A 72,089-nucleotide genomic window follows, 5' to 3' on the forward strand; every position below is an offset into this window, starting at 1 on the left:
GCAGTTCAAAAACAATAACTTCCATTCTGCATCATTTATTGTTGCACATTTCTATGATTATTGTCTACTTTACAGATTTTGATTTTGATAGAAATTTGTATTTCTTCATTTATTCATTTGTTTGTCCAACCCACTTATTCCAATTCAGGGTGGTGAGTGAATGGAGTCTATATGGGCAGCTCAGGACACAAAGCAAGAACCCATCCTGGACAGGATGCCGTTCCCTTGCAAGGCACACACACACGCACACACACACGCACACAGACAGATTGGGACCATTTAGACACTCAAATTAATCAAGCATGCCCAGCTTTGGAATGTTGGAGGGAACTGGAGTGCCCAGAGAAAACCAACACAGACACGAGGAGACCTTGCAAACTCCACACAAACAGTGGCCCAGTCAGGAATCAGTGTTTGTTTTCTCAACATTAAAACAAAACAATATTATCTGAAGATGCGCTGTACTTCCTAACAACCATACCAGCACCATTGACTACAAATTTTCTCCTATAGGGTTTTCTCCTATAGGGTTTTGAGCATGGATGAAGTTAGAAGAGATATTTTGGGATCTCTGCAGCATGAGGGAAACCCATGAAGTCTATGGGGCATATTTATTATGTACGGTGTATCTTAGAGGCAGTTTCTAGGCCTTATACAATTTTGTTTGGAAATCAATGTCATCAGATAGACTTGGATAAGTAGGTCATTCTTGAATTGCAGTTGCTTCTTAATATTCTTTAAGATTCCTAAGGACAAGGATTATATCTGTTTTGTTCATAACTGTATACTTAGCTCCAAGCACCAGGATGTGGCACATAGTAAACACCTAACATATATAATATGAATAACTACTGCTGCAAGAAAATAAAGTCATACAGGTTTATACAAATTAAAGAGATACCAGAAAGTAAAATAAAATACCTACAAAGATTTTTTTTTGTCTATATATTGATAGATGATACATCTAAAAGAAAAAAAATAGCTACAGCATTCATTCATCCAACAAATTCCTTTCTGGGGCATCTATTATGTGGTAAGCACTGTGCTAGAAGCTGGAGATAAAAAGAAAAAAGAGTGACACAAGACCTTTCTGGGAAGCAGAGGCCTGCAGTGTAGAGTGGAGAAAGAAATCTCTCCACATTTTTGTGCATGTTCTGATGAAGTGAGCAGGGGATCAGGAGGCTCCGAGTTACTGGTGAGTATAAAGAAGGGGGAGAAAACCCAGGAATACTTCCTAGAACAGCTGAATCTAAACTGCTTTGTTTTGTTTTAGGAAAATCTTAACACCTTTAAGCAGAACATTTAGCGTTCTGCTCTAAGTTCAAATTCCACGCCTACCCTCCTTTAATATATCTAGACCAGTGGTTCTCAGCTAGGAATGATTTTGCCTCCCATCTCGCAGTAGCATACACAGTAGCATACAGACCATAATCTTTTTAATGGTCTGTATGCTACTGGAATCTATTAAGTAGAGACCAGGGATGTTGCTAACATCCTGCAATGCATGAGACAGCCTCCCACAACAAATAATTATCCAGTTTTGGCCACACTGTGACAAGACTGAGAATCCGTGATCGAGAATGAGAGAAAGATTAGGAAGAACCATGCAAATAAAAACAAATATATGATTTAGTCAAGGTTTCTCTAATGGGATTAATGTGACCACAGAAATCATTTAATTCGATGCCTCAACTGTAAGTCAATAAAGTACAAATAATAAAACAATTTTTTGTGATGACTATGAATAAAGTACTTAAATATCATGATATATACAATTCATGTATTTATAATAATCAGTTATATTCCTAGCATTATGTATGAAGCTCACGGTCTCAGGAAAACATTGCTTAATTAGAATTCCAAATTGAAAAATGTCATACTTAGACAGAATTTTTTATATATAGCTTTCAGTTTCCAGGATAGAAAAGGCTTAGCCCACTCCTTTTGAGTTTAAAATTACATTATACAGTCATATGTTCAGCATCTTTTGGCTGGATATGTTTGTTCCCTATAGGAAGTTTATAACTTGTAAAAGGAGTTTTATGCAGAATACAAATTGGAAGAATTACGTGACTACCCCTGAGGGTACTGAGTTGTGCAAACAACATCATTTTATCTGACGTAGCGGCTTTGGATTGGTTTATCTGCTCACCCTAGGGCTGTCTGGAATTATATATCAGGGACATCACTGTCATACCCCAGCTGCTGCAGAAAGCTACGGGAAGAAAAGGAGATTTATGAGTATTCTGGTTATACTGAACTAAGGACACAGGAGCTATACAACAAGGAGCCTGGTGGCTCTAAATTGTAGGCATTATGCAAAAAGAAAATGCAGAGTTGGGTGTCAAGGGAGCCCTCCAGGAGCAATAGGACATCTTTGTAAAGTCTCTAAAGAGTAAATTTAACAGTTATTAAAGAACACCACCCTGTTGTTGCAGACACTGAACTTTATATCACCAGAAAGATACAAGGGATTTTCAGGAAAACATCTGTCATTTAACAGTGATAGTGACCCTCAGCACTGACAAGCAATTCAAATCCCACTTGAGTAGAGTGATTTAACCCTTTCAGGGTGGTCAAGTTTGAAGCTCTATTAGCAGGTTATTAATGTCCTTGTCAGTTGAGAATCTTTGATCCCAAAGGGAAAAAAAAATCATTGAGAATAAGTATGATTAATTCTTTCACGAGACCTTCATAAATTATTTCCTTTAAATGATATCCAATTACCAGGTCATGATTTTGTTAATTTTGACCAAAGTTCTGTGCAAACCTTAAAGAGAAAGGAGTAGATATAATATAATCTTCAAAATACGAAAGATCAAAACAAGGTCAAAATTAATTTTAAAAACATTTTATTTTTTTGCTTTAACTTCACATAAGGATTTACCAGGCCAATACTTCTTTTTCTCTCTTATCTCTAATTAAAAATGAACAAACTAGCTCTGATCTCTTTTTTTAGATAACAACAGGAAACCTAAAATGTTAAGAGGCCAACCAGGCCTAGACAGTGTTAAGGGTTTATTTACATTCATTTAATCTTTGTAACAATCTAGCAAGGAAAGTAGCATTATCTTCATTTGATCGATGAAAAAATGGAGGCTTTTCTTAATTGTTTTTCCCAAGATGGACAGAACTAAAAGATGGCACAGCTGGGATAGGAGTGGGGAACAGCAGGTAAGGAAGGTGCATTAAATCCCAAGGCTAATAAGCTGTGTTACACTATGCTGCCCCAAGGAATTACATTTTTATTTGTGTCAGACACATGAATAGTAAAATTCTTCACTTGAAAGAGAAAGCATTAATACTCTAAGTTGATCATGAGCTCCCCTAAACACCATACACATATATCCAATTGCTTACCTGATAACACAATTTCAGTGCCCCACAGGAAATGCCAATTTAACGTGTACCAAAATTGATACATCATCTTCCTCCTGTAAACCTGCTCTTTCTCGTTCTCTTACCTCAAGAAACAGTATCAATATCTATCTCCTTGCAAAGGAAAATGGATTATAAGGAAATGTACAAAAACTGTTAATAGTGCTATTTATCTTGGTAGTTAAATTCTAGGTATTTTTTATTTTATTCTTTATGCTTCTCTATATTTTCCAGATTTTACATTTACATCATAATGTAACATATCATTATAATCTGTTTTAAAAATAAAAAAACAGAAACTGGTACAGTGCAAAAAACGGTCCACACTTTCCCAATTCAACTTCCTTCATGCGTAAACACTATTTATATATCCTTTCAGCCATTTTTTTCCTAGGCAAATGTATTTTTATTTCTATGCATCCTGTAGAAATTGTTTGAAATTTGTATACTTACATATATGCATATATTTCATTTTTCCTAAGTGAAATTCTAATATATACTATATATTATATTGTAACTTGCTTTTTCCTCTTAACAATATATCTTGGAGATTTTTCCAAGTCAAAACATACAGATCTCTCTCATTCTTCCTAATGGCTACAGAGTATTCAATTACAATGCCCATACCATAATTTAATTATTCCCTTTATTGCTAAATTTGTTTCCTATTTCTCATTATTACAAATAATGCTGCAAAGATTATTCTTATATCTATATCCTGTTTCTTAAACAAAAAGAATACTTTTTGCCTTCACATTTTATCATTTTGGGTGCTTGGGCATATCTTACAACTGATGGCACATTACTATCACTGTCATCCAGGTGGTATTTGTTTTGTTAACTCTTTGTTTTTGACATTTTCCTGTAGGAGTAAAAAAGCATTAGCTTTAATGCATTTTACATTTTATGAAATAGGTATCTTTTCACTAGTGTGTATTTTAGACATTTGTGATTTCCAGCAAATACATAATAACTATTTACAGGTGGGATTGCTAGATTAAGGAGTATGTACACTTTCAATTTTGCTAGATACTTCCAAATTGTCCTCCAATTTATACAGCCATAGATGGTCTTGGAAAGGAAGGGCTTGTTTTGTTTTCTTCACCAACAGTGACAATTATAAACCTTTTCATAATTACCAAGGTAATGATTGACAAATTGGAGCTGTTGACTTAATTTACTCTTGACTCTTATACATATTGCAAATAACCCCCCGCCCCGTTACTCTTTTTCCAACTTTGTTAATGATGTCTTTCACCTTTCAGCTTTTTCATGTACAAAAATTTGTCAAACTTTTTCCTTATGGCTTCTAAGGTTTATATATTGCTTAGAAAGACCTCCACTCCAAAATTAGAAATGATTTTTCCTATATTTTCTTTTCATACTTGGGTAGTTATGTTTGTTTGTTTACTTGTTTGTTTAAAATCATACATAGTCTCTTTATCTTTTACCCATTTTTTGGCTGGAGTGCTGTAGTGTGATCTCAGCTCACTGCAACCTCCGCCTCCTGGGTTCAAGCCATTCTCATGCCTCTGCTTCCCAAATAGCTGGGATTACAGACACACACCACCACACCCAGCTAATTTTTCTATTTTTAGTAAAGAGGTTGTTTCACCATGTTGGCCAGGCCGGTCTCAAAATCTTTACCTCAAGTGATCTTCCTGCCTTGGCCTCCCGAAGTGCTGGGATTACAGGCGTGAGCCACTGTGCCTGGACTTTTACCCATGATTTTAATACGTAAACTATCTATCTACATATTACTTGAGTTTCTTTAATGTTTCATTGCTGTATTTATTTTTTATATTCTTACTGTAGTTTTGTTGTTTGTAGTAAGAAATGTAAGTCAAATATTCCTCATTTAAAAACAATTTCTTGGTTATATACTCTGCATATGAGTTTCTGAATAAACTTAAGTGGTATATACTGCTAGTAATACACGAATATATGCTAACATCCATTATCCCTTTTTCTCTAATGGAAGCCCTGCTTTTTCACCTAGGAACACAACCATATAGAATAAACATAATTCCCATCCTGAAAGCTAGGTGTATTCATGTGGCTGCTTTAAGCAATGAGAGTCATGTAGAAAAAAAGGTAAAATTTCTGGGAACAGTTCTTACACTGGAGATGTAGGACTTCCTTTTCTCCTTCTCCACTGGTTGGAATATACACAGGACGATGGAAGATAAGGTTTTGAAGACAGCAAAGTAACAAGATAGAGGGAGCCTCAGTCTCTGACACCATGAAGGGTGACACCGGCCCTGCCTTGTCTACCTGAATTTATGTCTAGCAGAAAGACACTTCAATATTCCACAAGCTGGTATTTTTAACTTTCTCCACTGCCACTACTAACCCTAAGTAACAATTGGAATGGTAATTAATTTATGAATTATCTGAAGATAACTGACATATAGACAGTCTTTTTCAGACAGGAACACAGTGTTGCTCTATTCAGGCATTTTATTTCCTCCATTAAAATGTATCATTTTTCTCATATGGATTTTACATTTTTCCCATTGTTTATTCTTAGATAGTATACAGTTTCAAGGTTTGTTGCAAATGAGATTTTCAAATTACATTTCCAATTGGCCAAGGCTATATTCTATATACAGATTTTCTATTTAGTACAGATTTTCATGGTGAACTATTAAACAAAACCACCTTTCATCATTTCTAATCGTTTTTCAATTGATTTTCTTGGGATGTTTGTCTCCACAATCACACTGCCCAAAATAAGGACTATGCTACCTCTTCCTAATACTTCTGTTGTTTAGGGTTAAACGATTGTTATATAGGCAACAGTCATTACCATCTTAATCCTGACTTGAATACAAGTGTTCGATGAAGCTTTCTGGAAGACCTCCCTAATCCTCACCCAAGTTAGAAAGCTTTTATTGTATTCTTAGCCGGACAAATTTAAATCTGGAATGTGTTAAATCTTAGAAAATGTTTTCCCAACATCTATCAAGCTTATCAAGTGATTTTTAAATTAAAGTAATACATTTCCTAAAGGATTGAGTTACATAATACATTATGTTGCACTCTTCAGGTAAACCCTACTCTATCATGACAATTATTTTGGGGGATTTAATTGGTCATGTTTCTTCAATGATTGTATTTGTTCATAAGTGAGACTGGTCTATGGTTATCTTTGATGAACAATTTTCTGGAATAAGGGTTGTGCTATCCTAGACTAAACGGAGGTGTTTTAACATTTTTTTATAATCTAGAACTGCTTAAATAAAATAGGGATTTTCTTTCATAAATTTTTATTTCCTTTTAAATGCAAGCATTACAAGGGCACTGCTTTCTTTTATATCTGATTTTTAAAAATTGACTTATTGGTATTCACTTGCTGATTTCTAGTTTCATTTTGCATTGTGATGACAGGATGGACCCTGAATTTCTAACTATCAACAAACAAACAAAAAAAATTACGGCTTGCTTCATGGTCACCTTTTCACGGCATTTGAAAAGAAATATTCTATAGCTATTACAATTTGTGCACTATATAATCCAGTTTCCCCAATTCTGAACTCTTTATCTGACAATTTCTAAGAGCTGTGTTCAAACACTTAGCTATGATTACAAATTTGTCAATTTCTTGTTCATCCAAGTTTTTCTTTACATAATTTGATATCATGCTGTGCATAGTGCGTTTTATGACAGTTAATTTCTGAAATCTTTGCATGTTCTACAATTGCTAAAATGTACTTACTGTGCCCTTTCTCTTGATAGTTTGACTCAAGACAGTTTAAATTCAAAATAGTTCTCCCTCAGAACTTCAAAAATAGCAGTATCTTATTAGCACTCCAATGTACAGATGACAAATCTGAGACCAATGTGATTCTTTTCCCCTTATAGTGGAAAAGCAAGCAAAGAAAAATCTGTTTCTCTAGACATTTCAAGATTTTTCTCTTTTGCTTGGGATTACAGATATTTTTTCAGTATTCATCCTGTATGACTTTTTCACTGTTTTTGCTCAGCACTGGAGACTTCGAATATGAATCTTTCATCAGATTTTTTCCTATTCTTCTCTTCTTTTTTCACCTTCTGGAACTCCTACGTATATTTATACTTAAATACATATACATTCCAAAATATTTATTGGAGGCCGGGTGTGGTGGCTCACCCCTGTAATCCCTGCACTTTGGGAGGCCGAGGCAGGCAGATCATGAGGCCAGGAGTTTGAGACCAGCCTGACCAACATGGTGAAACCCCATCTCTACTAAAAGTACAAAAAATTAGCTGGGTGTGGTGGTGCATGCCTGTAATCCCAGCTACTCGGGAGGCTGAGGCAGGAGAATCACTTGATTCAGGGAGGCGGAGGTTACAATAAGCTGAGATTGCATCATTGCACTCCACCCTGGGCAACAAGAGCAAAACTCCATCTCAAAATATATATATATTGAATACATTTAGCTGGCACTGTGATATATGCAGGGTATTCAATGGTGAATTCTCTACATATGGCTCTTATCCTCATGAAGTTTAATTTTTAAATAAATGGTGTTCTGAGTTTTCTGTCTTTAAGAGATATGTCTCCTATGTCTTTTACTGTAACTTCCATCTTTTTTATCTTCTTTTCTTGTAAGACTTGGAAGTATCTTCAGTTCAAAATTCTAGCTCAGTAATTTGATTCTCAGCCATGTTTATTCAACTAATCAGCCTAACACGGTTTATTTTCACAACTTTTATTTCCAAGATACTTCTTTATATCAACTTGCATTTTAAAACTAGTACAACCTCTAAAAAATTTAAGATTATACTATTACATATATGATGAAAATTACAAATAAAACTATTATAATCAGTACTAATTATTATTCCATATAATAGTACTTATACTTACTCTAAAGTCATTTTTCTCCCTGAATTTTTTCCCCAGGAAATTCTTTCTGCTTGCTAAATTTGCTGTGTATTTTTTATGTTGCTCTTTTCCTTAAACATTTGCTGTTTCTTGTTTGTCTATTTGTAAATGAGAGCCTAGGAGTCAACAAACTTTTTATATAAAGGTTAGGGTTTGAGGCCCACACATAGTATCTTTCATTTGGTTTTCTACAACCCTTCACAAATGTAAAATCTACTAAGAAATAGGTAGTGGGAGGCCTGCAGATAGCAGTTTTCCAACCAATAAATTTCTCAGTATCATTGTCTGGAATTTATTTTCTGGGATTGAGGGAAAAATTCCCTAAGATTGTGATTACAGGAATTCTAGCATTTTAATTGTGTGAGGAAGGAGAGGAACAGTCAGAAGAAAAATTGGGAAATGGACAGCTGGCAGATTTTTGTTTGCTTGTTTTCTTAAGTATAAGGAATAAAGCTCCTTGTGGTAATCACAATATAGCTAGGGCATTGCCACACTTTAATGGCCTCTATTTATATGCTCTGTATATATACTCTGTGAGTCTCACCTTATTTGGCAAACATCAAGTTGTGTTATAGCTTTAGCTTAGAGGAATTCTGTGGACCAGCAGCTATAAGTCAGAGACTAGGATAACTATCTAGTCCTTTAAAAATCTGGCTTAGCACACTGCAGATAACCCATCTCAGAGCCATCTCTACAACTGGAGATAATTTCTTAATTATCCTCTGCATGTGGCTGTCAGTTCCTTGGCTCTCTGGGTTTCACCAAGATCTCATTCCTTGTTTCACATCTTCTAGAAATATTTCACAGCACCCTTCTTGTCTTTCTAGTGTGATTATAAACCTATTCTTATTACTGAGATTTGTATTATTGTATTTCCTAATTTTAATAGAATGTTAGAATACAACAACTTGAGTCAAGCATGCCATTTTAATCTGTAACTCTCTTTAAGTCCATACTTTATACTGATCTAATAAAGAAGCTGCTCATAGTTCCTTTCCATACTCCATGCTATATCATACCTCTCTATCACCAAGGGGGCCATTTATCACCATTAATACCATCTCACCCTGACCCCTAATATAATATTAAAAAAAAATTTTTCGGCCGGGCGCGGTGGCTCACGCCTATAATCCCAGTACTTTGGGAGGCCAAGGCGGGTGGATCACGAGGTCAAGTGATGGAGGCCATTCTGGTCAACATGGTGAAACCCCGTCTCCACTAAACATACAAAAAATTAGCCAAGCGTGGTGGCGCACACCTGTAATCCCAGCTACTCGGGAGGCTGAGGCAGGAGAATTGCTTGAACCCGGGAGATGGAGGTTGCAGTGAGCCGAGATCACGCCACTGCACTCCAGCCTGGGTACCAAGAGTGAAACTCCATCTCAAAAAAAAAAAAAAAAAAAAAATTTCAAACAAAAACTGGGAAAAATCATCATTGGGGGATTCTCTGCAATATTTTTGAAAGCATTAGAATTTATGACAGACCTCTGGGAATTAGAGGTCTGGGAAAGAAAGAGGGAAAGACAAGAAGATACTAGACTAGCATGGCTGTCTCCAAGGAGGCCTCAAAATTTACCATTGCCAAGAATCTGCCCTTCAACCTTGCAGACTCCCTGGATTTGTATGAATACCAAATAGAAATTTAGCTCTCAGGGTAGGAACCGTAACTACCAACTAAAGGCAAATTGATTATTTATAGAATGAACTGGAACTGTCACATGGACTGGAATATTTCTGCCTATATGGTTACTCCATTTTCCATCTATCAACAGGTGTCAAACTGTAATCAAAAGTTTGTGTGCCAGACGCAGTGGCTCTTGCCTGTAAACCCAGTAGTTTGGGAGGCCAAGGTGGGCAGATCACTTGAGGTCAGGAGTTCAAGACCAGCCTAGCAAATATGATGAAACCCCATCTTTATTAAAAATACAAAAAAATTAGCTGGACATGGTGGTGTATGCCTGTAATCCCAGCTACTCAGGAAGCTGAGGCACAAGAATCACTTGAGCCCAGCAAACAGAGGCTGCAGTGAGCCTAGATAGTGCCACTCCCTACAGCCCTGGTCGTGACAGAGACTATGCCTCAAAAACAAACAAAAAAAAGCTTGCTTGTAATTAATGCCACTGAATAGTACATTAAAAAATGATTAGAATGGTAAATCCTAGGCTATGTATACTTTACCACAATAAAAAAAAAGTTGGCTTATAATCAAAGTAAGGACAATTAGGTAAACCAATCAAATGTTAAATAACATCTAAAATAATGTGATAGTATCTACTTCTGCAATAAGAAAAATATTTTCAACAGAGTTCTTAAACACATTTCTACATGCATTAACATTTGCCTTTGTAGTTCTTTTCTGTGTCTTCAGGTACAAGAATGAGCTTATTATATGGGAAAACTGCTACTCCTACTAATTTCACAATATAGTTGTAAGTATTAAATGAGAAAGGAAAAGGCCCCATTTGCTGACTCCACAGGTCTGTTACAGATTCCAGTCCTTTTGGAAAATACTGTGAAGAAGTCCCCGAACCTACGCCTATGTTTAAAAGGGCAGAAACTCCTGATTTGATAGATTTACATGCACCAGAAATTTGTATGAGGGCCCTATGAATGTTCTCAAAATGCACGCACTGACCACTACCTTCAAATTCACGTGAGATATTTTTTAAAAATATATCACCTCCAGGCAAGGCTTGGTGGGCTCATGCCTGCAATCCTAGCATTTTGGGAGGCTCAGGTGGGAGGATTGCTTGTATCCAGGAGTTCAAGACCAGCCTGGGAAACAAAGACCCTATCTCTACAAAAAAAAAAAAAAAAAAAAAAAAACATTAGTTAAGTATGATGGTGCATACCTGTGGTCCCAGCTACTTGGGAGGCAATGAGGGAGGAGTGCTTGAGCCCAGGAGGTAAGGCTGCAGTGAGCCATGACTGTGCCACTGCATTCCAGCCAGCATGACAGAGACCCTGTCTCAAAAAAAAAAAAAAAGTGGAATAAAAAATCACTTCCAAAGAATGTGCTCTAGTAAATCTAGGGTGGCACCCCCAAATCCTCGCTTCTACAAACATTTTAGAACTATTCCCCTTTTCCTTTTCTTTTTTTCTTTTCTTTTTTTTTTTTTTTGAGACAGAGTCTCACTCTGTTACCAGGCACCAGGCTGGAGTGCAGTGGTGTGATCTTGGCTCACTGCAACCTCCACCTCCCCTGTTCAAGCAATTCTCCTGCCTCAGCCTCCCAAGTAGCTGGAACTACAGGCATGTGACACCAGGCCCGGCTCCTTTTTTTTTTTTTTTTTTTTTTTTTTTTTTTTTTGTATTTTTTAGTAAAGACGGGGTTTCACCATGTTGGCCTGAATGGTCTCGATCTCTTGACCTCGTAATCCATCCACCTCAGCTTCCCAACCTTTTCTAACATTTAAGTGACCTGAAGGATGAAGAATCAGCCAAGGAAAGCTGACAGGTACAGGCTACAGAAACAGAAAATACAAAGGTCTTTGTGGAAAGTAACTTCATTTAAAAAAAACAACGTAAAAGCAGGCCATTATGGCTGGTGAGAAGAATGGTATGATATAAAGTTGGAAAGCTAGGCCAGTCTGATCAACAAGATAAGGAGTTCTAACTGTATACATACCCCCTCCCCCCAAAAAAGCATGAGATTAACATCACCTGAATTACATTTTTAAAAGCTTATACTTATGTAGAAAACTGAATCTATCATGTGGAGTCAAGATTAGTTAATAAATGATTAAGAGGGGATCCAAGATGGTCATATAGGAGCAGCTCTGGATTGCAGCTCCCAGAGAGCGCATGGAGGGTAACAGGTTGCCGCATTTCCAGATGAATGTTTATTGCCCACAGACCAGGAGATTCCCAGGCGGAGGAGTGCCACAGGTCTCCAGCAAGGCTGTTTTGGTCGGTGCGGCGGATCTCTGCACACAGGTCTGGGTGCCGTTTCAGCTGGCAACTGGATCACCTGGGATTCAGAGTCACTCATTCAACTGATAAAAAGGGGACTGAAATAGGGAGCCAGGCCAGGAGATTTCCAGGCGAAAAAGCACGACGAAACTCCAGCGCGGCTGTTTCAGCCAGCCAAGTGGGTCGCCACACAAAATCTGACACAAATCCAGGTGCTTTTCAATGGCAACTGGAACACCTGGGAGACAGAGTCGCCTGGTAAACTGAGAAAAAGGGGACTGCAACAGGCAGCCAGACCAGGAGACTCCCGGGCAAAAAAGTGCCATAACACCCCAGCAAGGTTGTTTCAGCCGGTGCAACAGCTTCCCGCACAAGAACTCACACAAATCTGGGCACGATTTCAACTGGTGACTGGAATGCCTGGGACACGGAGTCGTGTGTTCACCTGAAAATAAAAGGGGTCTGAGGCTGGAAGCCAGGTGATCAGGCACGGCCAGTCCCACCCCCATAAAGGCCAGCAATCTGAAACGCTCTGGATTCAGAGTTTCACAGCAAACATAGCTGAACCCGGATGGTCCAGCTCTGTCGGGGAGGGGCATCTGCCATTACCGAAGCAGTCCACTATTACCGTGGTAGTCTGCCATTGCTGAGAGGGTCCGCCATTGCTGAGACAATCCTCCATTGCTGAGGCAGTCCCCCATTTCCAAGGCTGTCTGCCATTGCCAAGGCGGTCTGCCATTACTGAGGCAGTCCACCATTACAGAGAGAGTCCACCATTACAGAGGCAGGCCGCCATTGCCAAGGCAGTTCTAACTGTACCCCTATAAATAGGACTGCAGGGAAGTTCACATGGCAGTTGGGTGGAGCCCAGGGCAGATTAGCTATGCCTCTGCTGGCAGACTGTGACTAGGCTGCCTCCTAGCTGGGCAGGGCATCCATGAAAAAGGGCAGCAGCACAACAGAAACTTACAAAGCCCTACCTTCCTGGGACACAGCACCTGGGGAAAAAAAGGCTGTTATGAGTTCTGCTGCAGCAGACTTAAACGTACCTGCCCAGCAGCTCTGAATGGAACAACGGAGCCCATAGCTCAGCACTTGAACTCCTATAAAGGACAGACAATCTCCTCAAGCAGCTCCCCAAACCCCATATATCCAAAGAGACACATCATAAAGGACAGCTGAGGTGGACATCTGGCAGGCATCCTTCTGGGACAAAGATAGCAGAAGAAGAAACTGGAAGCAACCCTTACTGTTCTGCAGCCACTGCAGGCGAGCCCCAGGCAAGTAGGACCTGGAGTGGACCTCCAGCAGTCCTACAGCAGAGGGGCCTGACTGTTAGAAGGAAAACTAAGAAACAGAAAGAAATAACTTCATCATCAACAAACAGGACATCCACTCAGAGACCCCATGGGAAAGTCAACAACTACAAAGACCACAGTTAAATAAATCCACAAAGATGGGAAGAAACCAGTGCAAAAAGGATGAAAACACCCAAAATCAGAATGCCTCTCCTCCTTCAAGGGATCACAACTCCTCACCAGCAAGGGAACAAGGCTGGATGGAGAATGAGTCTGATGAATTGACAGAAACAGGCTTCAGAAGGTCGGTAATAAGAAATTTCTCTGAGCTAAAAGAACATGTTCTAACCCAATGCAAAGAAACTAAGAACCTTGGAAAATGTTTGACGAAATGCTAACAAGAATAAACAGCTTAGAGAAGAATATAAATGACTTGATGGAACTGAAAAACAACACAAGAACTTCGCGAAGCATACACAAGTTTCAATAGCCGAATTGACCAAGCAGAGGAAAGGATATCAGAGGTCGAAGATCAACTCAATGAAATAAAACGAGAAGGCAAGATTAGAGAAATAAGAGTAAAAAGAAATAAAGAAAGCCTCCAAGAAATATGGGATTATGTGAAAAGACCTACTCTGCATTTGGTAGGTGTACCTGAATGTGACAGAGAGAATGAATCCAAGCTGGAAAACACTCTTCAGGATATTATCCAGGAAAACTTCCCAACCTAGCAAGGCAAGCCAATATTCAAGTCCAGGAAATATAGAGAACACCACAAAGATATTCCTCAAGAAGAGCAACCCCAAGGCACATAATCGTCAGATTCACCAGTGTTGAAATGAAGGAGAAAATGCTAAGGGCAGCCAGAGAGAAAGATTACCCACAAAGGAAAGCCCATCAGAATCACAGCAGATCTCCCAGCAGAAACCCTACAAGCCAGAAGAGAGTGGGGGCCAATATTCAACATCATTAAAGAAAAGAACTTTCAACCCAGAATTTCATATCCAGCCAAACTAAGCTTCATAAGCGAAGGAGAAATAAAATCCTTTACAAACAAGCAATTACTCAGAGATTTCATCACCACCAGGCCTGCCTTACAAGAGCTCCTGAAAGAAGCACTAAACACAGAAAGGAACAACCAGTACAAGCCACTCCAAAAAAAAAAAAAAAAAAAAAAAAAACCCAAATGGTGGTACAGAGCATTGACACAACAAAGAAACTGCATTAACTAATGGGCAAAACAACCAGCTAGCATCAAAATGGCAGGATCAAATTCACATATAACAATATTAACCCTAAATGTAAATGAGCCAAATGCCCCCATCAAAAGATACAGACTGGCAAACTGGATAAAAAGCCAAAACCCATTGGTGTGCTGCATCTGGAAAACCCATGTCACATGCAATGATACACAAAAGCTCAAAATAAAGGGATGGAGGAAGATTTACCAAGCAAATGGAGAGGAAAAAAAAAAAGCAGGAGTTGCAATTCTCGTCTCTGATAAAACAGATTTTAAACCAACAAAGATCAAAAGAGACAAAGGACATTACATAATGGTAAAAGGATCAATGCAAGAAGACCTAACCATCCTAAATACATACGTACCCAATACAGGAGCACCCAGATACATAAAGCAGGTTCTTAATGACCTACAAAGAGACTTACACTCCCACACAATAATAGTGGGAGCCTTTAACACCCCACTGTCAATATTAGACAGATCAGCGAGACAGAAAATTAAGCATATCCAGGACTAGAACTCAGACCTGGACCAAGCAAACCTAATAGACATTTACAGAACTCTCCACCCCCAAATCCACAGAATATACATTCTTCTCAATACCACATCACACCTACTCTAAAGCTGACCACATAATTAGAAGTAAATCACTCCTCAGCAAATGCAAAAGAACGGAAATCATAACAAACAGTCTCTCAGACCACAGTGCAATCAAGTTAGAACTCAGAATTGAGAAACCAACTCAGAACAGCACAGCTTCACAGAAACTGAACCACTGGCTCTTGAATGTTGACTAGATAAACAATCAAATGAAGGCAGAAATAAAGATGTTCTTCAAAATCAATGAGAATGAAAACACAACATACCAGAATCCCTGGGACACATTTAAAGCAGTGTCTAGAGGAAAATATATAGCAATACATGCCCACATGAGAAGCAAGGAGAGATCTAAAATTGACACCCTATGATCAAAATACAAAGAGCTAGAGGAGCAAGATAAAAACTCAAAACCTAGCAGGACAAGAAATAATTAAGATCAGAGCAGAACTGAAGGACATAGAGACACAAAAAACCCTTCAAAAAAAAAAAAATCAATAAATCCAGGAGCTACTTTTTCGAAAAGATCAACAAAATAGACCACTAGCCAGATTAATAAAAAAGAGAGAATTAAATAGATGCAATAAAAATGATAAAGGGGATACCACCACAGAACCCACAGAATTATAAACCATCATCAGAGATTATTACAAACAACTCTATGCACATAAACTAGTAAACCTGGAAGAAATGAATAAATTCCTGGACACTTGCCTCCTCCCAAGCCTAAACCAGGAAGAACCTGAAACCCTGAATAGACCAATAACAAGGGCTGAAGTTGAGGCAGCAATTAAGAGCCTACCACCCAAAAAAACACTAGGTCCAGACGGGTTCACAGCCAAATTCTACCAGATATATAAAGAGGAACTGGTACCATTGCTTCTGAAACTATTCCAAATAATCCAAAAAGAGGGAATTCTTCCCAAATCATTTTATGAGACCAACATCATCCTGATAGAGACTGAACAAAAAAAGAAAAATTCAGGCCAATATCCAGGATGAACAGAGGTGCAAAAATCTTCAATAAAGTACTGGCAAACCGATTGCAACAGCACATCAAAAAGCTTATCCACCATGATCAAGTAGGCTTCATCCCAAGGATGCAAGGCTGGTTCAATATATGCAAGTCTATACATGTAATTCACCACATAAACAGAACCAAAGACAAAAACCACATGATTATCTCAATAGATGCAGAGAAGGCCTTTGACAAAATTCAACAGACCTTTATGCTAAAAACCCTCAATAAACTACGTATTGATGGAACGTATCTCAAAATAATAAAAGCTATTTACAACAAACTAACAGCCAATATCATACTGAATGGGCAAAAACTGGAAACATTGCCTTTGAAATTTGGCACTAGACAAGGATGTCCTCTCTCACCACTCCTATTCAATATAGTATTGGAAGTTCTAGCCAGAGCAATCAGGCAAGAAAAAGAAATAAAGGGTAATCAATTAGGAAAGGAGGAAGTCAAATTGTCTCTATTTGCAGATGACATGATTGTATATTTAGAAGATTCCATAGTCTTAGCCCCAAATCTCCTGAAACTAATAAGCAACTTCAGCAAAGTCTCAGGATACAAAAATCAACGTGCAAAAATCACAAGCATTCCTATACACCAATAACAGACTTAAAGAGAGCCAAATCAAGAACAAACTGCCATTTACAATTGCTGCAAAGAGAATAAAATATCTAGGAATACAACTAACAAAGAAGGTAAAGGACCTCTTCAAGGAGAACTACAAACCACTTCTCAATGAAATAAGAGAGGACACAAACAGATGGAGAAACATTCCATGCTCATGGTTAGGAAGAATCAATATCATGAAAACGGCCATACTGCCCCAAGTAGTTTACAGATTCAACACTATCCCCATGAAGCTACCAATGACCTTCACTGAACTGGAAAAAACCACCTTAAACTTCATATGGAACCAAAGCAGAGTCCACATAGCCAAGTTAATTCTAAGCAAAAAGAACAAAGCTGGAGGCATCACACTACCTGACTTCAAACTATACTACAAGGCTACAGTAATCAAAACAGCATGGTACTGGTACTAAAACAGAGACATAGACCAATGGAACAGAACAGAGGCCTCGGAGGCAACATCACACATCTACAACCATCTGATCTTTGACAAACCTGACAAAAACAAGCAATGGGGAAAGGGTTCCCTGTTTAATAAATGGTGTTGGGAAACTGGCTAGCCATGCACAGAAAGCAGAAACTGGACCCCTTTCTGACACCTTATACTAAAATTAACTCCAGATGGATTAAAGACTTAAACATAAGACCTAACACCATAAAAATTCTAGAAGAAAATATAGGCAAAACCATTCAGGACATAGGCATAGGCAAGGACTTCATGATCAAAACACCAAAAGCATTGGCAACAAAAGCCAAAATAGACAAATGGGACCTAATCAAACTCCACAGCTTTTGCACAGCAAAAGAAACAGTCATTAGAGTGAATCGGCAACCAACAGAATGGGAAAAAATTTTTGCAATCTACCCATCTGACAAAGGGCTAATATCCAGAATCTACAAATAACTAAAACAGATTTAAAAGAAAAAAAAAAAAAAAAGCCCATTCAAAAGTGGGCAAAGGATATGAACAGACACTTTACAAAAGACATAGATCAGGCCAACGAACATGAAAAAATGCTCATCATCGCTGGTCATTAGAGAAATGCAAATCAAAACCACTTTGAGATACCATCTCACGCCAGTTAGAATGGCGATCATTAAAAAATCTGGAGATGACAGATGCTGCAGAGGATGTGGAGAAATAGGAACACTTTTACACTGTTGGTGGGAGTGTAAATTAGTTCAACCATTGTTGAAGACAGTGTGGCAATTCAAGGACCTAGAAATAGAAATTCCACTTGACCCAGCAATCCCACTACTGGGTATATATCCAAAGAATTATAAATCGTTGGACTCTAAGGACACATGCACACCAATGTTTATTGCAGCACTGTTTACAATAGCGAAGATCTGGAACCAACCCAAATGCCCATTGATGATAGACTGGACAGGAAAAATGTGGCACATATACACCATGGAATACTATGCGGCCATAAAATATGATGAGTTTGTGTCCTTTGTAGGGACATGGGTGAACCTGGAAACCATCATTCTCAACAAACTAACACAAGAACACAAAATCAAACATCACATGTTCTTTTTTTTTTTTTTGGAGACAGAGTTTTGCTCTTGTTACCCAGGCTGGAGTGCAATGGCGCGATCTCGGCTCACTGCAACCTCCGCCTCCTGGGTTCAAGCAATTCTCCTGTCTCAGCCTCCTGAGTAGCTGGGATTACAGGCACACACCACCATGCCCAGCTAATTCTTTGTATTTTTAGTAGAGACGGGGTTTCACCTTGTTGACCAGGATGGTCTCGATCTCTCGACCTCGTGATCCACCCGCCTCGGCCTCCCAAAGTGCTGGGATTACAGGCTTGAGCCACCGCGCCCGGCCTATCACATGTTCTCACTCATGGGCGGGTGTTGAACAATGAGAACACATGGACGGAGGGAGGGGAGCATCACACACTGGGGTCTGCACAGGGGAACTAGGGGAGGGACAGTGGCGGGTGGGGAGTTGCGGAGGGATAAATGGGGAGAAATGCCAGATATAGGTGATGGGGAGGAAGGCAGCAAACCACATTGCCATGTATGTACCTATGCAACAATCTTGCATGTTTTTCACATGTACCCCAAAACCTAAAATGCAATAAAATATATATTACAAAAAAAAAAGAAAAAAAAAGAAATGATGATGACTTGAACTGGGTTGGCTGCAGTGGAGGTGAAAGAGTGGGCAGGTAAATTTTGGAAGTAGAACAGACAGACTTTTTGATACTGGAGGTAGGAAGTGGTAAAAAGGGAAGAATATAGGATAGTTCCTAGGTATGAGGCTTAAACAATTGTGTAGTTTATACAGAAATTTCTTTGGTTATTTAGAACTATGCATCTCACTTTATAATAAAGAAAACAATACCTGGAAAACAGAGGTTGAAAGGTGTTTAAGATCTTACATAAATCCTTATTACAAAAGCAATGAAAATATAAACACTAAGAATTACAAAAACTAACCTGCCTATAAACTGGCCAACTACAAATTATCCAATAGGAAATACATGAATTTGAATTTCTGAATTAAGCACAGTAACAAAATACACTTGTATTAATACCTTGCTAATCAGCTAGTCTGGATAAAGACTTATGCATCTAACAAAAAAAAAAAAAAAAAATACTACTTAGATGTTCTTTCCTATCTCTCATTCTAAAACATTTACCAAGAGGATTCTTGCTACATACTCTTCTTTCCAAAAGTTTCCAAAATCAGATTACCATTCTTTTTTTTAAAAAATCACTCAACTTAGTAACAAAAGAACCAAATACTAATAGCCTAGAGGAATTTATTATGCTTTTACCTTAGCCCTCCACAATGTTTTTTTTTTTTTTCTTTTGGAGACAGAGTTGCGATCTCAGCTCACTGCAACCTCTACACGCCAGATTCTAGCTATGCTCCTGCCTCAGCCTCCTAAGTGGCTGGGATTATAAGCACACACCACCATGCCCGGCTAATCTTTGTACTTTTAGTAAAAACAAGGTTTCACCATGTTGGTCGGGCTGGTCTTGAATTCCTGATCTTGTGATCCACCCACCTCAGCCTCCCAAAGTGCTGGGATTACAGCCGTGAGCCACCATGGCTGGTCCAAATATTTTTAAATAAAGGAGAAACAAGAAGATAACAAGTCCTATTATCTTTAAAATTTGAACTCCTAAACAAGGCTTTCTGAAGCCTGCTAAGTAAATACAGACTCCTAGATAGGATCCTAATTTCACTAGTCTTCAACTAACCTTCTCTTATTTGGCACCAAATCCCTAAAATTAGAGATAAGTATCTTTTGGATATTCCTAGCTTAAAGGTAGGCAAACCTAGTTCACCTAAAAAAAAAAAAAAAAACTTTATTGGTCCAGAAAGTCTAGTTTTAAAAGCCTTATTTTATGCAAAAAGATAAATTATCTGTGGGATTCTACAAATGTTCATACATTCACCCACTTACTTCTAATTTCATATATCCATACATTTATCCATTAGATGCCTCAAAACTTTGAGAAGGTAGTTTCACTGAAATATAGCCCCCTAGGCCAGTCATAGTGGCTCACACCTGTAAACCCAGCACTTTGGGAGGCCAAGACAGGCAGATAGATCACTTGAGCCCAGGAGTTCGAGACCAGCTGGACAAAATGATAAAACCCCATCTCTACAAAAACTACAAAAATTAGCTGGGCATGGTGGCTCACACTTAACAGTCCCAGCTACTTGGGAGGCTGAGGTTGGAGGATCACTTGAACCCAGGAGGTTGAGGTTACACTGCACTCCAGTCTGGGCAACACAGTGAGACCCAGTCTAAAAATAAATAAAATAAAATACAGCCTCTGCTCTCAAAAGAGGCCAAAGTAAAAATTAAAAAAAAATAAGAACACTACTTTTTAGTGACTTAGATAGATGGTTGTTTGAAAATAAATGACTTCAGAATAGATCCTCTATCAAGCTCATATTCCCTTTTTAAATGTGTAGGTGTGTAAGCCACAGAAAGTAATTTCTTAAAAAGGATAGAAATATCTGAAAGAGAAATAATTATTTAAAAAGTAAAGTTTGCTTCTTGGTTCTTCAGCCAAAAATAGACATGACAAAAGAACTAACACAACCACAGAAAACTTATTTGTATTCAAATGTATTTTCAGGAAGACTTCAAGATTTGACACAGGTACAGAGAAAAGGAACAAACTAAAACAAATATAAATAAGGTCAGCTACAGACTGACCTCTATTTGAAATGTGTTTTTAAAAAAATTTTGAGTCTTACTTTTTAAAAATATGATTGAGAAATTTTTTTTTCTTTAATTCAAGTCTTCTTAATTGATTTAAAATACTTGTGAACTGAACTCATACATTAAGGCAAATTTTGATGTTAAACACTCATTTAATCGATGAACTCTGTTTCATTTAAACTGCTAATCCAGGGAGAGTTTTCGTAAAAAAACATTTTATTGCTACAAAGAGAAACATGGTCACAAAAAGCCTTTAAGCGTATCTTAACGCAAATTACTATTCAATGTCAATGCAGTAAAAAAATACACAGAGCACAAAATACTTGCCCAGTTTATATCTTCTAGGGTAAGTATTCAAAAAATTAATGCACACTTGAATATTCACTCCCAAGAGCAGCATTTAAGATAAAATGATTAGAATAGATATACTAACAATACACATTTGTTATCCTTAACATCAATAAAGTAATAAAAATTAAGCTTAAAAATTATACAAACAATTTATCGGATCTAAGTTTGGTAGCTATAAAAACTAAACTAAAATAGTTTTACTTTCATTTTATTAAACAAATGTCAAACATTTAGAAATTATATAAAACAAATTTTAATTTGTGGAATGCATGCAACATGGGTGTTAATTCATTTTAAGCTATTAAATTTCTTACCCTTTTTTACATTAGAACAGAAATGTAAAGCTCCTTTTAAATCTAATACCTTGCATTTAATTTTCCTCAGGTTGCTCAGCAGGAAAGTCAGCAGGTTCTTCCTTTGTTGTCTCTTCCTCGATGTCTTCCCCCGCTCCCTCTACTTCTCCCGCTGCCCCTGCTTCCCCTCCTTCCCCCACTCCCTCTACATTTCCTTCACCCTCGAGTCCTCCTCCTCTCACTTCCTCTACTTCTTCCACTTCCTCTGCTTCCCCCACTTCCTCTGCTTCTTCTTCCTCCTCTTCGTCGTCCTCTTCTTCAATAGGCTCATCAATCTTCTCTTCATCCTCCTCATCTCCTTCTATTTGCTGATCCTGAGAATGGTCTTGAATTTCAAAAGGATTCTCACCCTAAAAACGTAAGAAATGAGTTTTAAAATCAGCGCATTCATTGTTACATGACATGGCAAGTGCAATTTTTACTTTCCATATCATGAGGAATAAATACCATTTTGAAACTTTTTATTGTAAATTATAACAAATTCATTAAGTATTTGTTGAGTGTCCATTTCATACCAATGTGCATATATAAATGAAGCCATTACTTTATACTCCATAAATTGGAATAAAGGTCATATTTTCCCCTCAACTATATTTCTAAAATCATATATATATGACAAAGGCAAGTGTGGCTTTTGGTAGAAACAAAAGAGACGATGCAAAGATGGATATTTTACTTACTTATATGAGTATTTAATGTTACAGAATCTCTGAAAAACTCAAATGAAATTCAGGTACCTTGTTTTATGTACTAGATAATATGACTCATTTCTAATTTTAAAAAGTAGACAAACCTCTCAGTAAACATTCACAGGTACAACTTTAATATTTTAATACTTGAATTATATATCTGGATCAATCTCATATAAATTTGACCATATCAGAAGTCCACATTAATGTAGTAAGAAATGAAGTAACAGTGGAGAGTATTAAACAGGAAAATATTAAGACTGGCACTATCCTTTAAGATGAATGGCACAGGAATGTGCAGGATGAAGCAGAGAACCAAAAGAAGAAATACTAGTGAGGAGGCTACTCTAATAGTCCAGACCAGGGAAATGTAAAAGACGTGGTGACATTATTAATGGAACAGGTAAATTACAATCACTATTCTAATGGAAAGGAAAAGGGGAAGAAGGGTGTATATGCTATTAATATATATAACTTCAGATATCTAGATGTCTAATAGGCAGCTATAAGTTTGCAACTCAAAAGAGAGGAGAGTTCAAAGTAAGATACTTACATTTGTGAATTGCCTGCTTGCACAGAGTGCGTGGTGAAGTGAGGATCTTAAATGGGAAAGCCCTGGGATGGGACTGGTGGATTAAGTAGAAAAAAGGACTGGAATAAAAACCCTAGGAAGATGCCTATACTGTACATGGAGGCAGAAGTTAGAAATGAAGGAACACTTGGTGCAGGAGGAAACCCAGGACAGTAAAAGACTATCTGGGAAAAGAGTTTCAAGAGTGATAGATCAACAGTGTCAAATGACATAAAAATAAATAAAAAGCAGAAAGCAATCGGCAAAGGTCACTAAAGTTGATCACCATTACAAAATGAGGGTTCTTGAAGATTATTGTACTATCCCCTTATTTTCATATGTTTAAAATGATCATATGTTAAAATTTATTAAAGGTCACTAGATTTGATAATGATATCATTAGTAATCTTAGGAAGAGCAGTTTCAAAAGTATGATGTGAGAGTTAGACAGTAGCAGTTGTCCAAGAATGTATCTTTAAATTTCCTACGAAGCTGCCAAAAACCACAGGCCCTGGTTCCAGCACCCTGAGATTTTCATTTAGTCTGCACTGGAGCCCTTGCTGAAAACACAAATTCCTAGATTAATCTCAGACCACTTGAATCAAACTTTCCAGGGGAAAAGTTAGGTAACTTGCACATTTGAGAAGCATTTCGGGGCAAAAATTAGCTGGGTGTGGTAATGCATGCCTGTAGACATAGCTACTCGGGAGGCTGAGGCAGGAGAATCTTTTGAACCTGGCAGGTGGAGGTTGCAGTGAGCCAAGACGACACCACTGCACTCCAGACTGGGCAAGAGTGAGACTGCATCTCCAAAAAAAAAAAAAAAAAGGCAGCATTTCAGGAGGTATTTATCAGCAAAATTTGGGAAACCCTAATTCAGAAGGCCTAAAAAAGGGCTTAGGCAGCTTTTTATTTATTTAGCCTCACAGGTAACTGAGCACATGCCTTTGGTTGAGAAGGAAAAAGTGAATAATAAGAGAGGAAGTGAAGAGCACGTGCAAAGTAAACTACCATTTCACGAACGCTGGGAAAAGATGAGATGATAAAACAGGGTGGGCCAAAATCTAGGAAAAGCTAAGTCATTTTTAGTTTAGGGAACTCATAAGCATGTCTATTTGTGGAAGACTAGGAAAAAAAAAAAAACAGGAAAAAAATCAGATGCGAGTAAGTGAAGAAATAATGATGAAATAAAGACACAGGTGAAGGGCAAAGAAGATTCTTCTTCACAGGTAATAAAGATGAAGGAAAGATATATCTAAGGCAGAAATGCGAACACTTACTGAATTCACATCTAAGTGTCTCAATCTCCCTAATGCAAGAGAAGAAATAAGAATATGGTTAGTAGCTGAGTGTGGTGGTGTGTGCCTATAATCCCAGCTACTAGAGAGGCTGAGGTAGAAGAATGGCCTAAACCCAGGATTTCAAGGCTGCAGTGAGCTATTATCGCACCACTGCACTCCGGCCTGGGCAACACAATGAGATTGTATCTTTAAATATATGTATGTGTGTGTGTGTGTGTGTGTGTGTGTGTGTGTGTGTGTGAAAATAATATGGGAAGCAAAGAGAGCATGGATGAAATCTGAGACGTGAAGTTATTAAACATTGGAAGAGTCACTATAGAAAATACATTACACTGGTAGTTATTAAGTAAAATTATTGTGAATTGAGTGAAAATCTGGGAAGCACAGGACTGGCATGATTCCATAGTTTTTAGCAAGACAAACAATAAAGCTAACCACAGAGCTAGAACAAATACGGAATTCTGGAACATTTCCTACCGAAAGGGGTGATTATGAATGCCTAGAACAGGGAGTTAAAGTTAAGGCAGAACAGGATGATACAGTTGGAGAATTAGGAGAAACTGATGAACTGATTATCTCGATGGGGACAAAGTATTTTTGGTTGTTGTTGTTTTTTTTCCTGTCTTCTCTGCTGTGTCTCTAAGGAACTAAGATTTAAAAGGGCATTTTGTCAGACTGAGAGCACTTGACAGTGGAGGAGTTTTAAGCCATGACCAGAGCTGACCATGAGCAGAGGATGTTCCAGGGAACGACAATAGGGAAGGGAGCAGAGAGGCACGCTAAACAAAAGGTCATTATTGAGTAACGTGCTCTGAGTGCTTCTTGATTTTTCACATGCATATAAATCAACAGAGATCTTATTAAAATGAAGACTCTTATGCACTAGGCCTGGGTATGACCCGAAATTCTGCATTTCTAATGAGCTCCCAGGTGATGCCAATACTGAACCACAGATCACATTCTGAGTAACAAAGTTCTAGAGGAGTTCTCAGTTCAGGCAAGTTCTCCACAATACGTGCATGAGCAGAATACTCCCACAAGTGACGTCTCCCATTCCATGAAGTGACTGGACTGTGTAACTTGAAACACTGTATGGAAATTATAATTTTGCATTCTTCCCTCATTAAATATTATCTTCATACATCAATAAAAACCACTGACTTCTCAAAGGTTTGTGACAAAGCAAGAAAAAAAATCTAATTTTTCCTTCTTTAGCTACAACGCTTCTTTTTGATGCCGTATCTCCCATAAAATTGGGATTTCAATTCAGGGCTGCATTCATTTTTTAAAAGTGGTGTCAAGAATATAGTAAACAGTGACAAATATTAACGACTATTAGGTTAACAAATTAGAAAATAGGCCCCTAAGGAACAAACCAAAAGAACTGGTATTATTTAGCTTAGAAAGCACTGGTAGAGGGACAATTTAATGGACATCAAACATATATCAGGTTTTCTTCATAGAGTAGCTGTTAATAGTCACAACAGCCAAAATAAACAAAACTTCTTTAATCTACACTTACTAATGTAAATAACACACTTGTAAATCTTCAACACAACAGCTCTCTTCAGTGGAGAATAATGATTTTAAGGTAGGTATTTTGTAAAGACTGAAAAACTAACTTTTGTCAGACCAGTGTGGGTATTATAAGAGAAGTAAAAACAGAACAAAACCAAAAGAATAACCTCTAAAATTTATTTCTATTAATTTCTCGAATCATAGTAAGTTCTTATTTGTATAGTAATTATAATAAATTTTATGTAAAGATGGATTCAAGCCATAACATATGGCAAAAACCCTGAGAAGTAAAAGGGGCCAGGTAGCTGGGCACGGTGGTTCACGCCTGTAATCCCAGCACTTTGTTACGCTGAGGTGGGCGGATCACGAGGTCAAGGGATCGAGACCATCCTGGCCAACATGGTGAAACCTCGTCTCTACTAAAAAATACAAAAATTAGCCGGGTGTGGTAGCGCACGCCTATAGTCCCAGCTACTCAGAAGGCTGAGGCAGGAGAATTGCTTGAACCCAGGAGGTGGAGATTGCAGTGAGCCAAGATTGTGCCACTGCACTCCTGCCTGGCACCTGGCGACAGAGCAAGACTGTCTCAAAAAAAAGGGGGGGGGGGGGAGGGGAAGGGCAGGTATATATCCAATTGTTCACATATGAGTTTCCTAACATTAAAAGTAAACCTCTCTTCTGCTGCCCTCCAAATTCCATGAGATTCCTTCTTCTGGAACAACATATCTGATCTTTCTGCTACCGTCCAACTTTTATCCAAGGAAAAGGAATGACTTATCAATGAGTATGCTTGGAAGAAAAAACTGAGTGTATACAACTCAATACCTTCTGGGTGCCCTCTTTGGGGTCTTCCTAGTGACAGAAAAGGTACATTCTAGTCTGTTCTATGCCATGTGGCAAACTAGGAGAAGCCTGCTGATTGTCCATCGTGGCCAGTAACAGAAGTTGGGGGCATCTAAGTCTACCTAATTTAGAAGTGAAATATTAAAGTCCAGAGCAACCACATATCTAAGGTATCTTCTCCAAGTCAATTTTTTCTTAAATCAAGAATAAAGCTGGTATTTTGATTTTCTATTGAATCCTTATGTATTTCTCAATTGATTCAGAGCTACAAAGGTGGTAAGAGAGGACTCACTGCTCCCATTTGGCCAATCTTAACAATTAGGAAAAAAGATGTTTTACCTATATGTAAGATATTGAGTAAAATTCTTCTTAATATGTTATACTATATTCAAGTGTCACAAAAGGTTACTATGTCACCAATTATTCATTGCAATACAATATTATTGAAAAGGCTTTTGCCCTAAAATCTTACCTTAACAAAACGTTCATATCGCGCCTTCACTATTGGATTATTTAAAATGCTTGTAGCAGTCAAGACACTCTCTCTTTTTATTTGTTCCTTATAAGCCTATAAAAAACAGGACACACTGAGAGTATTTGAAAATCATGCCATGAAAAATATTTCCATAATTAAAGCAGCATTTCATGCTCAAACCCTTAGATTTAAATGATTAATGTTCTTAAAAACTATAGAGCAATAGCAACTACAGTGACCACAATCTAAACCTATGAATTAAAACAATGAAGATTCAAGCCAATCAGTTGCAACAGAAAACACTCAGTCCCCCAAATCTGCAAGTCTAGATTCTACTAGGTAGCTGTCTTCTCTTCTTTCCACTGCACATCTGCCTCCCCAGACCCCAACTATTAATTTTCATGCTATCAAAAAATAAAGAATAATTTTTCATACTACAAGGGTATCTAGTCTTCCTCTAGACTGTATTTATTTAAGACTATTATACAGAGGAAGAAAGGTAACAATATAGAATGTCTAATTGCCAAAATGATGTCAAGGAAATATTAAGAGAAGAAAAAGACAAAGATTAAGGAAAGATTGCATGTTTTCAAAAATGCCTGAAGAAATCTGAGTTAAATGAGGTTCACTTCAATACAAAATACAAATTTAAGACTTAGGTATATTCTATTTAAAACTTAAGGCTTTAATAATTAAACCTTTAAATATGCTTTTCAAACCAATCAGTTTCCCACAATATATACATTTGTGTTGTCTGAAGTAAAATCTGACTAAATAAAACCAAGCAAGCCAATAGAGAAGCAGAAATATGCTAACCAAAAAGAAGTAAATTTTTCAGGGATATTCTATTAAAAAATGTAACAATAGATGCTAGTTGGTAATTCTGTTTTTAAATATATTTTTCCCAACCATCAGAAAATGTATCAGTAATAATCAAATCTTTACTTTCTTTCTTATTCTAAAACACACACACACACACACACACACACACACACACACACACACACACACAGACTCTCACAAAACTGTTTTGGACTTTTAAAAAAGTTAAAGCAACAGTTCAACAAAAGCTATGATTTCCTTCCTGAATGCTTACCATTACCAGGCACTATTTTAACTGCCTTAAATGTTTCAGTTGATCTAATTCTTTTAAAAAATCAGATAAGAATAGAATGATCATCTACCCTAATTTTACAGATAAGGAAACTTAGACAAAAAAGGAAAGGCTAACTTGCTTGCTTAACACATGTTACAGACTGAACAAATCAGAGAGTCTTACTCCAGGGCTCACAATCTTAACCAATATATACTACACTGCCTCTCTTAAGTATAATTAGTTATTTCCATATAAGACTGGTAAATTGATAAAACTGCAGACAGGTGGAAAACTATGGCCAAAGAACAATAAAAAATTGATGAATAATCCAGGAACTTTATTAAGACAGACCAAAATTTTACCTGCTTCCCTTTGATATGATCAGGAGATTTTAAGTGCTGCTGAACTGAACTATGTAAAGCAGGGATATACACACTGCAAGCACTGCAGTGAACTGTCTCTACTTTCATCATGTGATCATCTGCAGTAACACCTACAAAAGACATCCAATTATTAAAGAAATGATCCATATATTATTTCTGATCAATAAAGTTTTTACTACTTAGTTTCCATGATTATTTACGCCTCTTCCTCCAAAATAAATCAGGGTATATAGGTTTATGTTGAGTATTTCTATCATATCTCATAAATCTATATAAGTAGATTTAAAAATACATAGCTAACTAATTAAAATTATTAACATATGAATTACATTACAGTTCCTAATCATGTTAAACAATCATGCTCTGAGACCTGTACATTCATCCTCCCAAAACTATAATACAAAGGAAAACAAATGTTCATTTTGCAGTAAAAATAAGAATTTTCATGATTATGAATGTAGATGAGTAAGGAAAAGGAGAAAGGATGTCAAAACTAGATTCGTAAGGAACAAAGGTATTCTGCATCTTGCAAATGCTGACTGGGGTTTATTACAGATGAAGGTATAAATATATGCAAGGGAAGAGGGAGAGAAAATGGTACTTTCTGCAATTTAGTACAACTGGAACAGAGAATAAAAAAGAAAATAAGGATGAAAACAGAAAAAATGAAGGGCCTAAATAATAAAGAGCTTTATGTGCCAAGCCTAGGAATTTGAATTTTAACCTGGAGAGGATGAGGAGCCACTGAAAGTTCCTGAAGTAATGAGATCATGTAGTAAAATCATAAATAAGAAAAACTGGAAGTAAGGGAACTACTTCAAAAATACTACAATTGTTAAGACAACAGACAAGGATTTGAACAAATGCAGTATTTAAAGGAAAGGTAAAGGAACAGATTTGCTAAATATTTAAAAGATAGAATTGATGTTATCAATTGATCAGTGCTATAATACAGTAAGGAAAAAGTACCTAGAATAACTGTCTACTACTGGTTTTGGTAGGTGGTGCAGGCCCTTTTTTAAGATACAGGAAGGAGATAACTGTGAGGTTGTGTTTTGCTTTCTTTGTAAGGTAGGATATCCTCAAGGAGATAAATATTTTGGGTATGTTGACTTTGTGTAACTGCTGTAGAGAGATGTCAGTAAGCAGTTAGATGTGTGAGACGAGTTCAGAAGAAAGATCTGCGCTAGAAATATAGACGTGTAAGTAATCAACATCCAGATATTAACTTAAGCTCTTTAAGTGAGTGAATGCATTAGTAAACAATATAAAAGGAGATGGTAATGGGGCTAATGACAAGAGTACTGAGAAACATCAAATTCTAAAAGATTGGCAGAGAAAGCATAAAGACTAAAAAAATGACGAAAGGTTAAAGAGTGTGCCACAGACACAAAGGAAGAAAAATTATTAACAAATAATAGTAAAAAACATTACAGAAGATAATGATTCAAAAGAACTTAGAGAAGGCGGTGTTGGCAGCTTCTGCCAGAGCAGTTTCAGTAGACTAGGGGTAGTAGAAAGCTGTCTAATGTGCTTAATTTAATATATGGGAGATGAAGAAGCAGACTGGTGTGGGTCATGCTTAAAGAAGCATTGTTATTTCAAAAGAAAAAGAAAGGTTTTAGGAGAAGTAGTGTCTGTTTTCCTTTTATTCCTTTTGTTGGCTGTTTTTTTTTTTGTTTTTGTTTTAAATAAAAGCATATTTACAAACTCCAAAAATGGAATCAAAAGAGAAAACAAGACTAAAAAACAGAAGAGTTCACAACTTGGATTTAGGGAGAAGGAACAGGAGAAAAACAGGACAGAGGGAGAGAAGCGTCTGTCACCTGAGGGGACGTAAGGGAAGGAAGAAGCGTCTGTCACCTGAGGGGACGTAAGGGAAGGAAGAAGTGTCTGTCTGTCACCTGAGGGGACGTAAGGGAAGGAAGAAGCGTCTGTCTGTCATCTGAGGGGACGTAAGGGAAGGAAGAAGTGTCTGTCTGTCACCTGAGGGGACGTAAGGGAAGGAAGAAGTGTCTGTCTGTCATCTGAGGGGACGTAAGGGAAGGAAGAAGCGTCTGTCTGTCACCTGAGGGGACGTAAGGGAAGGAAGAAGCGTCTGTCTGTCACCTGAGGGGACGTAAGGGAAGGAAGAAGTGTCTGTCTGTCACCTGAGGGGACGTAAGGGAAGGAAGAAGCGTCTGTCTGTCACCTGAGGGGACGTAAGGGAAGGAAGAAGCGTCTGTCTGTCACCTGAGGGGACGTAAGGGAAGGAAGAAGCGTCTGTCTGTCATCTGAGGGGACGTAAGGGAAGGAAGAAGCGTCTGTCTGTCACCTGAGGGGACGTAAGGGAAGGAAGAAGTGTCTGTCTGTCACCTGAGGGGACGTAAGGGAAGGAAGAAGTGTCTGTCTGTCACCTGAGGGGACGTAAGGGAAGGAAGAAGCGTCTGTCTGTCACCTGAGGGGACGTAAGGGAAGGAAGAAGCGTCTGTCTGTCACCTGAGGGGACGTAAGGGAAGGAAGAAGCGTCTGTCTGTCATCTGAGGGGACGTAAGGGAAGGAAGAAGCGTCTGTCACCTGAGGGGACGTAAGGGAAGGAAGAAGTGTCTGTCTGTCACCTGAGGGGACGTAAGGGAAGGAAGAAGCGTCTGTCACCTGAGGGGACGTAAGGGAAGGAAGAAGCGTCTGTCTGTCATCTGAGGGGACGTAAGGGAAGGAAGAAGTGTCTGTCTGTCACCTGAGGGGACGTAAGGGAAGGAAGAAGCGTCTGTCACCTGAGGGGACGTAAGGGAAGGAAGAAGCGTCTGTCTGTCATCTGAGGGGACGTAAGGGAAGGAAGAAGCGTCTGTCTGTCATCTGAGGGGACGTAAGGGAAGGAAGAAGCGTCTGTCACCTGAGGGGACGTAAGGGAAGGAAGAAGCGTCTGTCACCTGAGGGGACGTAAGGGAAGGAAGAAGCGTCTGTCTGTCACCTGAGGGGACGTAAGGGAAGGAAGAAGCGTCTGTCTGTCATCTGAGGGGACGTAAGGGAAGGAAGAAGCGTCTGTCTGTCACCTGAGGGGACGTAAGGGAAGGAAGAAGCGTCTGTCTGTCACCTGAGGGGACGTAAGGGAAGGAAGAAGCGTCTGTCACCTGAGGGGACTTAAGGGAAGGAAGAAGCGTCTCTCATCTGTGGGGACTTAAGTGAAGGAAGTGATGATAGGTTCTGATAAATCTGTGAGCATGAAAACAGGAAGTCAGTGAAGTTCATTTCTGATAACCCACTCAGAGCAACTGCATATAAGACTGTGTACTGTATCATTCTGGTGGCTAGCATTTATATTTAAACAGGTTAAGATATATTAAAACGCATGTAAAATTTTAAAATAATTTGTTTTCTTTACCTTCCATAACATCTTTTTCAATTATTTTGACTACTTCTGTTTGATTATTTGTCTGCTGCTTACGAATAGATGTTTTCTTGAATTTATTTACCATACACTCCTAGAAAACAAAACAGAAAGAATCCAAATAGTTTTCAAAGAGCACTTAGTATAATGCTTAGCACTATGTTCATTCTATGAAAGATGCAGTATCTGCTATATAAGAATTAATATCTTTTCCCAAGGAGCTTACAATTTAGTTGAAAAGATAATCATAAAATACTGGGAACCTACAAAAATTATTCATTTTTCAAAGTATATTTTAAGCATATACAGAAAGAGATCAAAAGGAGTCAGAATATTTAAGTGGTCTTCTCAGAGTAGGTGGGTATTTAAGTTAGGACACACAGAAACCCATTCAGGAAATACATTACAGAAAAAATGTCAATTAAGGGTCACAGTTCTGTGAAGATTACAGTGGTCTGGATAATCCCTGTATTTCTTTCTAATAATTCTATCTCTTCTGTCCAAATTAATTGTATGTTCAATTAGCAGTCCAGCTTAAGCGCCTTCTTTAAGCATTCTTTAACATTCCCAAGTGTCTTTCCCTTTACCAAACCCCTACAGTACTTCTGAATTCCTGGCATTGCCACTTAACAGTCAGTTAGCTACTCTGAGCATAATCATTCATGATAAAAATGAGTTGTTTTAAGGCTCAACTGAAATAATGAATGAATGTATCTAGCATAACTCCAATTAATGGGTGATAGCTGACTCTACATCAATAAAGTTGTTAAAGAACACCTCCACCAGAAACAGCTGTGAAAAATATAATTCTGAAATAACAAATCCAAACTCTATTATAGAGGAATTCACAAGCAATTACGGGTTAATTTTAAAACAACTCTTTCTTTAAATAGTAAATTAAAATTTTAGAAATATAAAATGTGAGAGATGGGGAAAGTAAAAAATGAAATCATAAGAAATTCACATCAATAAAATGCTTTTCATTTCAAAAATAGCTACTTACATGCAAAAACTCCATAACTACTTTATCAAATTTAGTTTGTTTCTGTATATGATCTAATGTTTCCTGATGTGAAGAACTTTCCAGATGCAGTTCAATATCTTTCTCTTCAAATGTTCGAAATTTACAAAATGAACATGTAAATGCCATTCTATAAGACGAAAAGAAAAGGTCTTCCTTCAAATATTACTTTATTCACTTATAACAAGTTCACAAGAATATACCATTGAAACTACTTTTATCAACATAAATTATTTCCTTTCTTCCATTTTATGACTGAATTAAAATTAGCTTAAATCCAAAAAAAAAAAGAAAGAAAACAGTATTTCTTTAAGTACTTATTTAGACAGCACAGTCATTTTACCACTCTGCATTTCTGGCCCTCCTTGGAGCTTCCACGTAGGAAAAATGGAAGCAGTGGATATATAAATTAACTACTACTTCAAGCCTAGACGAGTAAAAAAGCCAAAGCAAACCTCAAGAAGTATCAAGTTCCAAAGTTCTGTAACATTTTACATGTTGTTCCATCCTCAAGCTTCTAAACCACTGGTAGTATCAACAAAATAAAGTGGCATACCATCAGACAATCATAATTCACTCCTATGGAATTCTTAGTTAATCGAAAGTCTTGCCTTCTAATGACCACTTCACTTCAGGATAACTAATAGGCCTGGACTGGAAAAATGCATACATCTGTAAGCTCAGGAGCCACTCCAGAATGAACTGTCCCACTTGTTTTTTGGTTTTTGTCTTTATTTATTTTTCTTTTTGAGATGGAGACTTGCTCTGTTGCCCAAGCTGTAGTGGAGTGGTGAGATCTCAGCTCACTGAAACCTCCACCTCTCGAGTTCAAGAGATTCTCCCATGTCAGCCTCCTAAGTACCTGCGACTACAGGCATGCACCACCACACCCACTAATTTTTGTACTTTTAGTAGAAGCAGGGTTTTTTCATATTGGCCAGGCTGGTCTCGAACTCCTGACTTCAGCCTCTCAAAGAGCTGGGATTACAGGTGTGAGCCACTGCACAGAGCATAATTGTTTCTATCTTATGTTATTTTCTTTTCCTTGAATTATGCTAGCAGTCACATAACTGGCTTCTGTTTCTAGTCCCCATTTTCTAATTAATTATTTGCAATGCTACTAGATTGACTTTCCTAGTTGAGAATATAAGCTCTGGAGCCAACTGCTGAGTTCATATCCTAATTCCATTTTGTGATCTTGGGCAAGTTACTTGACTTCTCTGGGCCTTGATTTTCTTACATTGAGAAGAGAACGTTCACAGATATGTTATGAGGATTTTTAAAAATACACATAAAGCCCTTAGAACAGTTCCTAACACACAATAATTATTCAATTAGTTATTGTTACTTCCTATAGGAGGTAAGAGCATTGATTCCAGGTGGCACATGAGGAGGCTCTAAACTGATTTTTGTTACTTCACTGTTCAACCAATTCCCCTCATTTCGAGTATTTTCTTTATTAAATATTACATTCTTCTTTACAGTCTCTTCACAGGCTAATAATTCCAGTATAATAATTACCTTTGCGTATTACCACATATTTTTAACTATTATAGCTTTTTAATTATTGCATATCCAGAAAAGTCAGTACCTACTCATTTACTCTTCGTCAGAATTTTCTTTGGAATCTGAATTGGAAAGATCTTACATATTTGTAATATTTAGTTCCTGCCCATGAAAATCACTATGATCACTATGTCTCCATAGAGTCAAATCTCAGTAACAAGTTGGTTTTTTTGGGTTTTTTTTTTGTGTGTGTGTGTGTGATAGAGTTTCACTCTTGTTACCCAGGCTGGAGTGCAATGGCACGATCTCAGCTCACCGCAACCTCCGCCTCCTGGGTTCAGGCAATTCTCCTGCCTCAGCCTCCCAAGTAGCTGGGACTACAGGCATGCGCCACCATGCCCAGCTAATTTTTGTATTTTTAGTAGAGACAGGGTTTCACCATGATGACCAGGATGGTCTCTATCTCTTGACCTCGTGATCCACCCGCCTCTGCCTCCCAAAGTGCTGGGATTATAGGCATGAACAAGTTGGTTTCTTTTTAAGAATACTGTTATTTCTGGATATTTTATATTTTTTGGATTGCCATTATGAATATAATGGCTTTTTTCTTATGTTTTCTAAGTAGTGATTACATACAAAATCAAAAATCAAAAGCATTCCTATATATCTGTATCTTTGAACAAGTCTTTTCATTTGAATCTTAAGAAATTTTTCACATTACAACTGATGTGTCTGCCTTTTCTAGGAAATCATTTTTTAATAAGCCTAATATTCTGACTCTAAACACAAACCTGTATCCATCTCCGTATTTCTCGCTGTTTTTTTCTCTTCTGCGCCTCTGTTTCTCTCGTCGAGCCTCAATTCGTCGCTTTTCTTCCTCTTCATTTTTAGGATCAGTTTTTGCTAGGATATCACACAAAAAAGTAAAAGCTAAAATTCATTTTCCATTCTCCCTTTCCAGTCATCAGTTCATAAAGTACATACTTATAATGTTTACTTAGTGATTGTAATCTAAAATTGAACTCACCAAAAAAATCGGAGTTTGAGACTGTCCAGTATTTCTGAAACTTCACTGAATGAACTTCATTCATTTGAATACCATCATCACAAAAGAAGTGTGTCATATTTGCTTGTTATCTATGTAATTATTTGCTACAGATTTTTCTCTAAATCTGTTCATTTGTCCTGTCTTTATTCTAAGCAATAATATCCTTATCACCTAAAATCATCTTGGACACCAGATACATACTCTGAGAAACACTGAGGTAACATGACCCAGCATGAAAATGAAAGTTCAGTAAACACTGGAGAGCCCTGGATGCAAGAATTCATGTTCATATTGTAGGAGCTCTCAGAAAATTTCTTAAAACATATAGTCTCCAAAATAAAACCACGTTTTGTTCTCTTTTTTAAAAAGTTTCTCTATTGTGATAAAATGCACAAAACATAAGATTTACTAGTTTAACCGTTTTAAAATGTGCAATTCAATGGCACTAAGTACATTCACAAAGTTATGCAACCATCTTTACTATCTAGTTACAGAACTTTTCATCATCCATAAAGCAGTCACTCCCCATTTCAACCCTACCCTAAGGCCCTGGGAACCACTAATCTGCTTTCTGATCTATGGATTTGACTATTCTGGGTATTTCATATAAATGGAATCATCCTGTCTGTTGCCTTTTTGGTCTGACTTTTATTTAGCATGTTTTCACAGTTCACTCGTATGGCATCATTTATTAGTACTTCCTTCTTTTCTATGGTTTAATAATATTCCATTGTATGAATACACCACATTTTTTTAAGCATTCATCTGCTGATGTGTATTTCAGTTGTTCTACCTTTTGGCTATTATAAATAATGCTGCCATAAACATTTATATGTAAATTTTTGTTTGGGCGGGGCACAGTGGCTCATGCCTACAATCTTAGCTTTTTCGGAGGCTGAGGCAAACAGCTCACTTGAGGCCAGGCGTTCAAGACCAGCCTGGCCAACGTGGCGAAACAGTCTGTACTCAAGATACAAAAATTAGCTGGGCATGGTAGTGTATGTCTGTAGTTTCAGCTACTCAGGAGGCTGAGGCACAAGAATCACTCAAACCCAGGGATGGAGGTCGCAGGGAGCCGGGACTGTGCCACTGCACTCCAGCCTGGGCAACACAGCATGATCCTCTCAAAAATAAAAATAAATAAACAAATTTTTGTTTGAACACTGCTTTAAATTCTTTGGGGGAAAATACCTAGAGGTGAATTGCTTGATCATATGTATAGTCTATGTTTAATTGCTTCAGGACCCACCAATCTGCCTCCCACCGTGGCTTCACCGCTTTACATTCCTATCAGTAATGTGTGAGGGTTCCAACTGCCCCATATCCTTGTCAACACTTGTTATTTTCCTTTTTTTTTCCCTAATTATGACCATCCTAGTACGTATGAAGTGGTATCTCATTGTGAGCAGGTCCTTTCTAATAATACGTTTCACTTTACACTTAAAAAAATTACCTATTTGTCCTTAAATTTTTCCTTTTATGCACTGCTTATCCTTTTAGATGGCCTTTGAAAAATCTACTCATATATTACCTCAAGTAAGAAGTAATTTAATCTTCCTTTCATATGCTAAAACTATGACATGTACTTCTAGCCAAGTGAAAGAATCAGGTTCCTTTCCTATCAATTTTCTATAAAGTCATATAGTCTATACTAGAGCATAGCAACACTTCATATTGAGGAAAATTCAGCAATCATCTTTTTAAATGCCCATTTTACACCTGACAGAAGACATAATTTAACTCAAGAATTTTAGTTCCATTCTTAGCTACAGCACACTATTCTCAAGTTTTGTTATATAAAAAAGCGGGAATCAGGGAGGGATACAGAGGATACATATATATCTGCTTTACTGGACAATCAGTTTATCAAACTTTTGCAATATTTAACCATAACTGCAAAGTGTATCTTTGAAATAGGTCCCAAAAGAATCAACTGAATTTTCTATTATAGTCATGTCTAATAAAATTTCAAATTTGATACATTAACAGTCTATCAATTGACAAACTGCAAAAAGTATCCCCATAACACATATTCTGCTTAGTTTCAGGTTTCCAGAATTCCAGAAATTCCAGAATATTGTTATTTCTTATTAAACAATAGGCATAATGAGAAAGCAATTTAAGTATAGTTTTTAAACCTTTCTTGAATTTTACATTATAGAAAACATTTTGAGGAAAGAATCTAACATTGCAATTTCAGTTCTTTCAAGTATTACATATTAAAATGTCTATAATGTTTTAATTAGGGAAAAAGTTATTTTAAAATAAAAGGGAAAAATTAATACAAAGAAAACTTCTGTTACAGTCATATGGAGGTTTAAGAACAGGATTTCTAGAGCATTACTTGCTCTGGAATAAATCTCGGCATTACCATTTACTGGTTGTTTGACCTAGACAGCAAATTATTTATCTATTCTGCCTGTTTTCTCAGCTGTAGAGGGTTTGATACACAACCACACAGGATTCAGGAAAAAATAAATGGACTAGGGTATGCACATTTTAAAAGTATCTTTGGGTATTCATGACCAATTATTAACTGCAATAGGGGATTCAAAGACCTAATTTCTACAGTCACATTGTTATGTAGTTTCCCTATATAAACATGAAAAAAATTACCTAAAAGTATGGAATTAAAAAAAATAAAAAGTATCCTGAACCATAGCAATTATGTTTTCTTACTTACTGGGTGATTTGCTGAGGCTTATCTTCTCCATAGGTTTTGCTAGTTTGGGTTTCTTGATAAAAGTTCCACTGGGCTTATTAAATGGCTGCATCATTTTTCTCTTTATTCCTCTTGCAGCAGCAACTGTCACATTGGTGGATTTGTTTTGATAGTCAACAACAATTCCGGGTCTATGAATGCTTCCAAAATCACCCATATGCTGTAAATTTGTGAAATCAATAAATATTAGCATATTATCCAAGATAAAATATGAATTCATATAAAATTTTCATGTTAACTATCTACTAATTTTCACCTGAAAATTCCCTGGAATGTAACTAAATTTTACATGTCCATTCTGAAAAAACACATTGAAAAACTCTGTAAATTATTACATAAGCTCGAATCCACTGAATTAGTACTTTTATTTCCAGTAGAACAAATAATGAATATTTGCTACCTGTTTTTACTTTTACATTTCAAAATTACTTGAGATTATAGACAACATATGTGCCTGTCCAAATGTTACCACTTGTACAACTCTCTGACAACTCCTCTTCAGAGTTCCTAATTGATGTTTTCTCAAGAAAAGACCCTAAAAGAAATCTTTATTTTACTAAAACCTGGCTTACAACTAAGATACACAAAGAAGACCATATTTGTAGTTTGAAGTAAAAAAGATCCAGAAATCATTTAGTATTTCTCCCTGTTGAAAAAGGGAATGAGAAGGCGAGATGGAACATTAGTATGAAATAGGAGAGTTAAAGCATAACCATGCATCAACTTCCAAGACACACTTCAGATAAAGAATTGCATCTGACGTTCCATTCACATTCTTACCTAGAGAAACATTTTCTGACCCAGAAACCCAAGAAACAAAAGTTTACAGATGAAGAGTCATGCAACCAAACGACTCTTTGTGTCCCTTCCTCTTCTCTGGTCATTATCCAAATCTACTAAACCAAGAGGCCACATGTCCAAAGAAATTTATTCTGCTAATCTTACTTTTAGAAGATAAAGACGGAGGAGTAATCTGAAGAGAAGGACCCAAGGGGAATTGTACAAGTGAAATTAAAAATGTAGGTCCTATTGGCTCATATACTTCACTACCCGGAGGAGAGGAAGAAAAGTCCATTCAGAATAGAATGGCAAATATAAAGTACAGGAATACTTGTTTTACTATTATGAAAACAAAACTGACTTTTGAAGCCTCGTTAAGAAAACACACTTTGCCTAAAATAATAAACAACACGGAAAATATTAAGTGTTTTCCAAATTTTCAAACTAGAATGGATTTTCAATTCAAAACCCAAGGCCTATCATCCCAGCTATTTTCAAGTAACCTATAATCATGAAGTACAGTGGAACTGTAATGTACCAGTTGCTTACATTTGTATACTATGCTTAGGAATACCTATCTAACCTAGTTGTGTTTCCAGGTAATTTAAAGTCACATCAGGAAAATCTTCCTTAATTATGCATTAAAGGTGCAATGCATTTTTGCATATGTAAAGAGTAACTGTTAAAAATGCAAAATTTCTACACAAGTATAACAAGCTACGCTGATACACCAAAGGTTAACAACCAGTCAAAAATGTGTACCCTACTACCTTTTTTGCTAGAAATACTTTCCTCTGCAAAGAAAATATTAAGAGAAGCTGACTTAACAAGATTCTTATTACATTACAACAAAAATACAATACCCTTTAAATGATCAAACTATATAGTAACACCACAATCTACAAACACTTACTAAGTAAAATTTCATGTCAATCAAGTAACCTAAGAACATAAAGCATAATGTTTACACTATGTATCCTAAAATTAAACAATTGCGGACTAGTATATTTACTCATTTAAGCAATAATTTACAAATTATTACTTCCTAAGAAGAAGCCATAAACATATCTATACAGGTGGAAATTATTTCTCAAGAGTAAAACTAGTAACACAAGGGAAAATAAAACAACCAGCAATTGAACATATTGTAAGAGTGACTTAGCAAAATTACACTGACCACAAATCATTGTACAATCTGTTATACACATCAACTTCTTCACCACATAAACATGGCTAAGCTATCCTAATCTATCATCAACTTTTTAGCCTCTTGTGCTTCATGTGAAACATGGAGCTTTGAAAAAATTCTACTTGCTAGAGTTTAGCAACAAAGTATAAATATTTTAACATACATTGCACCTTTAACCTACTCAAAAACTCAAAAAGGGTTCAGTGACCTTTCACAATAATCCACAAACTATTCCACCAGCAAAACTGCTAGTGTTGACAAGGAAAAATGCAACTCCTTTTAACCCCTTTTAGACCAAACCTAACAGCCTCACCTTTTTAATAAAGGGAGATTCGGCACAACTTCATGATCATCTCAAACTGTCACTTATTTTCTGAGGTGCTGGAAAAACTTTTACGTCAACCTAAAAATTATGTTTATGACTCAGCTTTTGCTTCAAAATACACTGGGATGAACAGTGTTTATTCTAGTTGAAAACGATGGTCTTGAAAGGGTTTAAAAGAGTGACTAGTGAAAAGAATCTGAAAAGATTCTGTTGTACTTACTCCTCGGCCTCGGCCTCTGCCTGTTGATGGTCCTCCAAAAGCATCATAGTTTCTGCTTCCAAACGTACTTTCGGGATAAGCAGGCGTTCCTCTCCCCCGAGAGCCTACAGGTGCAGGCTTCATATGGGGTGAAGAAAAACTGCTGTAGGAAGAGTAATTCTCTCTTCCTCTGTCCTCCATAAACCCAGGCCTCAATTTTGAACGGGAGTAAGGTGCTTCCCAGCTAGACCCGCCCTGGTTTCTACCTCCGAAAGAGTCAAGGCTATTCCGGTAGGAGCTCTCAAATCGACCACCATAACTACCTCCGAAGCGGCTTTGTTCGGGTTCATTAAAACCATAGCCAGATCTGTACAGATCTCGCCCACCCAGAGAAGACCTGGAGTCGTAAGACTCATAAGGTCCAAACCTGGAAAAGTTGCACAGTGAGGGAAAAAACAAAAGTAAGCTTACTAATGTTAGACAATTCAAAAGACAAATTATCAGATGACATTTATCAACTAAAATTCATTTATACCATACTGGTTTGCACAGTTCTACTTTTGTTCACACTTGATTAGGGCTGGGCAGTTCAACGTGAGACCAGATAGAAAGCTATCTGAGTCAGATTTTAAATGTGAATTGAATTTAGTAAAACTTAGCTTAAAATCTGCTTCTTAGCAGCTTTTCTATTTTATGAAGAAAAGATTTTTCTGTCATTATTTAAGCCCAGCCCTAGTCTTGGAAAAGGTCATTTACTAAAGTTCACAAACTATTCAAACTTTTTTGACTCTATCCCTAGTATTAAAAATTACAAAACATTTACAATATTTTGGCTTTCAATGGGGACACAAATTGAAGTCTACATAGATGTAGGTTATTTGTGACACAAGATCCTTTTGCACTCCCAATAATCTATATCACGAACTGCTTCATTGTGTCTGTAGTAATCCAAATTTGGGAATTATCTCTGGTTGTAAAAATTTGACAATCTGCCAAACTTCAGCCAAGGTCAATTAATAAATCCTCAATCACTTTTTACTTATAGACTAGAAAATCTAACAAATCTAGAAGGATAAACACATAAAATAAAACAAGATCACCAACATATACCCTCTACATATGAATTTTCAAGGCAGATGAGAAAGAATACATCTTATAATATCTTCAATTATCTGAAAAAATTATCACATAAAACTACCCTAAAAAGGGGAGCACACAGTCTCCTTGAAGTTTTAATAGAGTTAACAGAAGAAATAAATCATCTTCCTTCTCACAAACCCAAAGCATGGATTACAAAAGTTGCCTGATATCTTACAACACAGTTTTATAAAGGCCCACAATTACACATGAGATAAAACAATAACATCTACAGAAATAGCTTATGCACATTACATTCACATATTAAAACATTAAGTGTTACATTACTTCAATTATTTACAGATCACTAAATAGAAGGTACTATTTACTTCTGAATCCTAGTAACCATATAAAAATTATTCCTATTTCCGACTACATTTTTCAAAACATCTATCACATAAGCAAAATAGTTGCAACTGTTCACTTTCTTAATTTTTCTTTACTATAAACCATAGTGGCACACTGGAAGCAGAAAGAAGGAAAGTAAGCATCATTCGGTCCATCATTAAGAAATCCGGATCCTTCAATTTATGAAGAAGGATGATTGTTTCAAATGTCCACTAACTAGGTTTACTTATATTCAGCAGGAACCTTTGTGCCTCAAAAAGTAGACACCCCTTCTCCTGAAATATGGTAAACCTTAAAGCTTGTAGTTGTTTAAGCAGGTTTAAGCTTTATACAGTAGTAACAATAAAATATAAATACAATCTAGACTAGTCAAATGTATAGCATTCATGGCTTTAATACAATGCTCCTAGCCTAGAGCACAACTGTTTTGGTATAAATAGTATCTGCCAATAAATAACCTGGACATAATTTTTAAAATATTTTTATTATTGTAATATGATCTCCCTTTAAAATTAAAGGAATATCTGTCTTGAATGTTTCTGAGAAAGTAAATGTTAGACTGGTTCAGTAAAATCCATTCCAGTTAGACTGCTTTGCTAATTTACATAGCACCCCACGTTAGAAAATATTTCTTTAATTATTAAGAAAAACTTCACAAATAATATTTTCAATAACACTGTTATTATCATTTTTCAGGATATTTTGATTGATAAGTAGTTAAAAGAGGTAAAAAAAAGAAGTTCACTGCTAAAAACAGAATATCTTACTCTATTATGTTACTATGATATAGTTATCTGTGTTTTCCTAAAACAATGTCTGCCAGTAATCCTGATTTAAATTTTATACCCATTAATTAACACCTTTAAACATTTGAGGTGATGATTCAATAGCAAACAGTGAAGTTCAAGTATCATAACATGCCTAAAGAATACTTAATATATCCAGAATCTTATAGTTGTCTAATTATTTGGCCAAATGATTAAGCAATTTACCTGCTACCCCCACCACCACCACTGTGATTGTCCATGCCATATGACTGGTTTAGGTAGGAATCCATGGATCTTTGACCCCCATAGGATCCATGGCCATAGTCACGATCCATCCCTATAAGAGTTTAAAAAGAAAAAAGTTATATGATGCTCACCTTTACTGGCACTCAAAAGAAGAATTTTTAGATAAATATCCTTGAATGCCAGACCTCCATAAGATCCAGGACCATAATCACGATCCATTCCTAAAAGAGAGTCAATAAGAAATAGTCAATGAAATACACCATTCTCTTCAGGGATCTTTGCACAAAACACCGGATATTCTTATCAATCACCTGAGATAATAATCTACCATTAACATTTAAATTAAACGCATACTAAACACTGAAGGGAAATACACAAAGATGAGAACCTACTGGATCAGATTTGCTAAAAAAAAAAGCCTGATGTTTCAAAGAAAAACATACTTTCAACTAAAAAGTTCTATAATTGTTTTCTATTTTGATTTTCTTTTGAGACTGGGTTATGAGACTGGCTAATTTTTATATTTTTGGTAGAGATGTTCCCCAGGCTGGTCTCGAACTCCTGGGCTCAAGTAATCTGCTCACCTCGGCCTCCCAAAGTACTGGGATTACAGGCGTTGAGTCACTGCACCTGGCCACAGAATTATTTTACATTTATCCAATATTTACTTTAAGGCCTTGTACTAAGTATTATAGCATACATAAAGATAATTAATGATACATAATTCCTATTCTTAAGAGAAGTCAGCATTTACTAATGTCAAAGGGGAAATTTTTGTCGTCTATGACGGCAGTAGACTATATTTGTTTTCTGCATCTAACTGCTCTCTAAATGTCTGAAAACTCAGAAGAAGCCATATTTCCAATTAGCCTTGTTCACAGTAATTGAAATAGATATTTTTAAACAGTAAAATCACAGATTGAGCCGGGTGCGGTGGCTCAAGCCTGTAATCCCAGCACTTTGGGAGGCCGAGGCAGGTGGATCACGAGGTCGAGAGATCGAGACCATCCTGGTCAACATGGTGAAACCCCGTCTCTACTAAAAATACAAAAAATCAGCTGGGCATGGTGGCTCGTGCCTGTAATCCCAGCTACTCAGGAGGCTGAGGCAGGAGAATTGCCTGAACCCAGGAGGCGGAGGTTGCGGTGAGCCGAGATCGCGCCATTGCACTCCAGCCTGGGTAACAAGAGCGAAACTCTGTCTCAAAAAAAAAAAAAAAAAAAAATCACAGATTGAGACCAATCTATGGTACTGTGCCTATAAATTATGACTCAACAAATATTTAAACCTTCAAATTCCCCTATAGAATGAAAATGGGGGGGGAGGCAGGGTTTAAAAAAAAAGAAAATGAATGCAAATTCTCGCAATATGAACACTTAAAAAAGACTAATACTATAAGCATAGTAAGTCTATTTTATGACACTGCAATTCTACCTATGTGCCAACCTCTGATATGAAAAATCAATAAAAGAGGTAACAAAATCAATTTCGGATGACTATAAAAATCAGAAAGTAAAACATTTAGAATTTGTTTTCTATAAAGTCCTTTAAAAATCCCTCATTACTATCCTCCCCAAATATCATATACAAATAAATACAATAGTACACACAGAGTAAATACTTTAATTTTATATTTTTTAAAACATTAAATTTTATTTATAATCATTTAAATATCTCCAGTCCTAACAACAATAATAATGACAACAATAACAACTTTATAAAAATAGTATTCAAAGTGATCCAACTTAAAACCTGGTAGCAACCTAAATGTTCAAAATCAATCTTCTCATTTTATAGATCTGGGGAACTAAAGTCCAAAGAGATGAAAAGATTTCCCCAAAATTCTACACGTAGCCTCTTTTCTAGTCTCATGCTATTGCTTCTACATGAAACATTTTCCTCTACTACCCTAAATATTGGCTTACTGAAACTTTCTAATCTTTTAAAGTCAATTTCAAATACTAATGCACTCAAGAACACTTTTACTGATATTCTCTCAGCTGAGTGTCATCTTTCTTCTGAATATTTACAAAAGCCTGTAACTCTCACATAGTGCTTGTGATACTCTGCCTTACACTCTGCCATGTGTGGCCTCACCTTAAATTTACCAGTCCTGTGGGAAGGGTCCAATTTTTATCTTAGAAAAGCAGTTGTCAAGGCAGCTGCTGACCACTAGGAGTTGCTGAGATCCTTTCTGGGGAATCCACAAGGTCAAAATATTTTCATAAATAACACCTGAACATTATTTACCTTTTTCACAGTGCTGACAACTTGCACTGAAGGTGCAAAAGCACTGGTGGGTAAAACTGCTGGGGACTTAGCACAAATCAAGGCAGTGGCAACAGATTTCACTGGTAATCATTACATTCTTTTTTTTTTTTGAGACGGAGTTTCGCTCTTGTTACCCAGGCTGGAGTGCAGTGGCGCAATCTCGGCTCACCGCAACCTCCGCCTCCTGGGTTCAGGCTATTCTCCTGCCTCAGCCTTCTGAGTAGCTGGGATTACAGGCACACGCCACCATACCCAGCTAATTTTTTGTATTTTCAGTAGAGACGGAGTTTCACCATGTTGACCAGGTTGGTCTCGATCTCTTGAACTTGTGATCCACCCGCCTCGGCCTCCCAAAGTGCTGGGATTACAGGCTTGAGCCACCGCGCCCGGCCTTAATCATTACATTCTTTAACATTACATGCTCACAGTAAAAATAAAATATAAATGCCATTTTCACCTCGGAATGTCCTTGATGAAGCAGTAAAAATTATCAATTTTATTAAAACATGACCTTTAAGTATGTATCTTTTTTATATTCTCTGTAATGAAATGGAAGAATATATCATGCAATTTGGCTGCATACCAAAGTATCATAGTTTTCCCAGGAAAAGCCATTGTGCAAGTGTTTGGTTTGTGAATTAAATTAGCCACTTTTTACACGGAACACTCTTTCTACTATAAAGAAAGACTGAGAAATACGATGGTTTTCAGATTTGGGAATTTGGCAGACATTTTCTAATGAACTAAGTAAAACTACTGTTTTAACAAAAACAACTGACATTATTTGTTGCCGATGATAAAATTCATGCTCTCAAGTGAACATCAGAATTCTATAAAAGTTGTAACTACCACCTTGAACTTGACAGGTCCCCAACACTTAAAGACTTTCTGATAAGGTTGGTGGTGGGATTACTGAATATTTTTTAAATATTGTGCCATAAAATTTATCAATATTTGGAAAATCTGCATTTTATAGAAAAACCAGTATTTTCCAAATAATGCTGATATTATAAAATAACATATTGTTAAAAAGTATCCATTCAAAGTGAAAGATTTACTAATGGATTTCAATATGACAATACAAAAAGTGTATCAATATGTTAAAATACAAAACATATTGAGATATTTTACATGGTTTTTTCATTTGAAGACTTCAAATCTGGTATGTAATTTACACTTACAGAGCACCTCAATTCAGACTATCCATGTTTTAAGTGCTCAACGGTAACCTGCAGCTAGTTGCTATCATATTGGACAACACAGTGCCAGATTAATAAAATAGTTAATTATTCACGATAAGAGTTGGTAAGCATATAGTAAAATTTATACTCATATCTCTCAGAGGGTAATTTTGAGATTAAAACAAAGTTTTCAAAATGAAAAGTTCTCCTCTAAGGCCTGATATTTAAAAAACACTGTTTAGTCAGGTATGCAGAGAAAAAAATCTTATGTTTTATTTTTGCTAGTTTCTACTCTGAGTTACCACTGGCTGCCTTTGAATACTAAATCCTTTAGTTTTTTAATTGTATTTTTATTTCACTGTAGAATCATAAAATTATTAACTTTACTGAACACTAATCATGTATGTTAGGCACTGTGAAATGTACAAAAATTAATAAAGCTACCTTTATATAGCAATGATTCTGGTTGATTATAGCAGTGTTACTATTCATTTAAAGAGGAGGAAAAGCCTTTATATTGTATACAATCAGTGTGGTTATAGGGCTACAGATTTTGTTAATATGACTCCTTTTATATAAATTTTTCTTCCAGGTCACCAAAATGAATGTTAAAATCACTTTTAAAAATAAAACCGTGACAACATAATAGTATCTCTTTACTATTAATATTAAAAGAAATTAATTTACCCAGAAAAATAAAACTGACCTAATAATTTAAATCAAATATATTCTATCACTTGGATCACTCCTACAAATAACATGCTCAAAAATGCTAAAGCTTTTTTTTTTTTTTTTTTTTTGAGACAGAGTCTCATTCTGTCACCCAGGCTGGGATGCAGTAGCGTCATCTCAACTAACTGCAACCTCCACTTCCTGGTTTCAAGCGATTCTCCTGCCTCAGCTTCCCGAGTAGCTGGGACTACAGGCACACACCACCAGGCCAAGCTAATTTTTGTATTTTGAGTAGAGACGAGGTTTCACCATGTTGGCCAAGTTGGTCTCGAACTCTGGACCTCAAGTGATCCAACCCACCTCATCCTCCTAAAGTGCTGGGATTACAGGTGTGAGCCACAGCACCTGGCCTAAAGCTCATTTTTAATTAAAATACAAAGAAGCAGCTGTGGAATACTGGGAGAAAAAATCTGACCCATGACCAAAATAACTGTGTGACATTAAGTCTTGAATGGGACTACTTTTTACCACCTCTACACTACCAGCAGCCTACTGTAAGATACCAGCATCTACCACCTAGGTTATTGCAAAAGTCTCCTAACTGGTTTTCCTGCTCCACTTTTGTTCCATTGCTGTTTATTCTTAAGACAATAGCTGGAATAATTCTGACAAAATGTAAGTTAAATCATGTTCAATGCTGAGTAACCTCCAATGGATTCCTCTTACTCCAAGTAAAGCCAAAGCTTAAAATAACATTTAAGAATCTGTATCAGTGGTTCTTAACTAGGGGAGATTTTGCATCCCCTGGGGACACTGGCAATGTCTTTTTTTTTTTTTTTTGAGATGGAGTTTCACTCTTGTTACCCAGGCTGGAGTGCAATGGCGCGATCTCGGCTCACCGCAACCTCCACCTCCTGGGTTCAGGCAATTCTCCTGCCTCAGCCTCCTAAGTAGCTGGGATTACAGGCACATGCCACCACGCCCAGCTGATTTTTTATATTTTTAGTAGAGACAAGGTTTCACCATGTCGACCAGGATGGTCTCGAACTCTCGACCTCGTGATCCAAACATTTTTGGTTGTCACAACTAGAAGGCAGATGCTACTGACATACAGCATATAGAGGCCAGGAAGGCTCCTAATGTTCTATCATGCACAGGACATACCCACACAATAAAAAATTACCCAGTCCAAAATGTGAGAAAGTTGAGAAACCTTGCCCTACAGGATCTGCCCCATTACCTCTTCACTTCATTATTAACTATATACACCCTTGATCATTCCACTCCTGCTACACCAGGCTCCTTGATGTTTCTAGAACACAAGGTGTATACTCATATTGGCATCTGCTGTTCCCTCTGCCTGGAATGCTTGCTCCCCTGAATCTGTACTGTTTAATCCCTCAACTTGTTCAGGTCTTCGCCTGCTATTGCTTCTTATATATAAGCAAATTATCTTTGATTTTCTTTTTTTTTTTTTCTTTAGACGGAGTTTCGCTCGTTACCCAGGCTGGAGTGCAATGGCGCGATCTCGGCTCACCGCAACCTCTGCCTCCTGGGTTCAGGCAATTCTCCTGCCTCAGCCTCCTGAGTAGCTGGGATTACAGGCACGTGCCACCATGCCCAGCTAATTTTTTGTATTTTTTTTTAGTAGAGATGGGGTTTCACCATGTTGACCAGGATGGTCTCGATCTCTTGACCTCGTGATCCACCCGCCTCGGCCTCCCAAAGTGCTGGGATTACAGGCTTGAGCCACCACGCCCAGCCCCCATCTTTGATTTTCAACGTTTTCTGGCTACATGTCACCACTCTAACCTTGTCTTAAGATTACTCAGCAAAAAATCATCTGTTCTAGTCAAGCCAGCATTGAGGTCTTGCTCTGTCACCCAGGCTAGACTGCAGTGGCACAATCATAACTTACTGCAGCCTCTACCTCCTGGGCTCAATCAATCCTCCCATCTCAGACTCTGGAGTAACTGAACTACAGGCAGGCACCACGATGCCTCGCTATTTTTTTTTCTTTTTTTAATTTTTTTGTAGAGACAGGGTCTCGTTATGTTGCCCAGACTGGTTTCAATTACCTGGCCTCAAGCAATCTTCCTACCTTGGGGGTCCCAAAGCACTAGGATTACAGGCATGAGCTATCGCACCCTTTTCTCTCCTGTCTTCTATCTGCTATTTACATAAAAGGTATTATGAGGCAAGAAGGAAAACATGGAGACACTGGAAATACATTTTCCTTCCAATAAATAGTTTGGGGAAAATCTGTATCTTGAAATGTTTTCCAATGCCTTCTACTTCATTTCACTTGCCAGAAAGTACAGTGCTAACAATAAAATATATTTTTGACTTTTTGGTATCTACACGTTGCTTATTTCTTAAATCCTGTAAGTCTTCCTCTAAATAGCCTCATGGCTTGCATACTCACCTATCTTAAATCTATGCTCAAATGTTACCTTTTTGGTGAGTCCTTCCCCAAAGACTCTAAAATTGCAACACAAACAAGCACACACATGCAGGGATGCACGCGCACACACGCACGCGCGCACACACACACACACACACACACACGCAAACACATACATTTATTCTCCTTCTCTGTTATTTTCCCTAGCAATGATCATCATCTAACATAAAATATAGATTACTCCCTTTATTCCCCTGTGGACTAAATTATGACATATATATTACTTCTTTATCTTGTTTACCGTCTATTTCATCCCACTAGACTGAAATCTTCACAAAGACAAAAATATTTGTCTATTTTGTTCACTGCTATATTCCCACCTCCTAGAACGGTATCTGATGCCCAGCAAGCACTAAATATTCGCTGGATGAAGTCAAACTAAATCCCTGAAATTAAGCTCATTTGTAAAATATAAATAATCTAGATCTAAAAGTACTGTCAAACATTGGCCTTTACGCAGAGGTGCCTTCCAAAATCATTCAGAGTAGTTTTGCACAACATACACAGCCAAAGACCACTTGCCCTGAAATTAAGATTCAAGAGGTATAGGCTATGTCTGAACAGAAAGACCGAAAAAGCTCCCCAGAAGATTCCAACGATCACCCTCACATGAGAACCACTGTTATAACTAAAATTAGGAGAAAAAAATAAAAGTCATAATATTCAATCTTTTTGCAACACTGTACAATAATTAATAAACACCCGGGCCTGCATGAGTCTGCATTTCAAGTCCTATGTTTAGACACTAAATCCAACTATCCAGTAAATCCTAAGATGGACTTTTACCACTACAAATTCTCTCCCTCCCCTTCTCCCTCGTAAAAGCACTAGTCCTACATTCCAGTTTAAAATCCTGGATTCATTTTTATTCAACCCTCTCAATTTTCTGTCAATTACTAGTCAGCCCGCAAGTTGTGCTAATTTGCTCTTTAAGATTATTACTATCACCTCCCAAGTGCAAAGTCTTAAAATCTTTACATCAAAACTTATGAAATGGCTTTCTAGTTAATTTTCCAGTTGTCAATCTAACCTACATGTGGATGCAAATTAAACTTCCTTTGGTAATTCTGAATTTCCAGCTCACAAATATATTCTTTAGTACTAATTTCCTGTATGTGGGCCTTTTCTGCCCACATGAAATCCAAAGTTCATCTTAATCTTTAAAGATAGTAAATAAAAATTAACTATACAGTAATTATTCCCATAAATTACACAGTCTTCTTTAGTAGTACATTTGCTTCAGTTTTACTTTGTGAATATATTCTATTCTGTACAAAAGTTGAATTTTACATTTCTCTGGCAATCAGGATATTTAATGCCATTCCCTCAAGTCATTTACATGCTTTTTAACCTCTATTAATTGTTCTGTGTTCTTTTTTGTATTATTATCTTACATGGCAGGGCCCTAACTCTAATACCTATCAAAATGACATTCAGTTGTATTCTACATACCTCTCATAATTCTATATAGCTCTGTAGTCACAGGTCTAACGTCATGCTCAAGTCAACAAACAATCAAGCTTCTTCATGTGCTCCTCTAGACAGGTCTTTATATACCAACACATTTGGACACACTGAAGAAAATGACCTCAGCAACAAGGTCAAAATGTATTCCAATGCAAGCTACATAGAACCAAGCCAATAATCCACTCAGTGTACATTACTTATTACCAAAGCCTCAAATTCAACAAAAAGAACTCAGCCAGTGTCTTGTGATTCATCACTCAGAATGTAGTTAGGGCCTTTGGAGCAAATTAAAAGAATCACAATTCAAACAAAATGGACAAAAAATAAAAATAAAAATCAAACTAATGTGAATAACTCCTAACATTTTCTGATATCAAATTCCCAAATTCAAACACTATATATGGTAAGACAATATTAACACATAAGTGATATATCAAGAACCAAAAAAATAACTGAAATAGGTTGAACATGCTTTTTACATTGACATATATTTTTATGGGCATGAAGAGAAAAGCTGAAATGAAAGAGAATACTTACCGTTAAAGCCCTGATAAGTATTCCTGCAAGCGGAGTGTGTGTAATCTATGAAGACACATTTAACAAAAAGGAATTAGTTTGATATTAGCAATAATTCAAAATTATATAACCATCTAGTCAAAAATATGCAAGATTTTTTAAACGACAGTAATTATTCCCATAAATGGCATTATCTGCAAAACTGGGGTTCAAATAATTAACAATACTCCATTTGGGAAAACTGATCTCTTTTTTCTTCACCATCTCCCCAAATGGTAGATTTATGATTCAAATGATGGTAAACGTTAGTTTACAACACCTGATATACAATAACAGCCAAAAGAGAGGATCCAGCACTGATTTGTACCAAGTAACAAAAAAGGCAGATAGATTAAATTATGTATCAAATAATGCAAAAGAAAGACATCTGAGAATTGATTTTAAGTAACGTGAAATTTTTGTTAAGTTAATTTCTTTTACCATTTAATTTGCTCTTCAAAGATTTCAAGATTTTGGCTGGGCGCAGTGGCTCATGCCTGTACGCCTAGCACTTTGAAAGACCAAGGCAGGCAGATCACATGGTCAGGGGTTCGAGATCAGCCTGGCCAATATGGTGAAATCCCAAATCTCTACTAAAATTACAAAAATTGGCTGGGCATGGTGGTGCACGCCTATAGTCCCAGCTACTTGGGAAGCTGAGGCAGAATCGCTTGAACCCGGGACCCGGGAGGCAGAGGTTGCAGTGAGCCAAGATGACGCAACTGCACTCCAGCCTGGGCGACAGAGTGAGGCTATTTCCAAAAAGAAAAAAAAAAATCAAGATCTTATCTGAGACACGCATATGCATATACATATATGATTTTATTCTATATTAATCCAGAATGTGTCATCACTGAAAACCATATTGCCAATTACCTCGCCAAAACTAATTTAACAACTGTTAAATTCCTTAATTTTACAAATACATACTGAAAAAAGCAAAAGAATTTAATGTAGTGGTCATCTGGATACAACAGAATCCTGCTACACTACACAGGATTAGATTCGGCTATGGTGTTAGTCAAATTCCATCTTCCAAATACAGCAGTGGTGTATCTGGGCAGTGAGAGGCGGAGTATTTTATCACTAATATTGTTTCGTATTTTATCACTGACACTGTTTAGAGTTGTAAGCATTTGGCAGTAATAGAAAGCAGACATAGTACGTTTTATTTTTGTTTTCCATTTCTCTGCAGAAAATGGATTCCCTTATTGCTTTGGGTGGGGAGGAGAAAGAACTGCTTCCATTGGCCCACCTCCACCTTGTTAGCCTCTGCTATATGTTGGGTGTTGGCCTTACCATCAAACTTTAGCATGAAAATACAATAATTTTTTTTTTTAATTTTCACTCCCAACTCTGGAAATTTCAAATATTCGTATTTTAAAGATATCTACATCAAAATGAGTCAAAGTCCAACTAAAACAAACAAAACCACGAGAGGGTGCTAATCGGAAGAGCTGAACTTACTGTTTCAAAGTAACTGAAAAGTATCCGCAAGAGGGCTATTCCAGTCCTCTTTCACAAATCTGTACCTAGATTTGACAGCCTCAACTCTTTGTAGCATGAAATCTTACGAAAAATCAAAAGCTCACTGAGTAAGACATATACTGAGATCATATCTCATTTAAAGATCATTTTTTTGGCGGGGTTAAAGGTTTACAGCCTACTTAGCGAACTGGTTTTACTTCAGCATGCCTGGTTACTCAGGATTAAATCTCAGTTTAATCATACAAGTCCTTTCCCTTGTCTCCCTAATGTTGTCTCTACATACCACCGTATCTTGACAACAATTCCTAGCAAAATTTGAAGACAAAAGTGAAGACCAAATTCATTTTATTTTGTGACCCTGTAGAAGTGGTTTAAAGAACTGATATCTGAGACAACTGAAAGGCATTGCTAAAATACATAGTTTATTTAATCCGTAGGTCAAATACTTACAGGGATGTGTACAAGTGTTTTAAATGTGAAGGACATTTGATGCTTGCTGTGCCAAAATTCCGATTAACTTAAATCCTATCTACACACGATCCAAAGAAAAGCGGTTTGGTTCACATAAATATTTCAAACTAGAGATGAACAACGAGATAATTTTTGTCGATAAACACAACAGTTTGCTAACCAGGAAACACCCTGCTTTCCATTTCGCAGAGACACCTATCTATCTATCTATCATCTATCTATCGATCTATCTATCGATCTATCTATCACTCAAAGACACCGCTTCGCCTCCTCCTAAGCCAGGACAAGCAGACACATCGCCGTGAACACGCCTCCGAAAACTCCATCTGGCGAGAAGGAACCCGAGGCTGAGGATCCACCGCACGGACGGTCCGGGCCGCCGGCCCGCGGGGCGCAGGCGAGGCTCCCAGGCGGGTGAGGCCGCCCTCGCCCGGCGGCCCGGACCGGGAAGTCGGGGACGTCGGGGCAGTTCCCACCACCAGGAGCCAAGGCGGGTCTGGGGCTCGGCCCGGAGGCCCTCGCGCCCTGGGCGCGTCCGACCCGGCCCCGAGTCCTCGGGTCTCCGCCGGCAGCCGGCGCCCGGCGGGCCGACTCGGGGCGCGCGCGTCCCCCAAGAGGCCGACTCCGGGCGCCGGGCCCGCGGCGGGCCGGCGGCCTCGGGGCCCGCAGAACAAAGCCCACACGGCCATCTTGAGACGGTCAACAGACCCTCCGCGCAGGCCGCCGCGCCTCCCGCCGGCCGCGCCGACCAGCCGGAGGCAGCGCTTACCGTCCTCGAAGTCCATGGCGGAGGCTGGGGGCCGTCGGCCTCGGCGGCGCTGGGCTGAGCTATGGCCGGCGGCGAGCGCCCGCGACCGGCGACTCCACACGCTCACTCGACGCGACCGAGAGCCGGCGCCGCCCGCCCGGGAGCCGCAGGCCGCAGCGAGGCTGGGGGGCGGGGCCGACCGGCGCGGCCGGCCCCCTTGGCGCCGCCTGCTATTGGCTGGCGCTGGCCGGTGGGCGGGCCCTCGCGTGGGGGCGGGAAGCAGCTCTGCGGTCGGGCTCCGAGGTGCTGACCCGCTGGAGCCGCCGACGGGAAGGAAGGTAAAGAAGGAGCGCCGAGGATTGGCGGGGCTTGTGGGAAGGCGACCGGAGCGGACGGGAAGCGCCGGCTGCGGCCCGCCATGTTTGAACCTGGCAAGAGCGACAGAAGCCGGTGGGAAGGCCTCCCTCCTTCCCGAGCTAATGAAAGCCCGTGCCTGCATGTTGCTTTGCGTCGGCTGAGAACGACGGATCCGGACATTTGTAGGTGCTTAGGGAGTTTCCGCCGTGGAGACACACAAGTCTGGGACGTTTTTGGAAGCCTGTGGCAACTTTGAGAAGCAAGATACAAGATTGCCTATGGAATCTGATCGTCGCTATGTCAATAAATTCCCTTAAAAGACAAAGCATTGAAATAAAATGGAGATCATAATTCTTTTTAAGAATTTTTAATTATTTTTGTAGAGATGGGAGTTTTGCCCTGTTGCCCAAGCAGGTCATCAACTCCTGGACTCCAGTGATTTCCCCGCAGCCCCGTCTCAGCCTCCCAAGTGTTAGAATCACAGGCGTGAGTCACCACGACTCTCATGGAAAGAATTCTAAAACATGAACAATGAATCTTTTGGTGATGACTTTTTATATACACATGATTATGTATTATATATTCTCCAAATTATTGAGCACTTTGATAACGTAAAATATACGTTTGGCATAAAACAAGATTTAATACTTATTAATGATTAGTGTTTTAAACGTTCTCTTTAGTCAAATACTGTTTCGTTCTCTTTGAAGATATACTTAGTGATGCGGGGGCCGGGGGGTGCACTCTTGGCCATTTAAGTCAGTGGTTCTGGATTCCAGACTGGCACTCTGGAATCATCCAGGACACTTTCAGTAAGTGCCAATACTCAGGTTTCACTTCAGGGATTCTGATTAGATGATGAGCCTAAAACTGTAACAAATGTTTATTTTCAAGACATTTAGAGATGTTGTTGGACTAATTTCTCTTCTGATTCAGTAACCTGTACTCCTCTAGAAAATGTCAAGTCTAGAAAAATAACTTTAGAGACAGGCTATGATCCAGTTCTGAATTTTAAGGTGCAAATAAAAGAGCTATAACAGTTCACAGATGGGTAAGATTTGTAGCAGAAGAGTCATCCAGAGCTTGAAGGATGGTCTCCAAAAACACACATACTGGATGGTATTATTGCCATTTTGGAAATGGCGTTTGTGACATGGACAAAGTTATTCACACATTCAACAATCTGGAAAAAGACAAACTGACACTGGAGCAATTTGAACCATAGACTTTGTTTAAGGTTTTTTTTCATATTAGAGCAAATAGTGGCAACAATGAGTTGATCATCATATAGGAAACCGTGAATCGAATCCGACTATTTACATTTTTCAGGGTCCACCCAGTTGCTGAAACCAAGTTCCAAGGAGGCAATATCTGGAAATACAACTACAAGAAAAGCTCACCGATGCACTATGTGTATTACTGTTGCCCAAAAAATAGGCAGGGCGTTTTTCTTCCTCCATGCTGATTGATTCACTCTGTTCTCCACCCTTTTCTTGTTTCCTCCTTTTATCCCTTCTATGCAGATACTCCTCCACTTGCTTGGAGTCACATCCCAGTAAACCCTTCATCAATTGAAAATATCACAAGTCCCCAGCACTTTGGGAGGCCGAGGCGGGTGGATCACGAGGTCAAGAGATGGAGACCATCCTGGTAAACATGGTGAAACCCCGTCTCTACCAAAAATACAAAAAATTAGCTGGGCATGGTGGTGCGTGCCTGTAATCCCAGCTACTCAGGAGGCTGAGGCAGGAGAATTGCCTGAACCCGGGAGGCGGAGGTTGCGGTGAGCCGAGATCGCGCCATTGCACTCCAGCCTGGGTAACAAGGGCGAAACTCTGTCTCAAAAAAAAAAAAAAAAAAAAAAGAAAGAAAGAAAGAAAATATCACAAGTCAAAAATGCATTTAATGTGCCTAACCTATTAAATATCAAGCTTTGCCTAACCTACCTTATATGTGTTTAGAACATAGCCTACAGTTGGGCAAAGTCATCTGGCGGCACAGGAGATGGTAGACTATCAGTTGTTTATCCTTATGATTACGTTGCTGACTGGGAGATGCTGCTCAGCATTGCAAGAGAGTATCCTACTTCATATCACCAGCCTGGAAAAAGATCAAAATTCAAAACTGAACTATAGTTTCTACTAAATGCATGTCACCTTCTCACGGCTATAAAGTCAAACATAGTAAGTCAGAGACCATCTATTCTATTCACCTGAACTGAACATTTTAAAATTTAAACTCATAATTTCAAACCTGTTCGTCCTCCTGTATTCTTTCATCTCTATTAGTGGCATCATGAACAATCACACACTATGCCATTCTAAAAGTCATCTAGTCAAAACTCAGCCCTCCCTTATCCTCCCACCTCCAATCCATTCTGAAGTCTTTCATCTGTTTATTAGCTCCTAAAATGTCTTAAACCTGCCCCCTCCTCTTCATCCCGCTACCACAACCTAAGTTTAGACTCCCATTATCTCTCTACAAAACTATTGCCTCAGCTTCCTAATTAATCTTTCTGCCTTCCAGCCTCCTCAGGGTTGCAGTGATCTAAATGCAAATCTGAACATGTCATCATGCGACTCTCTCAAGGATTAGGTCTAGTCAAATCTCCTTACCCTAGAACACTTGCAGCAGGATCTGGCCACTGCCTGAACTGCCTCATCTCTGCATTTCCCTCGCTTCCTCTCTTCCACTCTTTTGATTAGCAATTTCAGGTGACAGTTCCCGAAACACCCCTATTCTTTTTCATGCCACCAAACTTTTGCTTTTGTTGTTTCCTCAACTTGGAACAGGTTAACAGGTTAACCCGGTTAACCTGGTTAATCGTACTCACTTTCAAAACACAGCTCAGGATTTATTTCCTTTAAGAAACAGCCCCAGATCCTATCCCCACCCGCTAGGTCAGTACTTCTCAAATATTAACATGCATATGATTCACCTAAGGACTTGTTAAGACAAAATCACTTTCAGTCAGTCTGGGGTGGAACTGGAGAGTCTGCATTTCTAACAAATTTCCAGGAGATGCTGCAGCTGGTGGAGCCACATTCGGAGGAGCAAGGCCTTGAGTTCTGTGACTGCAGTATCTCCCTGCATTAAATATTCTGGCTTTATGTCTTCCCACATTAAAAGCTCTTTGAGATTAGAATCAAGACTTCTTTGTATCTTAAGTGTGAAACATGTGTTTACCAAGAAAATTGAGTTCTCACTGAATGATTTTAGCTTTTTTTTCTTATTATTTTCCCCCAGGTTACCTTCTGGCAAAGAAATGATTTTATAGCTTGAGGTCTTTAGGTGTTGGCATGACTAGAAGGAAATAAATATTGGGTCACCATATTTGTATGTCACGTGTGTATGTGTGCGTGTACTCGCGTGCACACACACACACACACACACACACACACGCTCGCTTACACACACACATATACACACACTCTTCCTCCCTAAAAGAGAAGACTGCCAGACAAGGAATTCCTAACTCAAGAACAAACCTGACCTTGGCACAAATGCATGGAGAGCCAGAACACACATACCTTTTCTCCCCTTCCTTCCTCTTTTCCAAATAGGAGGTGCTCTTCCAGAGGCAGATGGCCATACACAGAGATACCTTGCAATACATGAGAGTCTATCAAGCTGTCTTCCAATTCATTTATTCAACAAATAATGACTGAACACCATCTATGTACCAAGCATCATTTTCTTACTTCATCGTTATCTCTCTTCCGCCCCCCACAGTCTCCCTAGGCTGCCTGTCCTGTTCTTATTTTGTTAGGCTCAGATTTTCATCTTAAAGGGCCAATGCTTCGACAAAGTCTTATGCCATTTCATCTTCCATATATTTTACAACAGACGGCAGGTAAATAATGCCAGACCAGCAAAGTCTGACGTAAAATAAAAAAGAATAGGGCCTTTCATGTGAAGAGGTAAAAGGATATAGGGGTTGAGGTCAAGACAAGACTGCCAGGAAAAGGAGGAAATGTGAGGTCACACCTAGGAGCTGATCCTGAGGGATTTGTCAGAGAAGCCACACCTTGGAACCTGAGAAGAGCCAGGTGAACCGACTCCCTGAGGAGACAGGGACCTTTGTTCCTCCTCTCCTAACCATCTGCCTACATTCCTTCTGCTCTAACCACATAAGCCCATCTGCTGTTCCCCAAATAAGCCGTGTATTTTCACATTCCCCGGCCACTGTTCATGTTGAACTCTCTGCCTCAATCATGGTTCCTCTCTTCCTTTGCCATACTTCAGGCTCAATGTAAGTGTTGCCTCTTTGTAAACCTCTCCCTAAGTTCTTACGCAGAATCCCCTTCACTCTGTAACCTTACAAGTGGTTATCACAGTTGGATTTTTCTGCAATTAGTGAGTTGGTTATATCTTTGCCTTGCTCCTCGTTCACACTCTTAGAGTATGGAGACCCTTTGCAACCCTTTGTATGGCCCGTACATAGCACATTGTCACCATGTGTGTTGAAGGGGAGGAACATCAACCAAATGATGAAAAAACTTAGACTGAAATGAGGTGCCAGAGCTGCTTCTGCAGAAAATTACTGTGTTGTACAATTATGTTGGAAAGAAAGTGACAATAGGGTTACAAAAGAGAGTCTTGATCCATACACTGCTTTTCTAATTTGCCACAAAATAATTCTTCCTCCATGTTCTTTAGGGAATCCATAGATCCTTAGAGGAGAAGTCAAAAACTAACAATGACTATTGTATAGTTAAGCAGCCAAACTCAAAGTAATTTCTACTGAGGATCTGAGGACATATCCAAGGAGAGCTAGTTACAGGGCCACAATAACGGAAAACTGCTGAAAACAGCTGGTGTGACAGCATTAAGTGAAATACATTTTATATATGGTAAGATATCTCTCCATGGTTTTAATATAGAACTACAAAAAGATGCAAGTGTCTCTAAAAGCTGAAAGGAATAGTAATATAAGTTATAATTAACCTTTATTAAGCCCTGTATGTTCATCAATGTTCCAAAGCACTTTACAGGTGTTAACTAATTTTATCTGCTCAACAATGCTATGATTGCAGGTATTATTATCCTCCTCAATTTATCAATGAGGAAACTGATCCAGAAAGGTAAAGATTTGTTCAAGGTCACAATGCTAGTGAAGCGTAGAGCCAAGATTCAAACCCAGTCAACCTGGCTGCAGAGCTTAAGCTGTGTATTTTCACATTCCCCGTTTCTTTACAATAAGGTAGGTTATACCCTTTCCCAAAAAAAGGAAAACTGATGAGCAATTAAGTAACTCGCTCAAGACCACACAACCAGCAATTGCTGGCTTCATATTTATGATAAATTGATAAATATTGTTTAGTCATGCTTAGGTCTATTAGTGTATAGAGCCAACCTTGTGGACCCAATACCATCATCAAGGACCTCAGTTTTAAAAAAAAAAAAAAAAAAAAAAAAAGACGTTGCTAATCTATAGAGGATTTTTACATGATTGTGCATAATGCAGTCAAAGAGAACTATTAATACACATAAGGTAACTATGTAAGTGATCATGAATGCTTTGTCCTGAGCTCTAGGCCTTCCTCAGATTGAGAAAAAAAACTGGTTTATTTTATATGAATTTATTTTTCAAGAAAGCAAGGTAAAGTTCCAAATACAAAGTGCTTTCAAAATGTAATTGATACCTGCATTTATTGGTTATATATTGTATAAAGTACACTTTTCTGGAAAATGAAGTATATTCCCTTACAGGAACTCACTTACAACTCTGAATAATTGTCATCCATTTTATCTTACTCTTGGGTTATATTCCATTGTAAATTTTCATTTACCAAGTAAATTGAGAGCCAGCTGGCTGTGACACCTGTCAACCCCACTGACCGCCAGAATTGATTTGCTAGATCTGTCCTTCTAAGATGGTGTCCTGTTTCTTTCTGGCACTGCCACATGTGTTGTTCCAAAAGCTGGACACTTCATTGGAGAGGATGATTTTTCTAGATGGAGAAAGACAACTGTCTACAGAGAATCAAGTTCTTCTGCTGGAATATTCAAGGCATGTTGAGTAGGTTCCCCTGCCTGACTGTGTCTCTACCAATAGTTAAGATAATGAGCCCCTTGAAGGCAGAGATTTCGTCTTTGTGTCTGCAGCCCCCTAGTGCCATGCCTGGCATGTAGTCGATTCTTTAAAATGTTTCTTGAATGAATAAAAAGAAAACAGACACACAGCCAGCTCCTGTGTTCATATAGCTTCAATTCTACATGAAGGCAACACCTGTAAATAAAAATACAGATATATAGCATTCAAACCTGCATGGACACGATCTAAACCCCCTTCTTCAGAGTTCTTAGTTTACAAACGGAAAAGGCATCATCCTAGAATAGCCAGTAGAGGGCATCACACACCAAATATAGTCAGAATGTGGCTACAGAAATTGAGTTCAAGTTCTAGTTCCTGATGATCTGAAGAATTCTAAATGAACACCAAAGCAGAGAATACTTTTGGCCTGTCCTCTGCAAGTACCTGTATCTCTATTTTGGTGTAATCGTGGATAGAAATTTTCCTGTTTGCCTCAGTTCATTTTCAGAGATGACTTTTAAAGCATGAAACAGTGAGAAATGCTCACTATAATGGCAAATTTGAAAAGCAAGATATAAAATTGCTTAGGTCTGTTGGTGTTTGGAGCCAGTATGAAATTCTGTAACTGCTATGTCATTAAATTTTCTTAAAAGACAAACCAAGCCTGGCATGACGGTGTGTGCCTGTAGTCCCAGCTATTCTACTTGGGAAGCTAAGGAGGGAGTATCGCTTGAGTCTGTGAGCTCCAGGTTGCAGTGAACTGTGAGCGTGCAACGTGGCTACACTCCAGCCTGGATGACAGAGACCCTGTCTCAAAAAGAAAAAAAGAATGAAAGAAGGAAGGAAGGAAGGAAGGAGGAAAGAAGAAAGAAATAGAAAGAAAAAAAGAAAGAAAGAAAGAAAGAAAAGACAAAGTATTAAAGTGGAACGAAGAATCCAAAACAAGAACAAGGATTCTTTTTGTGATGACTTTTTATATACACATGCATATTTATTTTTCTGTATCCTCCAAATTTCTCGAGCACTTTGCTAATGTAAAATATATATTTGGCATAAAACAAGATTTAATATTTATTAATGATTAGTGCTTATAAAAAGTTCTCTATAGTCAAATACTGTGTTTCATTCTTTTTGGAGACAAGAGTTATTGATGGTGGGTGTGAGGAACCTCTACTGGCCATTTAAGTCTGTGGTTCTTGATAGTGGCTCTTCTGTGGAATCACCCAGGGCACTTCTGGAGTACCAAGCTCAGGCCTCACTTCAGGGATTCTGATTTGATGATAAACCTAAAACTATCAATAATGTTTATTTATTTTCAAGACACTTAGGAGAGGTGTTATTAGAATAAGTGCTCTTCTGTTTCAGTAACTTGTACTTCTTGAGAAGAAAATGTCAAGCCTAGAAAAAGAAGTTCAGAGATTGAATAACCATACATTAGCTGATTGATCTCTGTGTGAGAAATAATGTAACAACTACACCCTGAATCAGGGTTGCTACAGTTGTATGTGTGTATACAACTTAGAGCTCTAAAAGCTGGATTGGTTCCAATATTTCCTCTAACTACCCTGCAGCCCTTGGGAGATAATTAGCTAATGACAGTAAAGGACTTTTAAACTTGAAACATGTTGTATAAATGCTAAACACAGGAAACACACAGAGGATTTCCACTGATTGCAGCTACTTTGCAACCAGAAACAATTGGATACATCTCTCAGCCAATTTCTTTTTTCCCTAACTGAAATCTTTCTAGTCTTTAATACCAGGGAAACAAAGGAAGTTCTTTTTTTAATGCCTTTCCTACAAATCAAAGACCTAAGACAGTTGCTCCTTTCACTGTCTCACAAGTGAGGTTCCTGCTTCAACAAAACACCACATTGTAATGTGGTTTGTGTGGATGAAGGTTAGGCAGTTCACTGGTTTGCTGTAACTGAAGCTGGGTGCTACCCAAAAAAAGGGGTCCTACCACCTTCTCTAGTAGGAGTCCTGGCACTACCCTATACATCATCTTTTGTTTTAAAGCAAATAATCTGTGCACATGGTAATAAATCACATCGTATAAAAGAACTTCCATTGAAAAGCAACAGCCTTTCCTCCCTCCCCTTGCTCAGCTCCAGATCTTCCAGAGAGAAAAACTTCCTTGTTTCATCTGGTATGAGATCACTTGGTGTTTACTTCCATTGCACCCTGTATTGCTCGTCTTGGCGTACCAACCTTTAGTCAATAGTATTTAATTCCACAGTTTTTAAATGAGCACGTCTCTCATATTGCCCTCTTCTTCCCAATGTTTAACAGCAGTAATAATATATTTTATTTCCCCTTTTGGAACTAAACCTTTATATTTCTAAATACTCACATTTCTATTTCTTTTTAACAGCATGTCTGTGGGCTTTCTCTTCTATGAAATGAAGCAGTGGTTCTGCTCCCATTCCTGCACTTTTCTCCTTACTTCTATTTTTGTCAGCTATACTTTACAACTAACAAAATTGTTAATATTTCTATTGTACTGCCATCATAAAAAATTATTTTCTACTTTTTCTACAGGTTGACTTTAGAAGTTTAAGAAACTATATAATTCCGCCGGGCACAGTGGCTCGCGCCTGTAATCCCAGCACTTTGGGAGGCCGAGTGGATCACAAGGTCAGGAGATCAAGACCATCCTGGTCAACATGGTGAAACCCCGTCTCTACTAAAAATACAAAAAATTAGCTGGGCATGGTGGCGCGTGCCTGTAATCCCAGCTACTCAGGAGGCTGAGGAAGGAGAATTGCCTGAACCCAGGAGGCGGAGGTTGCGGTGAGCCGAGATCGCACCATTGCACTCCAGCCTGGGTAACAAGGGCGAAACTCCATCTCAAAAAAAAAAAAAGAAAGAACAGAAAACTATATAATTATAGTAGGAGTAAGGAAAAAAAAGCATAGTAAGGAAAGGGAGAGGAGAACTAACTATACATTGGAAAAACCTGGTAAACACTAGCTCAGCCAGGTGATTGAGGTCATATTGATAGTATGTACTATCAATATAAGTATGAATGTGCTCTTGATTTGATGTGATAAAAATGGCACCTTACCTTTTCGGTCCTCCTCTGAAAACCAATCACGCAGTCTAATAAGAAGAAAACAATTTTTAAAATCCCAAGTGAGAGACAGTCTACAAAACCCTAATCAGTAGTCCTCAAAACTGTCAAAATCATCAAAAATAAGAAAAGCCTGAGAAACTGCTATGGCCTAGAGGAGCCTAAGAAGACAGGACTGCTAAATGCAATGTGATATCCTGGATGCGATGGGATTCTAGAATAGAAAAGAGACATTAGGAGAAACTAAAACAATCTGCATAGGGTATGAACTTTAGTTATTAATAACATATCAGTACTCACTCATTAATGTAACAAATGGGCTATACTAATGTAAGATGTTAATAACGGGAAACTGACTGTAGGGTATATGGGAACTCTCTACTGTCATGCAATTTTTCTGTAAGTCAAACAGTTCTAAAAAATAAAGTTATTTACAATATTTTTAAAAAAAAATAAAAACAGGCTGGGCACAGTGACTCACGCCTCTAATCCTAGCGGTTTTGGAGGCCAAGGCGGGCAATTGCCTGTGCTCAGGAGTTTAAGACCAGCCTGGGCAATATGGTGAAACCCTGCCTCTACTAAAAATACAAAAAATCAGCTGGGCGTGGTGGTAGGCACCTGTAATCCCAGCTACTGGGAAGGCTGAGACAGGAGAATTGCTTGAACCAGGGAAGTGGAGGTTGCCGTGAGCCAGGATTACGCCACTGCAATCCAACCTAGGTGACAGAGAGAGACGGTGTCTCCAAAAAAGAAAAGAAACAATCCAATATACTGCACATACTCAATTGTGATTAATATAAACATTGTTCAATGTTAATATGCTAGGATATTTTCTTTTCTATGGACTTAATGTTCTAACCCCTGGGTCTCTCCAACGAGGCTATTTCTAGCATCAAGGTCAAATGAATGGCCTTTTCGTAGACTCCATTAACTGCTTATATTCCTGCCCAGCTGTAGTTTGCTTCATGTGTGGTCTGTGACTTTATCGTTCAGACTTGTTTCTCTCAAGTTTCCAATTGTCATTTTATCATTATTTATTGGCTGTGGCATTTTCTGCCCAATGTAACCATTAACTCTCCCCTTCCACTTTCTTTTAGAAATTTGTTGAAATTTCCAGTTTATTGCTTTCTACCGCTCCCTGCTACATGCTTTTTTTCCCTTGTGCTTATTTACTTTTATTTCAGTAAGGTCATGGGGGAAGGTGAGTGCTTATAGGTTCACTTTCCTGTATCGAAAAAGAAACTGACTTCATCTTTCATACAATTTCATAGATACTAAAGTACACTGGTTGAGATCTGGCTCAAAGAAAGGAAAAGTATATGCAGTGTTACTGGGCTACTTCTACTGCTCAAGGAAAAAGAAAGAGTGCTTTCCATCAATCAGTGGCCTTCCTGCCCCAGATATTTCTAGAAATAGGTTATTCTGATTAATACAATTCTGTTTTTTATTCTTAAAGAATCACAGGGCCGGGCGCGGTGGCTCACGCCTATAATCCCAGCACTCTGGGAGGCCGAGGCGGGTGGATCACGAGGTCAAGAGATCGAGACCATCTGGCAAGGTGAAACCCCGCCTCTACTAAAAATACAAAAATTAGCCGGGCATGAGTGGTGCACGCCTGTAGTCCCAGCTACTCGGGAGGCTGAGGCAGGAGAATTGCTTGAACCCAGGAGGCAGAGATTGCGGTGAGCCGAGATTCTGCCATTGCACTCCAGCCTGGGTAACAACAGCGAAACACCGTCTCAAAAAAAAAAAAAAAAAGAATCACAAGATGGTAGGAGAATGAGTTGTTTTAATAGAAAGGTAGAAGGTACTTGTCCAAGGTCATTCAGCTAATGGAAGCGTTATGACTAGGAAACCAGCAAGGGTGACCTGAGGAGTCTTCTGACCCCATCCTGAGTCTGGAATCACTGTTTCCCTCTCGATTCTCTCCGATCTCCTTCTCTCTGACCACATCCTTTTCAGAAATTCTAAAAGGAGGCCTAGAGAAAGGACAGCATAGGGTGGAAGGCTAAGAGGACTAGCTGGAAAAGTATCTGCTCCTGCTTTTTTCAGGGATCTACTTGCTGTGGCTAAGAGAACTCTGGGGACTTACCTTCCCTCTTCACTCCCTCCCTTACCCCAAACCTGCCGGGGTGGAGCTGATATAGACAGCAGGCCTGGTTCTACTAGTTTTGGCAAAATATATGCCCTGGCTTTAGAATTAAATATCCCATGAGGGAGGTAGTAGATGTTCCTATTTACATAATAAATCTTTTCCCTCAAAGTTTTCTTATTCCTAAATATTCATGCTGTTATAAATTGCTAAAAGAAGAAAGGTCATAGGTGTATGATGTTTCATTCGGTAAATTAATATTAGGCAAAGGGGGCTGATCACGGCGGTCCTGTAATGCCGGCACTTTGGGGGGCCGAGGCAGGTGGATTGCCTGAGATCAGGAGTTCGAGACCAGCCTGGGCAACATAGTAAAACCCTGTCTAGGGTTTAGTAGACTAAGGATCTAGTCTACTAAAATACAAAAATAATTAACCAGGCATGGCAGTGTGCCCCTGTAGTCTCAGCTACTTGGGAGGCTGAAGCAGGAGAATTAATTGCTTGAACTTGGGAAGTGGAGGTTTCAGGGAGCTGAGACTGTGCCACTGCACCCCAGCCCACGTGACAGAGTGAGACTCCATCTCAAAAAAAAAAGTATATATATATATATATATATATATATATATATATATAGCAAAAGGAATTTTTCCCATTTTTTCCCATGCTCTTTAATTCTTTGTTTTTTGCTTCCGGAAACTGGAAAGAAAAATGTTAACCATAAACTTGACTGTTTATTTAATTTTTCAAGCACAAAGTAATGAGGGAGAGGGCCTTCCTCCTCTGTATCCTACAATTGCCTTCTGTAACTCTACTCAGATATTATCCCTCCAGGGCAACAGTTAGAGTATCCTCTAGAGGATGTAACTGGAGAGTCTAATAAGAAAGCCATATTCAACCTTCAAAAACCATGGCAATAGTCTGTCATAACCATTTCTTTGAATCATGTTGAAAATGCACCCCTTCCTAGGAGGCAGCCCTATGATGCACTAAGAGCTTCCATTGATTCTCATTAATTTATCTGAAAATGAAGGACAGCTGTGACTTACCAAAATTTCTTATTTATGAGGAACACAACTTGTGTCCCTTAGCCTCTTTCCATCCTTCCAGATTCTTTTCTAGGGAGCTATACATTGCCAGTGAATTAAAAGGTTCAATATTAGAATCTTCTAATTTTTTACTTGCGAATATTGGTAAATATAAATTTCAAACTCGAGTCCCCACATTGAGAAAATTCTTGATGCTAAAATGAAATATTTTAAAAATCTCAAAATCTTTTGCCTTCAAAACCAAGGAATACCTACATAAGGATGATAGGACATCCATATAAACACTATTTAAAAATTTAAAAAATGGTTGAGATGGAATATCTGGTTACTATACATCGATTAATAGCATGAAACATTGGCATTAAAAAAAAATATACTGGGGCCGGGAGCAGTAGCTCACACCTATAATTCCAGCACTTTGAGAGGCCGAGGCGGGTGGCTCACAAGGTCAGGAGATCGAGACTATCCTGGCCAACATGGTGAAACCCCGTGTCTACTAAAAATATAAAAACTAGCTTGGCATGATGGCACATGCCTGTAATCTCAGCTACTTGGGAGGCTGAAGCAGTAGAATCACTTGAACCAGGGAGTCGGAGATTACAGAGAGCCGAGATCGGGCCACTGCACTCTGACCTGGAGACAGAGGGAGATTCCATCTCAGGAAAAAAAAAAAAAAAAAAAAAAAAAAATTGGAGCCTGAGTGTAATTCTAGCATTTTGGGAGGCTAAGAGAGTGGTGACTCATGCCTGTGATCCCAGCATTTTGGGAAGCCAAGGTGAGAGAATCACTTGAGGTCAAGAGTTCAAGACCAGACTGGGCAACATAGTGAGAGCCTGTCTCTACAAAAACTAAATTAACCAGGCATGATGGCATGTACCTGTAATCCCAGCTACTCAGGAGGCTGAGGCAAGAGAATCACTTGAGCCCAGTGGGTTGAGGCTACAGTAAGCCATGATCACGCCACTGCACTCCAGCCTGGGTGACAGAGCGAAACCCTGTCTCAAAAAAAAAAAAAAAAAAAAAAAAAAGTGTAATCACTGAAAAGGTTGAGGTAGTTCTATATGTTTGATAGGTATGTTTATAACATATAAAGTGAAAAGGCAGGTTACTCACAGGTTGTATGTCATCTCATTTGCATATATATAGTCTATATTATACATACTTGTGTATATTTATGTGCATGAAAATTTCCAAGGGATCTAGTCTATAGAGTGGTTAACTGGAAGGTCAACTATGAGGTGAAACGTTTGTAAAGGGATTTTTCACTATCCCAGTTCTCAATGTTGAATTTTTATAATAAGGTAGTTTTACAGGCATCATCAGCAGAAACAACAGTGATAATTCCCTTTGGAGAAAATACAAGGAAATTGGAGATGGTCTGGCACATTCCAGGCATCATTATAAATACCAATCATTTTGTTTTCTCCTAGTTAATTGGATGCCAATAAGCAAGGATTGACTATGTGTTGGAAAGGAAAACATTCTGAGCTATACTTTCACTAACAAACTGGAAAAAGCATACAACTGAATTGCGGGAGGGGAAGTACGATGACCAAACGTGGCAAGGTGAGAGATTTTTCTGCCTAATCAGTTTTCCTACCTCTCCAATAGAATCAGCCAGTATCTTTTAGTGTGGGCAAGAAACTCTGAGAGCACCCACCCCTACCACCTTTTACAGTGACCGACTCTGAGAGTAAAGTGATAAAAATCAGAGCACTGCAGCCCTGCTTTTTCTGCAGATCCTTATTATCTTCTCAAGGAAATGGGAATTTCAAAAACACTAAATGCTCAGAGAAAACATCAAAGAGTTCCCTTACGCAACAGGCAATGTCAGAGCAACTCTGTGAAACACAGCTTCGTGTGGCATTGTTCTAAGGAGAGACTTTCACAATCCAGTCATCTTCATGTGTCTTCTCACTCTGCAATTAAATATTCCCTTACTGCCTCCCGTAGCTCCCCTAGTCTAGACATTATAATTATCATGACAATTCTTCCAATGTCCTAATTAACAGAGAATGAAACACCCCGGAAAAAGAAAGTCAGGACCCTGGGACTTAGAAGTCGTTTCTGCCAATGCCAATGAGGAAATTAGCCAAATATAGAGGAGAATGATTCCTGGACTTCTTCACTTCCCTATCTCCCCTTGCTGACCTTCCTATACTCTTCTCAAACGAACATATCAAAAGTTTGCTTCTACTTTTCTTCCTCCGTATTTAATCTTCCCACACCACATGGCTCTGTTGAGGCCCATCTAGGCCATCAGAATTTAGTAGCTAGTCTGTGCTATACCAAGACATTCCATTTTGCAGTGTGTTTTTGAAAATGTGCTTTTATGAATAAATTATGAATTTCTGCAGCACGCAGATCATTTTTACATGACTGCCTAGATAGGAGCAGCTTGAGCCTATTCAAACAGGACCCAGGTTTCAGATTTGGGACAAGAGACTTATTAGAGAAGTATCCCTCCAGCCTCTTTTCCATCTTTCCCCTTGTGCAGTGAGGGACTTGATGAGCCTAATAACAAAGCCACTGTACTCCGTCCAGTGCTCCACCCCCATTTAGCTGCTACAGCGGTGAGTCAGGGGGTCCAGGGGTGCTCAGACACAGCTCTGCCCAAGGTCAGGGCCACATTTCATACAAAGGGCTTGCCATTTGCTGGCAGCTGCAGGATGTTTAGTGTGAGCCGAAAATCCCCAGCAATTGAGTTCTGTGGGCTGAACTGCCCTGCCCTTCTAGGGAACTTACACCCAGTATCTTATTACTTCTGCCTAGTCACGCTCATCTCTCTGTTTTCAACTTTAATTTTCTTACTTCTCATCTGCTTCTCTCTTTGTCTTTAAAGACATTTGGAGGCATTGTCAGTGAAAAGGGAGGTATCAGAAGAGGGGAGGAGAAGAGGGGCCCTTTCGTCCCCCTCATTTTATACATATACACATCAAGAACCCAGAGCTTTGTGAGACCCTGGGGACTAGGACTCCTGGCTAGTTGTCTCTGGACATCCCTTAACGCAGGGTAACAAGAGATTCCTGGCCCCCGTCACTCCCCGTTTGCTCCCTGCCATGTTCCTTTTTAAGACGAAAGACTAGCCTGAGAAGCCAAAGGGGTCAAAGTGGCTTAAGAGGTTATCTCTTATTGATAATAATATCATGAGTATAATATTTAGCAGTTTACAAAGCCCTTTCACTTATATATTACTCTGTTGGAGCCTCACCAAACCCTGTGAAGTTGGTTTCATTATTATCCCCGATTTACAGAAGAAGAAATCTGGGTACTAACTGGTCAAACAAATAAGACATGTGATCGCATTGGGACTCAGACTAAATGCAGATCCCAGGGACTGTCATCCAACAGTTGCTTTTAGTATAAATTGCCGCATCCATAGTACCCAGGATCAGGGAAGTTACCTCAGGCTGGTGTCTAGGCACAAGTGACCACTAAGTGGACCAGAAGTAGATGGCTGGCCTGAGGCAGGCTTTCCATCAGTTGGTTAATGACTCATGAAGATGCCTCGGGCAAAGAGCTCTACCCAAAGGGCAGCCGCACGGAGCAAAGCCATCTGCACTAGCTCTCTCAGGCATTTGGATTGAGGGATTGACCTCTTGATAAAAAGAGGAAAACAGGGCAGACACGTTATAGGAAAAAAGCAGAAAGATAGCAAGAGGGAGATGATCCTGGCTATGAGAAAAATAAAGGAAAGTCAGTCCCTGGAGCTCCCTCAATCCCCAGTTTTCTGGTTCCAGTTTGTGTATCTGTGATAAACACTCCCTTTCCTAGAGGGCCTCAGTGTTTCTCTCCTCCTTAAAACCAAAGGAGCCTTTCCATTCTCTATCTGCTAGTGATCTTTGCTGACTTATTCCAAAGCAGTGGCCCCTGTCGGGTATCCAACAGGAAGAGATTTGGGGCAAGGGAGTCTCTCAGATCTCACTAGGGGAGGTGACTGATCTTATCTCCACATTTTCTGCTGCTCCCATTTCCTCTCTGCTCACAAAGAGAGGTTCTGGCCAAACCAGGAAATTCAGCTCATGTGGTCTCCAATTCAGCTGGTCAGGCGGGCAACACGCAGGACCCACTACTGAATCCAGGTGGTTAATCCGGCTCTTGAAAGATTAACTTTACAAAGATCAAAATTTTTGAATCAGACAATTTATTCTATGATAAGGTCAACATGTAGTTTTGATTTGCAAACTCTGATACTGTGTTCCAAGGGCAAAGATTCTTACAAACAAAAAGGTAGATTTGTTTCAGTAAGAGAATACTTTCGGTTGGGCATGGTGTCATACACCTGTAATCCTACCACTTTAGGAGGCGGAGGCAGGAAGATGGCTTGCACCCAGGACTTGGAGACTAGCCTGAGGAACACAGCAATATCCTCCTCTCTACAAAAAACTTAAAAATTAGCCAGGTATGGTGGCACATGCCTGTAGTCCTAGCTACTCAGGAGGCTAAGGCAGGAGGGTCATTTGAGCAGGAGGTCAAAACTACAGTGAGCCCATCACAGCCTGCTGGGTAGCTGGGACTACAGGTGTGCACTACCACACCTGGCTAATCTTTGTATTCTTTGTAGAGATGGGGTCTTGCTATGTTGTCCAGGCTGGTCCCAAACTCCTAGGCTCAAGCAATCAGCTTGCCTCGACCTTCCAAAGTGCTGGGATTACAAATGTGAACCACTATGCTTGGCTATCTATACTTTTTAAAAGTTAATCTGCATTTTTTTTTTTTTTTTGGAGACAGAGTTTTGCTCTTATTGCCCAGGTTGGAGTGCCATGGCCCGATCTCGGCTCATCGCA

The 72,089-nt window shown here is 38.5% G+C and overlaps 1 protein-coding gene across 3 annotated transcripts; it reads right to left on the reverse strand.

The window, feature by feature from the left end:
* Nucleotides 1-21,036: 21,036 nt before the first annotated feature.
* ZNF326 (zinc finger protein 326) lies at nt 21,037-54,886 on the reverse strand. Of its 3 annotated transcripts, XM_039460954.2 has the most exons (12): nt 54,722-54,886; nt 51,976-52,020; nt 43,569-43,604; nt 43,363-43,474; nt 40,907-41,312; nt 38,354-38,552; nt 35,414-35,525; nt 33,099-33,246; nt 32,090-32,189; nt 28,708-28,838; nt 27,247-27,342; nt 21,037-22,202 (listed from the first exon to the last, which is right to left on the reverse strand). In XM_039460954.2, the coding sequence occupies exons 1-12, from the start codon at nt 54,735-54,737 to the stop codon at nt 21,870-21,872; spliced, it is 1,734 nt and encodes a 577-aa protein (XP_039316888.1). In that variant the 5' UTR covers nt 54,738-54,886; the 3' UTR covers nt 21,037-21,869. The 3 variants fall into 3 exon arrangements, with proteins under 3 accessions (XP_039316888.1, XP_039316889.1, XP_039316890.1); XM_039460955.2 differs by lacking the exons at nt 40,907-41,312; nt 43,363-43,474 and having other exon boundaries at nt 43,515-43,604; nt 54,722-54,740; XM_039460956.2 differs by lacking the exons at nt 40,907-41,312; nt 43,569-43,604; nt 51,976-52,020; nt 54,722-54,886 and having other exon boundaries at nt 43,363-43,453.
* Nucleotides 54,887-72,089: the final 17,203 nt, after the last annotated feature.

Source organism: Saimiri boliviensis, chromosome 11, assembly GCF_048565385.1.
Source record: "Saimiri boliviensis isolate mSaiBol1 chromosome 11, mSaiBol1.pri, whole genome shotgun sequence".
Classification (NCBI taxonomy): Eukaryota; Metazoa; Chordata; class Mammalia; order Primates; family Cebidae; genus Saimiri; species Saimiri boliviensis.

What these genes read in the sequence shown, in the direction of transcription:
- ZNF326 (XM_039460954.2), bottom strand. An exon ending in AAATACGGAGATGGATACAG is followed by an intron (nt 33,247 to 35,413) that starts GTTTGTGTTTAG and finishes TTCGTCTTATAG; the next exon opens with AATGGCATTTACATGTTCAT. An exon ending in GATATGAACGTTTTGTTAAG is followed by an intron (nt 22,203 to 27,246) that starts GTAAGATTTTAG and finishes TTACGTTTTTAG; the next exon opens with GGTGAGAATCCTTTTGAAAT.